This window comes from Podarcis bocagei (assembly GCF_964188305.1).
Source record: "Podarcis bocagei genome assembly, chromosome: 14".
In the NCBI taxonomy this organism is placed as follows: domain Eukaryota; kingdom Metazoa; phylum Chordata; class Lepidosauria; order Squamata; family Lacertidae; genus Podarcis; species Podarcis bocagei.
The window spans coordinates 50,327,784-50,398,912 of NC_138139.1; the positions used below are offsets into that span (position 1 = coordinate 50,327,784).

Consider the following 71,129-nt stretch of genomic DNA (forward strand, 5'->3'; position numbering starts at 1 on the left):
AGTTTTCCTTCTTGTGCCCTGGGGCGCAGCGTTGGCTCCAGGGACATCTGGGTCTTCCTGCTTAATTCTCTTTCCTTGTCTATTTTGGCACCTGTGCCACCCAAACCAACTGTTCCCCGGCTCCCACGTGCGCTTTACCATGTGCTTTAGTAAATCTGCACTCCCCCCCCCCAATTCTCCCCACCCCAATGAACAGAAACGTTTTTGTTTGGTTGGTTTTCCAAACATTTCAGGAGAGAAATAAAAGTTTCTCCGGCCTTAGAAAGCTGAGCAGCAACAGCGCAAAACTGTGCCCTTTATCTCCCTGCGGTGGACAAACTAGGTATTGCAGCGCATGGACCAAGCCAAGCTTTTGCCAACCTGGCAATGTTGTGAGTTGTAATCCAAGACGTCTGGAGGCTGCCAGGTTGGATAAAGCCTCTCCTGAATGATATCTCTTCTCAGGATATAGTCATGATCATCATATTTCCTTAGCACGCACCAGACACTGTGGGGATACATTTCTCAAACCGTACGGACATCATCCTCTCTGCCTTGCCATTTTCTTTCAGCAAGCTGTAAAAAATTATACCTGAAGAAAAGCAGCGCTTTAGCTTGGGGCTAAAAATAATAATAAATAACATTGCCATTAACGTAAGCATTCTTTTAAAATGTGCTGAAGTGCATTCTTAGTATTGTTATTATTAATTGCATTTTTATCTTTTCTTCCTCCAAAAGAAGTACAACAACAAGGTAGGTCAGGCAGAGAGGCACTGTCTGGCCTGAGATTGGTGAAGGAGTGGGTGATTTGAACTCAGCTCTCTTTGCCGATCAGAAGGTCGGTGGTTCGAATCCCCGCGACGGGGTGAGCTCCCGTTGCTCGGTCCCTGCTCCTGCCAAGCTAGCAGTTCGAAAGCACCTCAAAGTGCAAGTAGATAAATAGGTACCACTCCGGCGGGAAGGTAAACGGCGTTTCCGTGCGCTGCTCTAGTTCGCCAGAAGCGGCTTAGTCATGCTGGCCACATGACCCGGAAGCTGGACGCCGGCTCCCTCGGCCAGTAAAGCGAGATGAGTGCCACAACCCCAGAGTTGTCCACGACTAGACCTAATGGTCAGGGGTCCCTTTACCTTTACCTCCCCACTTCAGCACATTGCCTTGGTTTCTTCCTTACGAAGACATTTTCATGAAATGAGGGAGGGAGGAGGCAGGAAAACACCCTCCAACCTTTCTGTTCACACATACATTTTCAGGTGGCTGCTAAGGGGGTGACCTTGGTTTGTGAATGGCCCCATAACAAATAAGTGGTGTGCCCTGAAACTTTCAGCACCGCTTCCTGCAATGTCTCACCAGGGGTAGGCGCTGCTCCTAATTCTAGATTACAACTGTCAAGGAGAATATGGATGGAGAGGAGCCTTTCTGAAAGGTAGCCCTGTACAGAGAGGCTTTTAATATCTGATATTTTATTATGCTTTTCTATTTGTTGGAAGTCATCCAGAGTGATTGGCGTAATCCAATCAGATGGGTAGGGTACATTTATTTATTTGTTTGTTTGTTTGTTTATTCTCCCATGCTAGGACTTAGTGGCAGCGGCGTAGCATGGGTTGTCAGCACCCGGGGCAAGGCAAGTAATTTGCGCCCCCTAACCCGGGGCAAGGCAAGTAATTTGCGCCCCCTAACCCGAGGCAAGGCAAGTAATTTGCGCCCCCTAACCCCTAACCTGCCGCCGCTGCCAGCTTCTTCTTGCTGCTGCCTGGGCTGGGATGGTGTGGTTCTCTCCCGCGCTCAGCGCTGCGCTGGGCGGCCGCTGCACTGTCCCTCCCCCAGATAGTCCCTCGCTCTCTCTCCGCACCGCACGCCTGGCACCCACCCCCCTCCACAGTGGGCGGCAACCCAGCGGCTCAGATCGGATTCGCACAGCCAGCACTGCAGTGAGAGAGAGTGAGTGAGCCAGGTAGGGGCAGAGAGCTGCGAGTGCGAGCGCCCCCCCCCCCGATGTTGCGCCCGGTGTGGCCGGCACCCCCTGCACCCCCCACGCTACGCCACTGCTTAGTGGGGTCCTGCAAGGGAACCAAAAAGTGGGAGGTTCAGAACAGGCAAAAGAGATTTTCTGCACTTAGCTGACCCCTACTGGTGCAAAAGATGCAGAGATGGCCATTAACTTAGAAGGCTGATTTATTGTCCAAGGTTGTTCCAAAGGATCAACACTGCACCTATGTACAGAAACTGGGTTTGTACTGAGATTGTACTGACACACTGCCCAGTGGTGTTCACAGAAAGGGGGAGGATGTTAGTTTCTATGTGTTGCCACTGTGCAGTGCTCTGGAGCCACAAGACTCTGTTTTGCATTCCAGAGATTCCTGACTGTTGGAAATCTCACGGAAGACAGGAGAAGGATGTGACGTTACTAGTTTCCTGTTCCTTTGGTTTTTTTTCAGTTGCTCTCTGCTTTCACAGAGAGAGCATGCTTGTTTCTTTTCTGTCTGTGTAGCTAGAAAACAAAACCTTGTGATGTAGCTCATAAATCTCATCACTTCTGCTGCTTTGAAACTCTGCTGAATGGGAACGTGCTCGGGTCGTTAATTATCGTTGGAGGACTCACCGGAGGAGTCGCTCGGTCATAGCGGAGATTCTGGCAGCAGGGAGTGGAGGAGCTATCAATGGCTACTAGCCACGAGGGCCGTATTGCCTATGGGGTCAGAAGTGGCATATCTCTGGGTGCCGGTTGCTGCGAGTCACGAGTGGGGATGGGGCTATTTGCACTCACATCCTGCTTGCAGCCTTCCCAAAGGTCCCTGGTAGAGGATGTTGCCTTTTGCCTGATTCGGCCTCCAGGCTCTCCTGATGTTCTTAAGCAAAGTGGTGTACGCAGGAGCAGGAATGGTTTGCTCCCAGAGGGAGTTTGAAAGGAGTGTGTTTAAGCCAAGCGTAGGCAAACTAAGGCCCAGGGGTCGGATCCGGCCCAATCGCCTTCTCAATCCGGCCCGCAGACGGTTCGGGAACCAGCGTGTTTTTACATGAGTAGAATGTGTCCTTTTATTTAAAATGCATCTCTGGGTTATTTGTGGGGCATAGGAATTCATTCATATTTTTTTCCAAAATATAGTCCAGCCCCCACAAGGTCTGAGGGACAGTGGACCGGCCCACGGCTGAAAATGTTTGCTGACCCCTGATTTAAGAGGTGGAACTGGAATTGATTCTAACCAGCAACAATGCTGATTATGACAGCGGTTTCTTCATCCCCGTCCGCCCCACTCATTCCAACACACACACTTATATCCTAATGCCGATCAAGACTTTTTTTCCTCTCCACTCCGTCAAGTGCTTTGGAACAGCACCTCTTATTTTGCAAATGAGAAGGAGAGAGTCTTATTTATTACTGCAGAGAGCAAGAGTCAGCCAGCTGGCAGCCAATGAGCGAGTTGATGACTTAGAAGATGCCCTTCTGGAATTTGCCAGCTTTATAACAGCCTCTTAGCTGCTTTTAGACCACCTGTTACCTGCAATTTTAAAAAAAAATCCACAGGGACTTGTAGGATGCAGTGCGCCCCCTGAAAAAGACTTCTTTAAAGTTGTTATTCTTTTTTTTTCACCAGGAATGTAACAGCAGCAATAAAAAGTCAACTTCTACTCCCATTTTCCAGACAGGAAAACTGAGTTCAAGAGATAGTGTTTTGCCCATAGTCATCCAGGACTAGGGTGAGATTTAAACCCTAAACTTGCAAAGCCATCTAAACCTATCGTTGCAGATTTACAGCTGTGGTTATCCAGCGGCAACACACTCTGCACATGCTCAAGGGATGCTTTTCACTTGTTCTGGGGCTGCTTCTAAAATTCATGGTTTTTTTTAAAAAAACCACACCCTTTGAGCAAACATCCACACTATACATTTAAAGCACTACTGTGCCTCTTTAACCATCATAGAGAACTCCCTAGAGACTGTAGCTTTTATAGAGTGCTAGGAATTGTATCTCTGTGAGGTCAGCACCCTCAACAAACTATAGTCCCCAGGATTCTCCATGTGTGTTTGGCTGTGCACACATGACCGGCTTAAAACACACATAAGTCATTCTTTTTCTCAATCTAGATAGAAGCTGTGCTTTTTTTAAAGCCACCTAGCCCATCATCCAGCCCGTGGGAAGACTGCAGTTCCCAGCGGAGGCAAAACATGGCACATATTGTGGTTAGTAGCCATTGACAGCTCTATCATTCATGTGTTTGTCCAATCCTGTTTTAAAGCCGTCCAAACTGGCGCCCATCCCTGCCTCCAGTGGAAGTGAGTTCCATAGTTTAACTCAACTCTGCATGAAGAAATACTTCAGAATCTGCCAGTGTTCGGATTCCTTGGGTGTGTCTCCACAGCCTTCCAGAGCTTTAAATGTATGGTGTGGATGCGCCAGGGCTCAGTTTTATCCCTTGCAGAGAGGGGGGCGGGAAGCCCCCCCCCGGAAGTTCCCCCTGCTGGGGAGGTTTGCCAAGGCCTGCAGCTTTTGAGAAGTCAAGGAAGAAAAATGTAGATGCCAAGCTTGGAGAGTTTGCAGGCTTGCAAACAGTGCAGGAAAAAATGACGCTGTCTCTCTCCAACTGAAAAACAGCCGAAATTAGGCTGCCCCCGTGTGGATGCTTACTTGAGAGGAAACCTCACTGTCCCCAGCAGGGCTTACTTCTGAGTAAAGGCGCTCTGCATTGGGCGTAAATGGCATTTGTTCGCTCTTGCGCCTAAGCGTGTTGTGGACCCTCGCCTCTCCCTTCCTCCTTATGTGCGTGCCCCGGTTTGAGACTGGAAGCTCCTCAGGGCAAAGACTCTCCCCGACCCTCTTCTTCCTCCTCCCCCTCCTGCCTGTCTGGCTCTTTCAATTATGTAGCCAGCTAGCTGGCAAGCCCAACGACCTCGCTCCCCCATATATCAAACGCCCGAGCTCAGGGGGAGAGCCTCTGCCTGGCACGGCGTGCGCTCCAGGATCAACCCCCGGGACAGACCCCCGCCTGATACCCTACAGAGCTCCTGCCAGCCCGTGTCTGCCATAGATGGACCCACTGGTCCGACTCCGCAGAAGCTACCTTCCGATGCTTCCCCTGAGCAAACCTATCTGAAACCCTGGAGAGCCGTTGCCAGCCAGTGTCGACAATATTGAGCAGGATGGACCTAGCAGGTCACTTTCCTATGTTCCCCGGAGCAATCCTATCTGAAACCCCGGGGAGCCTCTGCCAGCCAGTGTCGACAACACTGGGTTCGACGAGCCCAGTGTTCTGACTCAGCAGGAGCCACCGTCCTCTGCCTCTGCCCAGAGCCGTCCAAAACCGGTCCCGACTTCTCCCCGCGGAGCCGCTTTGCGCACCCGGGCGAAGCCCAGCCCCTCTCTCGGCGCGCCCTCCCTTCTCTCCCCCGAAGGGGCGGGCCGGCCGCGCTCCGCGGCTATATAAGCAGGCGCGGCGCTTGAGTTTACTCCAACTGATCCCAGCATCTCCGTGCGCTCCTTGCTGGACCCTGGAAGCCGCTGCCAGCCTGCCGTCTCCGCAGCCTCTCGCCTCTCCGCCGCGGCTCCTGCTTCTCGCCTCCCGATGCGCCTGGCCGAGATGATCAAGAAAATGGGTCCCAGCGATTCGGAGCTCAATATCCCGGCCAAGAACTGCTACCGGATGGTCATTCTGGGCTCGTCCAAAGTGGGCAAGACGGCCATCGTCTCCCGCTTCCTCACCGGTCGCTTCGACGACCAATACACGCCCACCATCGAGGACTTCCACCGCAAGTTCTACAGCATCCGCGGGGAAGTTTACCAGCTCGACATCCTCGACACGTCGGGGAACCACCCGTTCCCGGCCATGAGACGCCTCTCCATTCTCACAGGTGAGAGGCAGGACGGGGAACACGCGCGCCGAAGGGTTTGGGGTTGGCTGCAATAGGCGAAGCGCATCAGCGCATCTCAGAAAAACCAATACCCCCCGTTGTTATTACTATTAATCTTAGAATTAGTAATAGTATTAATAGCTCCTCTCTCGGTTTGCCGGCTGTTTTCCAAATTGTGCAGATGTTTTAGCTGACGGCATTGCCTTGCGAGCCATCCATCCCCAAAATACGACGCTGCTCATGTTTTGGAAATGGTTTGAGAATTTGCCGCTCCTGGTCTGTAAACTCATTGTACCAGGCTCAGCGGATTTGCTGGTGTTTCAAACACCTGTTGATAGAGGCTGAAGTGCGGAGAGAAAGAGCGAGAGAGAGAAGAAACTAGCGTGGGAAGCAAAAGCGTCGCTCAGACAGGGTTGTCTTACTGACTTTTGCAGTCGCAATGGCATTTCAGTGCTGCTTGTGCCCTTTGGAATCAAAGTGCATGCAGCCGAAATGCTTACTCGGAAGTAAAAGTCGCAGTGTGTTCGGTGGGGTTTACTCCTGGGTAAATGTGCATGAAGATTGCAGCCACCCAAGTGCTTTGCTTTAGTCCTGTCATCGCTGCTTATTTAATGAACGGGGCAGTTTCCAAAACCAAAATCCAAAACCTTTGCAATTTTGCAACAACAGTATCCAAAACTCCCCAGTTCCTTAAAAATTGAGCAATGCAAGTTTGAGCTCTTAGCTTTTATTATCTGCACAGGTTACATTGCAACTTACTTCTGGCTTTTGCAATCAATGCCAGAGTAATCTTTTGAAAAGAGAGCAAAGGGGAAACGGGAAGGGAATTTATCTGCCAAAAGGAAGGTTACTGGTGAGATTTTGCGCTCTCCTGTACCATTTGAAAATCCTTGCAGGTTTCCCGCAAGAATGTAGATTGGCTTGCCACCTTTCCAGCGAAATGCACACTTTCAAAATAAACACACTTGCACAGGTAGATGGAAAAACATACGGCTTAGAGGGCTTCCAGGCAGAAAGCCGTTCTTCCCAAACACCCAACTACTCCACCTGCTGGCTTGCTTTGGTTTCTCTGGGGCTAAATGGGTGCACACAGGGAATGCTTTCAGAAACCTACCGAGATCCTAACCTTGTTTCCCATCTTCTTCCTTTTCTGCAGGAGACGTCTTTATTCTGGTGTTCAGCCTGGACAACCGAGACTCCTTCGAGGAGGTGCAACGCCTAAAGCACCAGATCCTGGAGACCAAATCTTGCCTGAAGAACAAAACCAAGGAGAACATCGATGTTCCCCTGGTCATCTGCGGGAACAAAGGCGACCGCGACTTCTACCGCGAGGTTGGCCCCCGAGAGATCGAGCAGCTGGTGGGGCAGGACCCCAAAAAATGTGCCTACTTCGAGATCTCTGCCAAGAAGAATAGCAGCTTGGACCAGATGTTCCAGGCGCTCTTCACCATGGCCAAACTGCCCAGCGAAATGAGCCCAGATCTCCACCGGAAAGTGTCCATTCAGTACTGTGACCTCTTGCACAAGAAAACTCTCAAAAGCAAAAAGTTCTTGAAGGAAGGATCAGGAGACAGTGCCGGAGATGCCTATGGCATCGTGGCTCCCTTTGCCCGCCGGCCAAGCGTCCACAGCGACCTCATGTACATTCGCGAGAAGACCACCCGGGGAGGGCAGTCGAAGGACAAAGAGCGCTGTGTGATCAGCTAAGCCTCTCTTGCCTTAAAGACCTTCCCAGCCGAGATGGGAAGCTTCTTGTTTACTACCAAAAAACTCTTGCCAGCGCTTACGGCAGCGGCAGAAGCAGCATCATGCGCCTTCTCTGCCAAGGGCGGCGACGCAGCTCCCATGCCAAAGGCCACAATTCCTCCAAGCTCATTTCAGGGGACTCTTTTTCCAACGGCTCCCCACGATTTCTTTTTTTTTAGATTTTGGAGGTGAGCTGCCTTGGGATTTGCCAGCGGGAGTTCCCTGGCCGACAGATGGACTTAAGAACTTGAACGTGGAGAAGATAGAGACATTTGCAAGAAAGGGAAAGAAAGAAAAACTTTGTGGGAAGGAGAAATGTTTCCCTTCCTGTCTCTCTGCATTGTATTTTGTCTTTAAAGTACTTGGGGGGGGGAGGGTTCGGGGGGGGGAGGGGAAAAACAGCCATTATTGAACTGTGAAGTTACACTCAAGGCTGTCTCTTTGTGATGTTTTCTGTGGAGCAACTCCAGAAGAATTTAACCATTGTTGCTGCTGAAAATAACCTGCCAAAACTCTCTATTGTGCCCCTCAGCCCCAATGTTTGGGACTATGAGGGGCTTGTTTTGGGGAGGGGGGGAGTTGGCTGTTGAAAAGCCGCTCCTTGTTTACATTCGCCTTTCTCTGTCTTGATTTTTTCTCTCTCAGAACGAGAAAATTGCATTCAAGCAAACAGGCACTTTATATGTCGAGCTTTTTCTAGTCCGTGGACTTGAACAAAATCGCAGCTCAGTGTTTCTTGCGACGAGCTTTGTTAATAATTTTTTTTTCTACAAAAATAAAACTTTTGAAAATAATGAGAAATCGCTTTGTCCGGCTTTGCTTTTGGTGTTTCCGAAAAGGGAGGTTGCAGCAGGTGGGCTAGTTAAACAAAGGGGGGGAGGGGGGAGCCAGGGTGGGGGGTCGGGGCATCCCCACAATCTCTTGTCTCCAATCCAGAAGTCTGGGTTTTTATGCATCCCCCAAGAGTGTAGCTTGGTGGATTTAACGGCATGGGGGGGGGGGCGGTGGGAAGCTGATGAATCCAGCTATAACATGGGGAGGGGTGCGGGAGCTTTGATGAATTCAGACTTGGGAAATACAAAAGGACCACTTAAACAGACAAGACCAGAAACTGTCTCCTGAGCAACATGTCACCATGCTGTGAAAACAAAAGAAGTTTCCTACAAGCAAACGACTGCCGACTGCCATTATGTCACAGTTTCCTCTCACCTTTGGCACAACCCCAAAGTTTCTTTTACGAGGTAGGGTGGGTTCTAAGGCTACCGGTGAATCTCCGCAACCCAAACAGCCTTCCCAACCCAATTGTCAAACAAGACCATTTCCCCTAAAGAGCGACATCTATTGGCGACTTATGGCAAAAAAAAACCCCTGCTCTGTTAATATCAGTTTTTAGCAATCCTGTTAATAGGAAACTGGGAGTTTATACTTCTCTAGGAAATGTAAACCCACCCACCACCCACCCACCCACCCTCCAATGCCCTGCTGGGTTTTGTGTCTTGCACAAAATGGTGGCTGGAAGGTACTACACGTTTTGAGCATTTTGACACTTAAGAGCTACACTTCTGAACATTGAGGATCCATTTAACTATCCTGGCTAATGACTACCCCACTGCCCTCCATTAATCCTTTCACAGATATCTCAAATAGTGATAGACACCGGGCAGCAATCCTAATCACACTAACTTAAGAGCGTGTAAGCTCCATTGAACACACAAGGATTTACTTCTGAGTAAACATAGATAAGCTTGCCGACACTTTTTTGGGGGGGGGATGGACCTTAGCTGGATTCGTACAACCGATCATTCAGGGATGCTTACACTAAAGTAGACACACTGCATTCCAGGTTTAAGCTATCCATAAAAAGGACGCCAAACATTACAGGGGATAGTTGGGGGTGGGGGGAATTGGATGGTTTACAAAGGGGAATGCAGGTGGAAAACTCAATGAACAGGAAGCCAAAAGGTTGCCTTATTAAAATACATATTCCCTTCTCCCCACACTGCCCCAATTTATGAAATATGATATCAAGATATAGGTACTGGCAAAAGCGACTGAAGTGGAATACCCACACTGGACCATCCGCTGTAGTGTCAATGGTTAAGAAATTACAGAGTCATGAGAAATTGAAGACCAAAGTACGAGATTGGCTCCATTATTATCAAATAATGGAGGTCTATAAACAAGACAGGAAAATTGGCTTCCAGGTGGAGAAATCAAAATTAGAAACAGAATTGTTAGAACCTAATGCTAAGAACCTGTCTAGAATGTATAACTTGTTGCTGAGATGGAATACACAAGATGAAACAGTTAAATCAGCTATGATTAAGTGGGCACAGGACACTGGTCATAACATTATGTTTGCTGACTGGGAACAGTTATGGACCACCGGTTTGGAATTTACGGCATGTAATGCCTTAAAGGAAAATATTATGAAAATGATTTATAGGTGGTACATGACCCCAGTCAAGCTGGCAAAAATTTATCATTTGCCTGATAATAAGTGTTGGAAATGTAAAGAAACTGAAGGTACCTTTTACCACCTTTGGTGGACGTGCCCGAAGATTAAGGCTTTCTGGGAAATGATATATAATGAAATGAAAAAGGTACTTAAATGTACTTTCCCTAAGAAACCAGAGGCCTTTCTCTTGGGCATAGTCGGCCAATTGGTGCCAAAGAAGGACAGAATTTTTTTTATGTACGCCACCACAGCAGCAAGAATACTCATCGCAAAGCACTGGAAGACTCAAGATTTACCCACTCTGGAAGAATGGCAGATGAAAGTGATAGACTATATGGGACTGGCTGAAATGACCGGCAGAATCCGTGACCAGGGGAAAGAGACGGTGGAAGAAGATTGGAAGAAATTCAAAATTTATCTTAAGAAACATTGCAAAATTAATGAATGCTAAAATGTCGAGGTTTTAGAAAAAATGGGGACTACAGCTGTAAAAGATTAAGTAAAAGAAAAGAATAAGGGGGAAATCTGATAAAATTAAGTGTTAGGATTTGCTGAAATAATTGTGGAAATTGGGATGTAGAAAGGGGAGGTATGGGGAGGTCGGCGAAGTAAGGTTTAAGAAAAAAGGATATGAAATTATACATGTTTGTTTGTGTGTTTGTTTGCTTGTTTTGTGTATTGTTTGTGTTTATAAAAACTTTGAAAAACCAATAAAAATTTTTATTAAAAAAAAAGAATGTTGAACAAGGAATAGGGAGACCGAGGTGCAAATTCTCCCTTGGCCATGGAAAAGAATATCTTGGCCAGTCGCTCTCTCTCTCAGCCAGCCTACCTCACAGGGTCGTTAGGAGGAGAAAGCAGCTGGTCCAGGGAGGGAGGTGAGGGAAGGAGAATAAGAAAATGCAAGGCTTAGGAAAAACACCACCACCACCCCTTCATTGATTGGGACAAGTCAAAGAGTTCATGTCACAGAAAATCTTCCATCTGACAGGATGTTAAACATTAAGAGATGTTTCTGAATGCAGATGCCTCTCGCACATTCTGTTCCCACTCCCTGTTTTATATACGGAAAAAGTCAAAGCGAGCGGGACGGTTTGGTTTGGTCCTCAGCCAGAACAAAAGCCAGCCAGATTTATGAGCCCAATTCTTCTTCACACCTGGTCCAACCCCTTTATACTTTAGCCTACTTTAACCCCAGAGGCCACCTTATGCTGAAATACTTCAGTACTGTCTACACCGCACAGAGGTCCCACGCCACCTAAGTGCGTATAAACACAGAGCCCTTTCTTGTGTATTTTCTGCTAAGATTTCTAGGCCACCTTTTGGGGGCACAGCAGCCCTCACAGAGTCCAGAATCAGCATAACATAGGAAATTGGCGGCTGAGAAATCTTTAGACCTTAAGAATAAACAGTACACCTTGTCTCCGAACACTGCCAGTTAACAAAATGTAGGTTACAATAGAGGCACACAATTGTCTGGAGGCCGTTGGGAGAACCTGGGTTTAGGGTTGCCAGACCTCCAGGTTTGCTCCCTCCAGGTGGAGAATTTGAATCTCCAGGTGGGGGAGAATGCCTTTAATTAAACAAAAATTAATTAGGCTGTTGGTGCAGCTTGCAAGCTTCAGCAGGAGCTGGCTGCAAATTATAGCACAGACACTGGGGGTGGGGTCTGCCTTCTGCCATTCCCAATTAACCTCCGTCTCCAAGGTCCACCTCTTGGTCTCAGGTTTGGGCCCTGAAATCTCACGTTCTGTGATGCTCCTGACCTGACAACTCTAGTGCAGCCAAATGCAGCCTTGAGGGCTTCTCCTTCTGACCCTTAGGACTTTCACTACAAAATGCCCCTCCCCAAGCCATGCCCCCCCCTCTGTGTCCTCTTTTGAGTGTTTCCACTTGGCTTGGAATGGGTCTTGTTTGCCTGGAGAGGTTAGCTGGAAAGAAAAGCATTGCACCTGCCAACTTTTGCCTCTGACCAGTGCCCTGCCTGCCATTGCCATGTGGCCTCTGGAAGGTTCTCCAGGAGGTAACGGTGGCCCTCAGACTGAAAATGGTTTCACACTACTGGGGGGGGGGGGAGTTTCTCTGGCGCAGTGAATGCATGGGCATGTCGGGGGACGACGATGGAGGGACTAGGCCCAGGGGTCTGCAACCTTTAAGACAAAAAGAGCCACTTGGACCCGTTTCTGAAGGGGGAAAAACTGGGAGCCGCAAAACCATTGCGACATTTAAAGCATGCGCGCCACTGCCCTCCGATCTGACAGCGGGCGGGAAGGTGATGTTGGGACGGTGCGTGACTAATGCACGCACCGCCCCCATGCGACGTCACAGCCAGTACAGCGCCCGCCACAGTGGGGAGTGTCGGGGCGCACAATGTGCCTCCTCCCCTTGCTAGTATCCGCCCCGGAGCCGCGGCAAAGGTGTAAAAGAGCCACATGCGGCTCCGGAGCCGCGGGTTGCAGACCCCTGGACTACGCCAGGGGACCGTGCTGTCAGGAGCTGGAGTCAGGGACTGGCCACCAATCAAACATCTGGTGTCAGTGAAGTTATCTATTCATAGAACCCAAAATAGCTCATTCCTTCTTTTTCCAGGGAAGAAGGCTCAGAGATGGGGAGCGATGGTGAGACAACGATCAATGGTCCAAGGGAGAAGAGGAAGGGTGGGAGGGTGCCGGAAACTGAAGAGGTAACAGGACTTAGTGAGCGGGGGGAGTCTGTGGAAGAGAAGTCAAGACTCAGAGGAAGAAGCTGAAGCAGGAAAGGAGGCCAAGAGGCAGAGATGCGTCCAGCTGGTGAAGAATCACAGGTGCCCCCCCCCGCCTTGCTGCCGCAACAAGCTCCCCTTCCCCCTGGTCTCCCAGAACCAGAAGAGGCATGAAAAGGGTGGAGCAAAGACATGCACAGGCACAGTCTCCGACTGCTTGGAAGAAGCCTTGGAGAGGAGGAGACCTAGATGGCTGTGGGGAGGCAGAGATTTTCAGTCTCAATAAAAATGATTTATTAAAAAGAGAGAGGCTTTCAGTCTCAGCACTTGATTTCATGGAGCAGAACCTACAGGGCACGAGCTGCTGTGCTCAATAGACAACACGTACCCAGCATCCATCCTGTTTTAGCACCTCAACATCTAGAAATGTGCAAGAATTAGTACTATGATGTCCTGAAAAATATAAAGCCGGGTGTATTGAATTAATGGAAGTGGAGAACTGTAGAAAACCATATTCATTACTAAACAGAAAACATAAATCATCAATGTACCTGTAGTAGTAGAGATGCAGAGTATGGATTATTGTTCAAGATGTGAGCATTTATTTGATTCCATGCACATATTAAATGTCTTCTGTTTATGTATTTTAAAACTGTATAGTGTTATAAAAATAGTCAGTATATTATTAGCCAACCTGTTGCTTTTGTTGTTCTGAGTGTTCTGTTTTGCGGCACAGGATTTTCTTTGCTGTACTCAATAGGCCTGACACTCAGCCAGGTCTGTGAAGATCTGTGTTTTTGCTAATAGTTAACTCCGGTTCAGAACTGTGTGATTTTCTGACCGGCTCACTGTGACACTAGTAGACTGGAAGCGGGTCTTTCAGGAAGAAGCTACTCCCAGCCCTACCTGGAAATGTCAGGGATTGAATCTGGAACCTTCTGCATGCACAGGCTATGGCGATTCTCCCAAGAACCCAAGAGGAATGGGGCTGGATTTTATTTTATTTCTGCACCAGGGGAAACATTCACATGCAAATATCTCTTGAAAAGTATTTAACATGGGTGCGCTCCAACACCTCACCCCCTCTTGCATGTGCCAAATGTGTCTGCAGAGAGGAGACCCATAGCATCGCAGGAAGCAATTTAATAACAAGTCTACTGTTCACATCCGGATAATTACACCCCCCCCCCCAGGGAGCATTAATGCTCCCAGCCTGAAAAGGGAGAAAGAGGGAAATGGGAATTAAGACTGCATATTTCCATTTCCTTGTTAGCCTCCCTTCCTGGCATTTACAAGACGCGAGGGGCAAAGATTCTGAAAAGCTCTTTGTATGACTTTTTTCTTCTGCAAAACTAGTTGGGTTTTTTTTTACTTTGTGTGTGTGTGTGTGTGTGTGAGAGAGAGAGAGAGAGAGAGAGAGAGAGAGAGAGAGAGAGAGAGAGAATATAATGGAATAATAGAATCGTAGAGTCATCTAGTTCAACCCCATGCAATGCAGGAGAAGAAGCACTGGAGCATTGAAGAACAGTCCTTCCATTGGAAATAAATAAGGTTCCAGACCTCATGACTCTGAGTAAAGGGCTGAATTAAACAGGGACGTCAGAAGCTGCCTTCCATCACACCAGGCCATTGGCATACCTAGTTCAGCCTTGGCTATAACGGCTGGCAGTGGCTCTCCAGCAAATCAGTTTTCCCCAGCCTTGCCTACAGAGGTCAAAAGCTGCTGTACGGAGATCAAATCTTCTACCCGAGCTATAGCCCCTTCCCCTGTCCGAGGATTCCCTCCTCTGAGGGTGGGTTAAAGGTAAAGGTAAAGGGACCCCTGACCAGTGGTGAATGACTCTGGGGTTGCGGCGCTCATCTTGCTTTATTGGCCGAGGGAGCCAGCATGCAGCTTCCGGGTCACGTGGCCAGCACGACTAAGCCGCTTCTGGCGAACCAGAGGAGCGCATGGAAACGCTGTTTACCTTCCTGCCAGAGCAGTACCTATTTATCGACATGCTTTCCAATGGCTAGGTTGGCAGGAGCAGGGACCGAGAAACGGGAGCTGACCTCGTCGCGGGGATTCAAACCGCCGACCTTCTGATCAGCAAGCCCTAGGCTCTGTGGTTTAACCCACAGCGCCACCCGTGTCCCCTGAGGGTAGGTTACACCATTTCGGTGAAAAGACGGTGCACCTGTCGAGTGCAGGGAGTGAGGTTCGAACCAGCCAGGTTGGAAGCAGTTAGATGGAAACCTATTTCTGATTGGAAACCTAAGAAGAAGCTGGATCAGGCCAGCACTCCCATGGGTCCATCCAGCCCCGTTTTCAGATGCCCACGGAAAGCCTGCAAGCAGCCCCTGACGTCAAGTTCTTTAATCTCTCTGCATTTTTCTCCCTGTGCATCAATACTTGGCTCTGAATAAGTCCTCAGCTATGTGCCTTACATCTTGCCCCCGCCTGAATCAGAAGGGAAGTTTGCAGGTCTCTCAAAAGTCAACAGTGGGCAGGGCAATTTTCCTTAAATGTACCAAGGGTGAGCTGCGGGAAGGCAGCCCTCAATGACCCCATTAGCAGCCTCCTCGAACACACCCTCTGTAATGTACCCGCATTGTCCTCTGCAGCTTGAGTACAAAACAACAATGGGAACTCTCCCCGCATGACTTTGGGTGGGGGCCAATGTACTGTACTCGCGCACCTGAAACGGCACAAACAGCAGCTCCGGCGACGCAACGCCCCCATCTCCCCCCGGCGAGCCGACAATGCCTTTTGCCTCTGTAAATGACAGGTCAGAGGATTCAGACATCAGCCATGGCCCCCTTCCCCTTCATTGCGGCAGCCTGCCTGTTTTTCAGGACTCTGATTGGACGTGAGAACCAGCGCCGGTAGGAGTAAATAATCCTGACCCACGCTTGCCGATGCTGAAATTGCAGAGTTCCCATGGATTCAGAGGCAGGGTAGTGTTATTTCAAGTTGGCAAGCAGGAAAGAGATCAGATGGCTCAGGTCGTATTGCCCCACGCACGTCCTGCGTTTCAGAAGCTTTGTCCTGACACTTTTAGCAAAGGCGCCTTGTCCCAATGCCCTACTGCAAATATTACAATTAAGACTAAGTGTGTGCATGGAAAAGGACTCCATATTCTCGCCGTCTGCCCCCACCTCCATTTTTGTTCTTCCGTAGTCGTCATAAACGGATTCATTTTTCTAGTGGTGTAGCGGTTAGGGAGCTAGACTAAGACCTGGAAGACCAGGGTTCAAATCACGCTCCTCACAGCCACAAATCTCTCTGGGGCAGCAGAGGAAGACGTTCTCGTCCTCATTTATGAAACAGCCCTTTGGGTATTTGGAGCACTGTGCTCCCTTTCCTTTTCCTGGCAAAACACTGCAATGCAAAGTTGAGATTCCGGCATTGCAGAGGGTTGGACTAGATGACCCTCGGGGTACCCTTCTACGATTCTGAGAAAACATACGCCAAACGTTCAGTTTGCACCTGTATTGGAATTATTTTTAAATGTCTGGTTGCTTGTGCATTTGCCATATAAATTTAGCAAGGAAGTAAGACAGAAAACAGACAAGCAATACCTCTCTCGATTGGGGAAAAGGCTATAGACTCTCTGCTGGCACAGCAAGCCAGCGAGATTTTAGAAGTCAGAATAGTTCTGCAATGGAATCTCCCATGACTATCGCTGGATTATTGCTGCACCAAATGTGACTATCAGCTTCTTAAACAAACAAACAAACAATTGCATGAGCAAACCGGGAAGAACTACACAAATAATATCATTATTCCATGCAAGTAATCTAGTTACAGGTTGGCTTAGCTAAGAGGCAGTATCTGCAGCACAGTCCCAGATTTATTTTTCAGGGTTTTCCCCCAAAACAGACATATATGCAAATTATTAAAAGTATCATTTTTCTAAAGAAGGCTTAACCCACCAGAAAGAATCTATAAACAAATATACACAAATTTGTAAACTGAGGCTGGCCTGCCAACCTGTTTCCTTCCCCAGAAACAGGAGCAGATTTCACCCGCTCTTAAGTCTCCATGAATACTAAAGGAGTCGTGCTTTTGTCATTTTGTCCATCTCTCCTGCTGCTTCCTGATGTCCTCAGCGAAAGAAAGCAGGTAATTGCCTTCTTAGGTGCCGGGTGATGAAGGGAAATAGTAACAGCCTGCCCTAGCATCCTCTTGGACCCAGTTTATACATTTCAAACAACGGGTGGAGGAGGCTACTGGTGGAAAGGTGTTGCTTGCATTGAATGTACATCCACTGAAGAGGAAAAGCGAACAAAGCACCAGCTCCTTGCTTCTAGAAAAGCAGCATGTCAGGGAATCTTTCTCCCTGACATCCTAGTTTTCCATGTGCAGGGTTGGTTTTTTGTTTTTGTTTTAGTTATTTTTAAGACTGAGGAGCATACAAAATGTGCAACTCCCACCCGCCTGCAAAATGCAGTAGGCACATTCCCCGTTCTGCTGCAACTGGGCCTCTAAACCAAAACACCAATGTGCACACCAGAACGGTGCGTTACAGCTTATGAGCTGCTGCAAGAAAATTGTGTTTCCCTTTGGTGTCAAAAGCCACTGCACTTCCCTCGGACCGCTTCCAGAACCAGCGGAGTCTCTTTGCAGAGCCTCGGGTCTCTTCCTGCCTAATCCTTGGGGATCTCAAACATGCAGAGGCTTTTGTACTTCTGAAGCAATTCGCTCTTGGTCTTGACTTGCTCCCGGAGGCTTTGAAGCTGCAGCTGCTGCTGCTCAGGACTCACGGAGATCCCCTGCATAGTCTGGACCACCTTCCGCGCCTCCACAAATTTGGTCCTCAGCTCGTTCAAAACCTGGTGGACATCTTGGCTGTCTTTATCCATGCTGAAGGGAGAGAGAGAGAAAGAAAGAGAGCAGCTAAGATGACGTTCGCATGCCATTTATGGTAGCAGGGCGCCACGGGTTCAGGAATGGGAATCGACAGGGAATTGGGAGGAAGCAGGCACCCACAGAAGCATCGTGAGCCACAATGTTCCCGGGACAGCATGCAGAACACAGAGGCCTTTAATTCTCGGAAATGTTCATGACCTTCTTTGTAGCAACTTTAAAAAATGTTTAAAGAACTTTAAAGCCCTAAACGGACTCGGTCCTGTATACCTGAAGGAGCGTCTCCACCCCCATCATTCAGCCCGGACACTGAGGTCCAGCTCCGAGGGCCTTCTGGCGGTTCCCTCGCTGCGAGAAGTGAAGGTACAGGGAACCAAGCAGAGGGCCTTCTTGATGGTGGCACCTGCCCTGTGGAACACTCTCCCACCAGATGTCAAGGAGATAAAACTATCTGACTTTAAGAAGACAACTGAAGGCGGCCCTGTTTAGGGAAGTTTTTAATGTCTGATGCTGTATTGTTTTTAATATTCGGTTGGAAGCCACCCAGAGTGGCTGGGGAAACCCAGCCAGATGGGCGGTGTATAAATAATAACTTATTATTATTATTTAAGAACATAAGAATGCAGTACGAGGACTGCCTGCACGACCAATGGCCCATTTAGTCCAGCATCCAGTTCTCACCTGTAGGGATTGAGCAAGCAGGAGCGGAGTGCGAATGTACTCTCGCTTCCTGTGTTTTCCAGCAACTGGTTTTCAGAAGCATCCCTTCCTCCAACCATGCGGGCAAAGCACAGCTGTCATGCCTAGTTGCCACTGAGAGCCTTGCCCTCCATTCTTCATCCTCCGGGAGACCAGGGTTCAGATGGATGGCCATCTGTCATGGATGCTTTGGCTGAGATTCCTGCATTGCAGAGGGCTGGACATGACTCACAGCTGTCCATGGAGGCGCAGGTCAATTTTGTGTCCAGGGCAGCTGTCTACCAGCTCCATCTGGTACGCAGCCCGAGACCCTACCTGCACACAGACTGTCTCGCCAGAGTGGTGCATGCTCTAGTTATCTCTCACTTGGACTACTGCAATGCACTCTACATGGGGCTACCTTTGAAGGTGACCCGAAAACTGCAATTAATCCAGAATGTGGCAGCTAGGCTGGTTACTGGGAGCGGCCACCGAGACCATATGACACCGGTCCTAAAAGACCTACATTGGCTCCCAGTACGTTTCCGAGCACAATTCAAAGTGTTGGTGCTGACCTTTAAAGCCCTAAACGGCCTCGGCCCAGTATACCTGAAGGAGCGTCTCCACCCCCATTGTTCTGCCCGGATGCTGAGGTCCAGCTCTGAGGGCCTTCTGGCAGTTCCCTCCCTGTGAGAAGCTAAGTTACAGGGAACCAGGTAGAGGGCCTTCTTGGTAGTGGCACCTGCCCTGTGGAATGCCCTCCCACCAGATGTCAAGGAGATAAAACTATCTGACTTTAAGAAGACAACTGAAGGCATCCCTGTTTAGGGAAGTTTTTAATGTTTCATTGTATTTTTAATATTCTGTTGGGAGCCGCCCAGAGTGGCTGGGGAAACCCAGCCAGATGGGCAAGGTATAAGTAATAAATTCTTCTTCTTGTTGTTGTTACAGAGGACTCTTGGGGTCCCTTCCAACTTTACAATCCTTACAATTCTATGATTACAAATGTCTGCTCAGCCACCAGACCCACTGAGTGACCTCAGGCCAGTCACACTCTCTCTGCCTCATAGGGCCATTGCGAGGATAAAATAGGGAAGAGGTGAATCCCAAACCCCTTTCCGTACTCCCATGGGTCAGTGTGTCTGGCTCTTAACCATAAGGTTGGTTTGAGTCCACCCAGGGACAGCTGTGGGCAAGATTCCTGCATTGAAGGGTTGGAGTAGACCAGGCACCCCCAAACTCGGCCCTCCAGATGTTTTGGGACTACAGCTCCCATCTTCCCTAGCTAACAGGACCAGTGGTCAGGGATGATGGGAGTTGTAGTCCCAAAACATCTGGAGGGCCTAGTTTGCCTATGCCTGGAGTAGACGATCCTTGGGTTCTCTTCCAACTATAATTTTATTATTCTAATATTCTCTCTGTGGTGCAAGACTGGGCAGGGTGTGTGGGCTGCCCAGGTGAAAAGACCCCCTTCTTGGCCTCGCTGATGAGGTCCAAAGGAAAGCAGAGCATAAACGTTTGGCACCAGCTTGGCCGAAGGAGTTGCTGGAAGAAGGCGTTCAAGGCGCCATCCGACCGTCTTAGGGACTCCAATCCCGGATTTGTGGATGGTTTATTCCTTAGGCTTTTCTTCCTCCGAAGATACCCCACAAGGCAGCGGAGATTCTGGATCACAGCTTCTGCCTTTGGATGTGGACAAGCTCCATCCATCCCTCTCTTTTCTCTACAGCAGCGGTTCTCAACCTATGGGTCCCCAGATGTTGCTGGACTACAACTCCCACTGGTCCCACTCTTGGTTTCACCCAGAGCTCATTCGGCAGAGCATGAGACTCTCAATCTCACGGCTGTGGGTCTGAGCCCCACATTGGGCAAAAGATTCCTGCGTTGCAGGGGGTTGGAATAGAGGACCTTCCGTGGTCCCTTCCAACTGCACAAGTCTCTGATTCTATGAGTCTTTGCATGCTGGAGGAGTCCTTAATCCCCTCACCAGGTTTAGCCAGCCAGTCGAAGCCATTCTCGGGTTGTGGCCGCTGTTATAATATAATAATATAATGACTGAAAGCTTCTAGGAGCCACAAGTGAGAGCCGAGTGCAAGGTAGGGAACCAAAGGTGAGCAAACTACCCCAGAAGGAGAATGGCGTGTCCGCCACCAGAGGAACGACCTCTCCCCCTAACGCCCCATACACCCCTATTACAATACAATTACAATACAAACAGCTCTTTCGCTAAAAGCAGTCCGTTCCCAAAGGCCTGTCGGAATAAGACAATCTTCACCTGCCCATGGGAAGGAGCCAGCCTACCTTCTTGAGGCAGGGAGTTCCAAAGTTGCCTGAAGGAAGGCCACCACTGAGGAGGCCCCGTCCCTAAACCGTACCAAGAGTGCCCATGAGGCTGGCAGGAGAAACGGCCTCTCCAGAAAGGGACTCAAGAGCCCGGGGCAGGTTGGTGCAGTCTATTTCGGGGACCTAAGAGCTTTCTAAGACCATAACCAGCCCTGATGAGTTGTTTCCCGAAAACTGTTTCCCACTAGCCCCCCATTCAGCGGTAGACTGCCCCTGTCCCTGGAGGCTCTCCACCCTCGACCCACCCGCCTCCCTCGGGGGCCATTTACCATTTGATGATGTCGTGCACCAGGGGGAGGAAAGAGTAGTCCTCCTGGCCCGGGTGGGCGCCGGGCGCCTGCGGGGGTCCCTGCGGCTGCTGCTGCCCCGGGGGCGGAGGCGCCTGCCCGGCGGGAGACTGGAACTTCTGCTCGGCCGGCGAGGGCTGCTGCTGGGGCGGAGGCGGCGCCTGCTGCTCCCCCGCCGGGGCCGCGGCCTGGGGGGCTCCGGGGGGCGCCGAGGGCTGCTCGTCGGGGCGAGAACCCCCGACGGCCGAGGCTCCTCCAGGCGTCGCCATGGCCTCTGGATGCCTCCTCTGTGCTTGCTTGCTTGCTCCTGTTTCCTTATTTATTTGATCGCATGCGTATATTTTAATTTTTCCCCTTCCTCTCCTCTTTGCTTGCTCGCTCCTGTTTCCTTTTTTATTTAATTAATTGCATGCATATATTTTTTAAAAAATCCCTTCCTCTCCTCTTTGCTTGCTTGCTCCTGTTTCCTTATTTACTGAATTGCATGCATATATTTTTAAAAAGAATTCTTCCTCTCCTCCTGCTAGCTTGCTCCTGCTTCGTTATTCATTTAATTGCATGCATTATTTAAAAAAGAAATATTCCTCTCCTTTTATTTAGTGCTTTCCCTTATTTATTTTGCACGCTGCTATTTTTAAGCTTTGCACTCGTGCACTCTCTCTCTATTTCCCTTTCCTCTTCCCCCTCCCCCACTTTTCCGGGCGTCGCGAGAAAAGCACGAAAAACCTCTCGCCCTTGCAAAACTGGTCTCAGAGTTTGCGCGTCAGCTTGGCTGCTCCTCCTCCTTTGCACATGGGATGCTGCTGCCGCCGCCGCCGTGTTAGCTGCCCGGGAGGCATCTTAGCTTACAGCCCGGTGCAAATTTACCTAGGTGAAAATTGCCATTGGAATCCCCTACATAAACTCATATTGGGAATGAGGTTCTGCTGGGATGCAAGGTTCTTACGCGCGAGTAAGCCTGCATACACACATGCTTGGACCGCAGAAGCACTGGACATTATTTTTTAATACCATTATTACTGCAAGTTAATTTAACACTGTTTTATTTTTTATTATCACCACTAGTGCTGCTGTTCTCCAGCTTTCTACCAAATAAAACAAGCAAGCTAATAATCCCTTAATCATAAAAGACAATACTCGTGCATCACAGAAAACAATCAAATTCAAATTGATTTGCAGCTATGTTTACTCAAAAATAAACCTAAATTGTTGCTATTAATTAAATTTGTATACTGCCCTATACCCATAGATCTCAGCGTGGTTCACAACATAAAATTGCAACAAAAAAGGACAAAATACTTAATAAAAACAAAAAACCCCATTTATTCATTTTTCCATTTATAACCTCCAAGGACCTTAAGGCAGTACATACAGTTCTCCCCATTTTATCCTCACAACAGCCCTGAGAGGTAGGCTAGGCTGAGAGAGGGGGGCTGGCCCAAGGTCACCCAGCGAGTTTTTGTAGCTGAGTGGGGATTTGAACCCTGTGCAAACCTGTTAACAAGTCCTGAAATATTGCTCTAATTGACTGCTCACCAGTCTTGATGTGATCGGCTTTTGCAACCCGCCGCGGCTTTCCCTGGCTCCTGGGGTCACAACATCCCTGGGCTGGCCATTGTGTCCCCCATAATTCCTGTCTTCCCTGCTCTGCCTCAGTCCTCAATCGGGGGCTGAGAGGAATATATGCCCAATGCCTAAGCCATCTGAAATTTAATAAAGTTGTGGCCTAATTTTAATATCATAACTATGCTGTGTTGTGTCTAATTCAACTGGGCCTGAGTTCCTGGGGCACAGGATCTGCGCCTGGGCTTGCAAATGCATTTTGGAATTTTGCTTTGACTTTTTATAGAAGTAACAATTACCATGCAAGTTAACAGACCACGAGTCTCAGGTTGCTTCCAGACAAGTTTTTAATTCAGCAGTCATCAGGCATGGAGTTTTACAGGGAGGTTGTACAACGTTTGCTGTTTTACCAAGGATTAATAGTCATTCAGGGAAGGTTATACACCATCATTGTTATTCCACACTTTCCACTGTTTTTTCCTGGTATCTGCCCTGCAATTCCCCCATGAAGACAGATGCAAAAAATTAATTTTGCATCTCTGCAATCTCTGTACCCTCCTTTAGTCGACCTTAGACTCGCTTGTCCTCCAGGGTCCAGCCTCTTCTCTTATCAGGTCTCCTGCTACTAAAGCAAGCATTTTTTTATTGTTAGTATTTCTGGTTTTTATCAATGGGGTCTTCCAATTCCTTCGTAGCGTCCCTTGCAGTCTCCTCACGTTTCCTTTGAATTCCACCTGCAAAACTGTGAAAAGTCTGGAAGGAGAAGATGTCATTGCAAGGATAAAAACTGGCGGATGTGAATAATGTAATGACTACAGATGCTTTCGTCATTTTTAAAGATAGAAAGCACATTGCTTTGGGAAGGGGAAACGAATAGGTCAACCACACAATTCCATTGCCCTCCCTTCTTCTCCACTTTGTGATTTAATCCCAGTCAGACCCTTGTGATGGCCAATTAATGGCAATTGACCAGCAGCGTCAGGAAATCTGCTCCTCGTTTTGTATAAATAAATATTAACAAGTGCTATTTATACCCTGAAAGGCTACGATGAGTGTTGTGAGTTTGGTGTATTGGGCAGTGAAATGCTAAAAATAGCCAATGTAATCAGCGACAGATTTCCTACGGGTGGAAAAAGAAGCTAGCAGAAGCCGTGGATGAACACATTGTTGATAAATGGGGCCTTGGATATTAAAGTAAGCGCAGCAATTCCACAGGAGAAGAACATTTGTTGAAGAAGAAAAAACACTGCTAGTGCTTTTGAATTAATAGCTAATGCTGTTCTAGGCTGCATCAACAGAAGTATAATATCCAGATCAAGGGACTGTCTAACATCAAGTTCTAAAATATCTACCCTGTATGTTTCTGGGCACAATTCAAAGTGTTGGTGCTGACCTTTAAAGCCCTAAATGGCCTTAGTCCAGAATACCTGAAGGAGCGTCTCCACCCCCATTGTTCTGCCCGGACGCTGAGGTCCAGCGCCGAGGGCCTTCTGGTGGTTCCCTCGCTGTGAGAAGCCAAGTTACAGGGAACCAGGCAGAGGGCCTTCTTGGTGGTGGTGGTGCCCGCCCTGTGGAACACCCTCCCACCAGATGTCAAGGAAATAAACAACTACCGGTATCTGACTTTTAGAAATCATCTGAATTGCTTGGAATCATAAGAGCAAACTCCATGGGGCCGAGGGGGCTTTGCCTCCCCAATAAAATATTTGAGGAGCCTGGGCCCCCAAAGTTGATAGGCATTGCAATGCAAATGGTGTCCATGGACCGTGTCATGTGATAGATTATTCAGGGCAGGGCTTACTTGCCCCCTCCCCAATATTTTATTTAAGTTGGTACCCCTGTTTGGAAACCGCTCAGAATAGCTGGGGCATCCAATTGCGAGGCGCAACGTATAAATAATAAATTGTTGTTGTTGTTCCTCTTCTTAGATTGTACCGTATTTCATTGTGCAGTGGTACCTCGCAAGACGAATGCCTCGCAAGACGAAAAACGCGCAAGACGAAAGAGTTTTCCGTTTTTTGAGTCGTTCCGCAAGACGAATTTCCCTATGGGCTTGCTTCACAAGACGAAACGTCTTGCGAGTTCTTGCGAGTTTGTTTCCTTTTTCTTTAAGCCGCTAAGCCGCTAATAGCCGTGCTTCGCAAGACGAAAAAACCGCAAGACGAAGAGACTCGCAGATTAATTTCGTCTTGCGAGGCACCACTGTATTGCAACTTGAGTTCCATGGAGTTCAAGACATAGTATGATGGAAGACAAGCTTGAAGAGGCAGAAAGCCTCTGAGTTATTATCGGCTGGGGAGCAACGAGGGAAAAGGAACATTGCTTTTCCTGTCCTCTTCGAAGGATTCCCAGTGCTGATCTCTGTGAGAAACAGGATGTTAGACATGATGGACCTTTGGCCTGAGGCAGCATCCAGGCTCTCCTTAAATCTTCACAGGACAAAGTGGGCTCTTCATGCCCATTCAAGAACTTGCCAAAACATATCTCGGCAGTGCCACCAATTTCTTAGTCCGTCCCCCCCCAACATGTGCCTCCCTCTCTTCTCTGAAATTTAGCATGGCTTTGTTCTGCCTTAGCCGCGAAGCAATCCTGAGTGTGCTCACATCCACACCTTGCATTTAAAAGCAGTATTTTGCCACTTCAACAGGAACGGAGGGTCCTGGGAAACTCTCATTGTTAAGATTTACGATCCCCTGTGCTCTTAACAAATGACAGCTCCCAGAATTCTTAGCGGGAAGCCATGACAGTTCGAAGCAGCGGTTTAAAGGAGCAGTTTTCACCCTCTTTGGGTCCACGGCTTCCTTCACCCTTCTTTCTGCAGCACCCATGTGGGGCCCAGGAGCCCAGTTGTGTCACCCCTTGTCTGCAGAGCTGGCAGCCCCCCACCCCTTTTTGAACCCCCTCCCTTGTGGAGTGTTCCCTCAGCCTCCTCTCCTCTCCCCTCTCCTTGGGAGTCCTCTGGGCAGCCGCAGCTGCTGCCCCTGGTCTCTGAGCTGCCCTTCTGCCGCAAAGAGAGATTCCTCCTCACACTGCCCCACAGGGGCCTGGGAAGCACCCTCTGGCCAGCGCCAGTGGCACCATTCACCAGCGGAGCTTGTAGCCAGGGCTGCTGCAACAAACAGCTGTGCAAGCCCTTGGGAGGCAAAGACGTGAGAAGGCAAAGAGAGGGAGAGAAGGAAAGAGGGACAGAGGCCAGTGTTGCCTGTGGCACCCCTGACCATCCTTCAAGGCACCCCAGGGTGTCACAGTACACCGGTTTAACACCACTGCTTTAAAGAAATGGTGTGAATGTAGCCTAAGTCTCTCCCCCTCCTCTGGAGGTTTGCTGGGTTAAAAATTCTCTTGAAAAGCTAGTTTGCTTCCAGGTGTGCTACCTGCAGACTGTCTCGCTCTTTGCATCTCTCAGTCCCAAGAGGCATGGAAGATCACTTCAGTCCAAGCCCCAAGATGAAAAAAAAATTCATGAGGACCATCAGGAGCTTAGTATGGGGGCGGGCAGGGGGGGGGGGAGGAAGCATTGAATCAGGCAGACAGAAAATACCCCTGTCAGGCCAATTGGTGCTTTAAATTGTATTCCTATTTATTGATGGAAGCAATTATCAGGTTATGGTGGCTACATGGAAACTGGCAATGCTTCTGTCATGTGCTGGAAGCATGTAGATTCTTCTAGTTATCGGAGAGTCTTGTTTAGCTGCTACCCTGAATATCTTTCAAATTAGGGTGACCTGTGTGGTGAAGGACTGTGCAACAGCTTCAGCGTGGCAGCCGTAACCTAAGAGCTGATCTTAGGTCTGCTACGAGGGGGAGAGAGAATGGCATTGGCTATAAGGAGAGGTTCCAGCTGTGGAGAGGTAGCAGCTGCAGGGCCGGTCAAAACATTCCTTGTACATAGAGGGGATCATGAGGGAAGCTGCTGAAAGTCCTGTAGCCTATTTTTCTGATCCCAAACATATATGTGTAAATGCTCAGATGAAGGACAAACTATACAGCTTTATACCGGAAGTTTTTCCCCTCAAAATTCTGCAGGATGGTTGAGTGTTTGGGCAGCAGTCCTATTATGCATTTGAAACTGGGATATTTTCCATGTTTTCATAAAGAAGATGTGGGTTTGTTAAATAAATAACTACTATTTTTTTTTATTTAAAAAAGCTCATTTTCAGCTCATAATTGCCATCTCTGGCTTGCTGTAGCCTCTTTGCAGGTGCTGGTAATGGTCAGGTGAGGAGAGAAGAGAAGGACTGAAGACTGGCCGATCAGGAACAAGGAAAGATCAACACAGACTGGGACACAGTCCTTCCTGTTATTTGCAGCTCACTGGTTCCCAAAAGCAAACAGTCTTGTTGTGAAGTCTCTGCCTGAATGTATATCATTCAGCAGCACGTTACCAACGTCCAAAGTTTTGACACTTCGGCTTTATTTAGTACATTGGTCCCTCCGAGGATAAGGAACGACATGCAGAACTTTCTGGGTGTAACCTGGACACAGGTGCCAAATGGGCCTTAAGGAACAGACAATAAGTGCACATTGTTCAGAAAATGTTCAATTTGTTTGATGTTTTGTTGGGAGGTTTTAGGCATGATGTCCAGGCAGTAGCTGCCCGTCTGGTGAGTGCTGGCAGGCTTGGGGCTAGCTACATTTCCCGCCATTAATGGTCTTTTAAAAAGTTTGAGGAAAAAGCAGTTGTGGGAGCACTGTCCGGAATATCCTGCCACTTTCCTCTTGAAAATCTCCTGTTCTCTGGCTACTATTTGCCCCGAAGGCAGGAAGAGGGAGAGAGGGAAGGGAGGAGAGAGAAAGACTTTTCTCTCTTTCTCTCTCTCTACCCCTGCCACACACACATACTGTACAGTGGTACCTTGGTTCCCAAACGGCTTATTTGTCGAACGCCGCAAACCTGGAAGTAAGTGTTCTGGTTTGTGAACGTTTTTCGGAAGCCGAACGTCTGACGCTTGAAGCTCCTGCAGCCAATCATAAGCCGCACCTTGGTTTTTGAATGGTTTCGGGAGTTGAACAGACTCCCGGAATGGATTAAGTTCAAGAACCAAGATAGAAGAAGAAGAGTTTGGATTTGATATCCTGCTTTATCACTACCCGAAGGAGTCTCAAAGCGGCTAACCATCTCCTTTCCCTTCCTCCCCCACAACAAACACTCTGTGAGGTGAGTGAGGCTGAGAGGCTTCAGAGAAGTGTGACTAGCCCAAGGTCACCCCAGCAGCTGCATGTGGAGGAGCGGGGAAGCGAACCCGGTTCCCCAGATTACGAGTCCACTGCTCTTAACCACTACACCACACTGGCTCTACCACTGTACACAGAGAAAGGGGGGGGGGAGATGGCAGGAAGGGATAGGAAAGCAAATGGCCCCACCCATTTGACTTTGGCCCTGCCCATACGGACTTTGGCCCCGCCCACAGCTGACAAGTGGCCCTTAAGTCAGTGTAGGGGATGCTGAGCTAGGTGGATCAAAGGACTGACTCTGTGCTAAAAGGCAGCTCCCCACATTCCTAATCTGGGAGCTGGCAATGGGCATGGGCCTTTCCCCACACCTGAGGGGAGCAGGGCAGGCTGTATGGGACGTTTATTCACACTTCACCGCCATACTCCACAAGGGATGTGAGGATCTGCCAATGTTCGATTTTCTCGGTTTCTCATCTTGAAATTCCATTCTCCGCATTTCGCTGTGGGTGCTTTACTTTTAATCCTCATGAAAATCCACCAGCATATTGGTAAAACCTATTTGGTGTTTCGCAGCCTTCCGATTAGTTGCAGGACCTTAGCCAGACCTAGCAGAGTACATGCAGAATCAGGGAGCAGCCTCCATGCCTCTGTTATCACCAGGCAGACTTACTCCTTCAGATTGCCTTCTGGCTGGCTGCCAAAGCTTAACTGACTCTGTGTGAGTAGCTGCACGTACACAGTTTCCCAACATTTCGGTGCAAATAAACAAATTCTAAATGCACGTTTTCGCAAAGCAATCTCCCCTCACGCAATGCGTTCTGCCCACTAATATTTCCACACTTGGCTCTAGCGCGCGCATTTTTGCACGCGTTGCTTAGCAAAGAAACGCATTGCAAAATTCAGAGAAGTGCAAATTTCAAAGGGTAGCTGCGCTTTGCTTTGCTTCAGAAAGTGCAAATTTGAAAGATGGGGCTTTCAGAGTGAATGGGCTCAAATTTCTCCTTCATCCCTACCCTCTCCAAAGCACATCCATCTCTGCTGCCTGAGCCAGCTGCTTCTCTCTGCCTAATGGTAGGGCCAGGCCAGCAAAGGACAAGGTGATGCTACTAAGTATGATGTTCTGCCTGACATGAAAAAGGCCCACTATGGGTCTGGTTATCTGGTTATATGGTTCTGTAGGAGTTCGAAGGGATGTGGGTGGCGCTGTGGGTTAAACCACAAAGCCTAGGACTTGCCGATCAGAAGGTCGGCGGTTCAAATCCCCGTGACAGGGTGAGATCCTGTTGCTCGGTCCCAGCTCCTGCCAACCTAGCAGTTGGAAAGCACATCAAAGTGCAAGTAGATAAATAGGTACCGCTCCAGCGGGAAGGTAAACAGCATTTCCGTGTGCTGCTCTGGTTCGCCAGAAGCGGCTTAGTCATGCTGGCCACTTGACCCGGAAGCTGCACGCCGGCTCCCTCGGCCAGTAAAGCGAGATGAGCGTCGCAACCCCAGAGTCAGCCACAACTGGACCTAATGGTCAGGGGTCCCTTTACCTTTTACTAGGAGTTCGAAATGTGGTGATGAGGGCTGGACTTTGACCGGACTCTGGCCACTGTAGCATTCTTAACCATACTGCTAAACCTGACATCATCATCAACACCATTAATTCAATTTGTATACCACTCTTTATCAAAAGCTCCCACTGACACTCTCCTTGATCAGGCATCTATTTCTTATGATTCAGAAAGAGACGTAACAGGAGACATATTGTCCCCATAAGCTTCCCTAGGCAGGCAACCTTGAAGGGAAGAGGGTGGGCCTGCTAATTACGGCAGTTAAGCAAACCTGAGTTTTGTGTTTTTTCAATGGGGAAATATACCACAAAGCAGCTGTTCTCCTCCAGCAGCTGGGAGCAGCACAATAGAGGAAGAGGCTGTTGTTCAGGAGACATCTTGGAACTCTTTTTATTTTGAAAAGTGGGTCAGAAAGATAGGGTGTGTGTTTGTGCGCTCGTGTGGCGGAGAGAGAGAGAGAGAGAGAAAGAGAGTTTTCTTTTCAAGTGCCTAGGACAAAGCAATCTCAAAAACACACTGCATTTGATGAGAAACCTTTTCAAACGCAGAGAGAAGGAGGGCAAAGAACATCCTTTCCTTGGTTCTTCACCATCCCTGAGAGCTTTCAACCGTTGCTCATCTCTAATTGACCCAATTGCTGAAAAATGTCAGCATCGATCCACAAGCCAAAGATACATCAGGCAACTTGCAGACAGTGCACGTCAGACACCTCCGTGTGCTATACAAGAAGGTGGTTTATTAATGTTTGGGCAGATGGATAGATAGATAAAATTAAACCCCGTTAAAAAGTTCTGGAGGCACCTCATTTCCACAAAGAAGACCTAGTAGGAGCTGTCTCCCTTTTAGAGAAGCTTACTGGGAGAGATTTTGCCCTTGGGTACAGGTGTAGCTAAATAGAACCTCCATGTTCAGCAACAGTATACCACAGAATACCAGTTGCTGTGGAGCAACAGCAGGAAAAGGACTGTTGATGCCTTGCCCTAGATAACCACTGCGGCACTCAAGATATTGGACTTGACAGACCCTTGGTCTGTTCCATCAGGGCTCTTCTTACAACGGGGCCTTCTCGGCTGTGGCACCCTGGACTTTGGAATAACCTCCCAGGCACATGGAATAGCCTTCCCTTGGGCCTATACAGCTCAGAAGCAGGTTACTGGAGAGACCGCCTCATCTCTCCACAGCATAGCTCAATCAGTAGAACATGAAACCCTTAATCTCAGGGTCTTGGGTTCGAGCCCCACAGTGGGCAAAAAGATTCCTGTGTTGCTGGGGGGTTGGACTAGATGACCGTTATGATCCAAGTCTACAATTCTATGATTCTTCTATATCTAGTGGCTCACTGCTCCCTGCCCAGAATATTCTTAGAGTCTCCCACAGTAGCCTCAGAGCAGGTCTTTTTGTGGAAGCATGGGTCACAATGGATGCATAATTCAAACAAGGCCCTTCAAAGGCTAAATGAGTCATTTACGGCTAAATGGAACCTCCATTGTCAGAGGCAATCTACCTCTGAATAACATACACAGGAGTTAAACAACCAGCCCTTCCCTTACTGGAGCTTCTTTGCGTCCTTGTGTGAAATGAGTTGCTAGGCTAGACAGGCCATTCATCTTGCCCAGCGGGAAACTTCTGGTTCCTTTATGTCTTTAATCCACAGGGCCAACTAGCAATTTCTCGATGGTGCAGAGTGGTGTAAATGTGTTTGAGCTACTTAAAAAGCTGAGATGCTCCATTGCCCATGTTACAAAGTTCTTTTTTTCTTTCTCCCCTCCAGCGGGGGATTAATAATTAGCTGCTAATAAAAGAAAACATGTTTTGGAACAGGGAAGTTCAAGCATGCCTAGAAAGAGCTCCCCTAGCCTTGCCCTGTATCCTCGAACAACAGTTTCTTGGAATATGACCCTTGGCTTTCAAAGGACCTTGTTCAGATGTCTTTGGCCTCTTGGAGGGAAGCCATTGCCTTCAGCTTCAGAAAGAATCGCTAGCTGGTCACTGCTGGAGATGGAGAGCTGCCAATCTCGGTTTGATCTTCGAGCAAAGCGCCATCTCAGTTTGTGTGACCGTAGTGTCGGATTTACAAGCTATAGCTTAGGGCCCCACTCTCTTGGGGGGTCCCAAAAAATTAAGGGGGAAAAACCCCTGGATGTACATTTCCAAAATATAAGATAAAAAACAAATAAAATAAAACCTACATACAGCAACAGTGCTTTGTGTTGTGTAGGCTCCTGTGATGTAAGTCATGGGCCCCACCTGCTAGCCTGCCCCCTCAAATATCACTGGTTTGCTCATTTCTATATATAGGGTGCCTACATTCTGCATGGACTGGTTGTAACAATTACTTTGATAAAATACATATTTTGTTATTTGCAAATGGCTTTAGATACCTATCAGGTCCATAAATTACCATATAGTATATATTCAGCACAAAAAACAGCAACCATTTGTTGTTGGCAAAGGACAGCTGGACATATAAAGGGCCCCATTAGCTTCAGTAGCTTAGGGCCACATCAAACCTAAATCCGGCCCTGTGTGAATGATTGGTTGATGCTCCTTTAATGATAGGGTTGCCATGCGTATGGGAAATCCTGGATGTGCCCTCTTTTTGGGGGTGGGGGCTACATGCCTGCACGCCTCTTTTCCCAACTCAGGCTGGCAGCAGCTCAGACTGTTGTCTTTTATGCTCTTCAAGATATGGCAATCCTACTTAATGATCAGTAAGTGCCTATTTATAGGAGGGGGTTGTTAGAAGATTTACCACCTAACCCCAGTCCCGTTTCCCCCTTCTCTCTCTTCTTCCTCCCCCACCTTATTCTGTATAATGTCTCACATCAAACATGAAAAAGGACCTTAAAGGTAAAGGGACCCCTGACCATTAGGTCCAGTTGTGACCAACTCTGGGGTTGCAGCACTCATCTCGCTTTACTGGCCGAGGGAGCCAGCGTACAGCTTCTGAGTCATGTGGCCAGAATAATAATAATAATAATAATAATAATAATTTTTTATTTATACCCCGCCCTCCCCAGCCAAGGCCGGGCTCAGAGCGGCTTACAAGCAATAATAAAAACAAGACGAGTGATTACAACTTAAAAACAAAAATAAAATACAACATTAAAATAATGGAACATTAAAATATTAAAATGGAGCCTCATTGCAGGAGAAGGAAAAGAAAAAAGAAAAAGGGGGCGGAGGGAATCAAATTGGCTCCAATCCAAAGGCCAGGCGGAACAACTCTGTCTTACAGGCCCTGCGGAAAGAGATCAGATCCTGCAGGGCCCTGGTCTCATGAGACAGAGCGTTCCACCAAGTTGGGGCCAGTGCTGAAAAGGCCCTGGCTCTGGTTGAAGCCAATCTAACTTCCTTAGGGCCTGGGACCACTAGGGTGTTGTTATTTATGGACCTTGAGGCTCTCCGTGGGGCGTACCAGGCGAGGCGGTCCCGTAGGTACGAGGGTCCTAGGCCGTGAAGGGCTTTAAAGGTCAAAAGCAGCACCTTAAATCTGACCCTGTACTCCACCGGGAGCCAGTGCAGCTTGAAAAGCACTGGATGAATATGCTCCCATGGCAGAGACCCTGTGAGGAGCCTCGCTGCAGCATTCTGTACCCGCTGGAGTTTCTGGGACAGCTTCAAGGGCAACCCCGCGTAGAGCGAGTTACAGTAGTCAAGCCTGGAGATGACTGTTGCATGGATCACTGTGGCCAGGTGATCAGAATGACTCAGCCACTTCTGGCAAACCAGAGCAGCGCACGGAAATGCCATTTACCTTCCCGCCAGAGTGGTACCTATTTATCTACTTGCACTTTGATATGCTTTCGAACTGCTAGGTTGGCAGGAGCAGGGACCCAGCAACGGGAGCTCACTTCGTTGTGGGGATTCGAACTGCCGACCTTCTGATTTGCAAGTCCTAGGCTCTGTGGTTTAACCCAAGCGCCACCCACGTCCCTAAAAGGACCTTACCTACTTGAAAAAAAGACGGTGCATATTTTTGGTGATCCATGAAAATCATTTTAAAAATTATTTAAAAACAAACAAACAGATTCACCGCCTAGCTCCACAACTCTCACGCTGTTCCAGAACTCCGCCACCCTGAAATCCATAATTTGACCTGGAATCTATTGTCATGAAGGGTGCCAACATATTAATATTATAAAGGAATAATATCCAGCTCAGCAAAAAAGGGGGAAAGAAGAGAGAGGGAGGGAGGAAATCAGAATGTTCACTCCCTTCCCCCCCCCCCAATCCTGCAGCTCTGCGAGAAAAGATTGCGGTGGTCAAACGGTACCTTTTTAATGATAAACACAGATCATACCAAAGCCAGGAACATTTGCTGTTCCATGCTCAGCCGGATTATACAAGGGCAGTGGCTGACCCGTACCAGAGTCTCTCAGGAGCTGCCAAGGTAATTGGCGATGCTTAATTGTTCCTTCTGGATAATGAGCCTTTGGCTTGCTCATAAGCAGCTGGCGGAAGAACCACTTAAAGTTACTATTTTGGGGGCGCAGGCTCCAGGTTAGGAAAAAGGTGACCAAAACCAGCCCTCATTAAAGGAAACGAAAACATGAAAACAGCCAATTGCTTCTTCTGAAGCACAGAAGAAGTCTTTTCCCCAGCCGACCGCCCCACGTCAGGAAAATCTCCTCTCCTCCCTTCCCATTTTCTTCTTCTTCCAAATGTTGTATGTGAGCCAATTTAAAACAAAGGCAAAATTCTCACATGGGCTGAGCTCCCACCAGCTGTTTAGGATGTAAGGTTGTCATGTCAGGAGCATCCCAAACTCTGAGATTTCAGGGCTCAAACCTAGGGGTGGTCCTTGATGATGTCATGTTGGGGAGGGCCCACTGATGTCACAGGGTGGTCCCTGGTCATGTCTAGGGGCAGGTCCTGGAAATGGAGGTTAATTGGGAGCAGAGGGAGGAAAAACCCCACCCAGTGTGTCTATGCTATAATTTGCAGCCAACTTCTGCCAGGCTGAAGCTTGCAAGCTGCATGCATAGTCATGGTCTTCTTCTTCTTCTTCTTCTTCTTCTTCTTCTTCTTCTTCTTCTTCTTCTTCTTCTTCTTCTTCTTCTTCTTCTTCTTCTTCACCACCTGCAGATTCAAGCCCTCTCCCTGCCACCAGGAAGTGGAAACCTGTATTATTTATTGTACAGTGGTGCCCCGCAAGACGAATGCCTCGCAAGACGGAAAACTCGCTAGACGAAAGAGTTTTCCGTTTTGGAGGTGCTTCGCAAAACAAATTTCCTATGGGCTTGCTTCGCAAGACGACAATGTCTTGCGAGTTCCTGCTGGTTCCCCCCCCCCTTTTTCTAAGCCGCCAAGCCGCTTATCAGCTGATCCGATCAGCAGATAAGCCGCAAAAAGCCGCTAATAGTGCTAATAGCGCTAATCCGCTAATCCGTCAATGGGCTTGCTTCGCAAGACGAAAAAACCGCTAGACGAAGAGAATCACAGAACGGATTCTTTTCATCTTGCGAGGCACCACTGTATTAAACTAGATTATTAACTCCAGTTATAAACTGGAACTCTGTATTATTTATTGGAGAAGCAACTTTTGTATAACAGTAAGCTCTTGTGAAACGGTTTTATTAATGGAGAAGCACGTTTTGAAACACACACAAAGCTCCTGAAAACATAACAAGATAAAACTTCTTTGGAACGAATCTCATTGCAGTCATTTATAAACTATTGCCTAAGTGAGACCTCGGCTTACTGTAAGTAAAGCATTTAAACTTACTTGAGGTTGTAGTCTATTCACTCCAACAGGGGTAGAGTACAACTGAAAGCGCTTAATACCAGGACATTTAAAGGTCTAACAACGTATATTTCCCATAATTTCCTGGGAGCTATTTTGTCCAAGAGTGAGTCAAGCCCAGCATTTTTGAATTCAGGCCATCAGCCGTTTTTCTTTCGTAGTTTCCCCCACATGTGGGACATCAGGATTAACTGGTATTCCCCAGTTATTTCCCAACGGATGCACGTAAACTTCAGACTGTCCCCATGCCCAGGGTACCAGCTACCTCCCTGCTGGCTTAGCAACCCATCTTGTTCCAGAACATTTGTATCTGAATGCATGGTATGCTGGGTATTTATTCAGCTGTTTTTCTTGTTGACCGAAGGAAAGCCGGTGAGAAGTGTCCTTTATAGCAGCTCTGGGAGAAGAGTTAGCCAAGGTTCCTGCTCGGAAGGGAGTATGTTCCTTTTTTCTTGAGTCTTGCATGGCCCCAGGAATGTGAAAAACTTGGTACGTCAAGTCAATCCAGCATCGCAGGCCAGAGGCTCGGATGACGTCGTTCTTGGCTTGGCTTTTCAAACGCAGAGACAGGGACCTCTGTGAGTCTGGGACACAGTTTCCCACTGTCAACTAACCAGGGGCACAAACAAAGGGGATAAAAACAGACCGAGAGGAGGTGTCCTATTTAGATGCTGCCGATTTTAGAAACGAAGGAAGGCAGGGAATGGGAACATTTAAGGAAAGAAAGGCAGGCGCTGCCCTCAGAATTTCTCCAGTGGTGCCGTAGCCACAGCACACATCTAAAGCTCTTGGTACCCCCTGAAGAATCCAGGGAACCGTAGCTCACCCCTCACAAAGCTTCAGTTCTCAGCACCCTTAACAAGCTACAGTTTACGCCCTGGGAACTGGGAGGTCAGGGTTCGAATCCCCTTGGGCTAGTTGCTCACTCCCAGCCAAACCTATCTCACAGGGCTGTGGTGAGGATAAAATGGGGGGGCACTATGTACACATAATAATAACAATAATAATAATAATAATAATAATAATAATAATAATAATAATAATAATAATAATAATAATAATTTATACTCCACCCATCTGGTTGGGTTTTCCTAGCCACTCTGGGTGGCTCCCAACAGAATTAATGATGATGATAAACAGATGGCTGGATCTGTCAGTTCCAATTTGTCTATCGCCTAAGGAAAAAAATAAATAAACCAAGACTGCTTTCCCCCTTGGGAATATTTTTAAAATTCATTTGCAAATTGGATCCATCGGTGAATTAAGATTTCTGCGACCAAGCCTGCCTTTATGCTTCTGCTGAGATAGGGCAGAAATGGCGATATTTCTTCCCATTGCATAGCAATTCTCAAGGAAGTGAGAGTAGGTGTTCCTCTTCCTCACCTCTTGAACTCATGCGCACCCACTTCAAAACCCTCTCATGGCCCAGATATTGATCCCCTTCCCACGCTGTTCCGGGAGATCTTGTTCTGTTCTCCTCCTCTGGGATCTGTAGGCTGTGTTTAACCCATCTTCTTCCTTCTTCCTTCTGCTCAACATGATTCCCAAGTTGTCCTCGCTTCAGATTTAGCTGCATCATCTTTCATCACTCGCCACAGAGCGCTTTCGTCTTTAGTCCCTCATAGGCTGCCCGTGGGTCCTAGTTGCCAGGGGGCTGTCAGAGTCCTCCATTTGATGGGCTGCCCAGTCCCACGTCGGGTTAAAAGTTTCAGAACCATCACGAGGGAGGGACGGGGTTCTGCCAGATTGAACGGGTGCCTATTCAGACAATGAAAGCACTACGATACCACTTTCAACAGTCACTGCTTCCCCCAAAGAATTCTGGGAGCTGTCATCTGTGAAGGATGCTGGGAGTTCTTAGGAGAGAGACCCCTATTCCTTTCACAGAGCTCATGGGGTCCCTCATGAGCCCCTTTGGAGAAGAGAAGACACGGCAGAGACTGTCATGCTTTAAGAAATACGGTTTATTCGCCTATTTACACCTTCAGTCTGCATGGAGAAGAAGAAGAAGAAGAGTTTGGATTTGATATCCTGCTTTATCACTACTGGAAGGAGTCTCAAAGCGGCTAACAAATCTCCTTTCCCTTCCTCCCCCACAACAGTCACTCTGTGAGGTGAGTGGGGCTGAGAGACTTCAGAGAAGTGTGACTGGCCCAAGGTCACCCAGCAGCTGCAGGTGGAGGAGCAGAGATGAGAACCCGGTTCACCAGATTACGAGTCTACCACTCTTAACCACTACACCACACTGTAAGGTCTGGAGGGAGTCCAGACCTTACAGCATGGCCCACAGCAGTACAGGAAAACTTTGCCTTCTCCAAGATGGATCTCAGCCCTTCTTCCTCCTTCTCTCTCCCAGAAAATCCTGCTTCAAAGCTCCCTTTTCCTTTCCCCTCAATCACAGACCCCATCACCTTCGTAACATCTCAACCCGTAGGCTAACGGATTCCTCTCCTCAGTGGCCCATCCTTGTTCCCTTAATGACCCAACTAGGCCAGGCTGGTTTGCATAAGCCAGCCCAGGAATTTCCTGAATCCCCTGCATGGCACAGAAGAAGAAGAGGAGGAGGAGGAGGAGGAGTTTGGATTTAATATCCTGCTTTATCACTTCCCTAAGGAGTCTCAAAAGGGACGCAGGTGGCACTGTGGGTTAAACCACAGAGCCTAGGACTTGCCAATCAGAAGGTCGGCGGTTCAAATCCCCGCGACAGGGTGAGCTCCCGTTGCTCGGTCCCAGCTCCTGCCAACCTAGCAGTTCAAAAGCACGTCAAAGTGCAAGTAGATAAATAGGTACCGCTCCAGCGGGAAGGTAAATGGCATTTCTGTGTGCTGCTCTGGTTTCGCCAGAAGTGGCTTAGTCATGCTGGCCACATGACCCGGAAGCTGTATGCTGGCTCCCTTGGCCAATAAAGTGAGATGAGCACTGCAACCCCAGAGTCGGTCATGACTGGACCTAATGGTCAGGGGTCCCTTTACCTTTAAGGGGTCTCAAAGCAGCTAGCATTCTCCTTTCCCTTCCTCCCCCACAACAAATACTCTGTGAGGTGAGTGGGGCTGAGAGGCTTCAGAGAAGTGTGACTAGCCCAAGGTCACCCAGCAGCTGCATGTGGAGGAGCGGGGAAGCGAACCCGGTTCACCAGATTACGAGTCTCCCGTTCTTAACCACTACACCACACTGACTCTGCATTTCAATGCACATCCCCATTAACCGAAACCCCCAACGCTTATAACTTTTACCCACATCTATAACACCACGCTCCCGAAGTCGCAGCCATCGCAGGCCACTTTTGGCACATGGCTCATCATACCGTTCGCTTTGCCCACAGGGCTGTGCTGGCGTTACAAACCTCTCTGGGCTCACGTGCAGAGCGCCGCTTTGCCAGGGGATGCGGTGCCGCGTGTTGTGATGGTGCAAATGTGCGCGCTGGTAGGGGATCGGCCTTAATTGCTGGGAAGCGATCCTGAGCATGCATCCTATGCTGGAGACAAGGGGGGGGGCGTCAGCGAGGAGCCAGACGGAGAACATTTCCATCCCACTGAGGACTTCCAGTTCCTTTCCGCAATGCTGGCAGATGTGTCTGTGCGTGTCCCCCCTTGTGAAAATGGAGGGGAGGCTGCTGGTACGATCCCATTAAGCAGCCATTAGCCAATGTTCTCTTGGCGACGCTGATTAAAGCCATTGGGGAATTTGTATTTCCGCTGCGAATATCAGCTCCTTTGGCACATGCATGGCTGCTGGATGGGGGGGGGGGCAGCGGCTCAGGAATTCTGTTTAAGGAAGATAGCAGCAGAAGGGCCCAATCCTCCTTGCAGCTGCTTGACATTTTTATCCCTGTACAGTGGTACCTCGGGTTAAGAACCTAATTCGTTTCAGAGGTCCGTTCTTAATCTGAAACTGTTCTTAACCTGAGGTACCACTTTAGCTAATGGGGCCTCCCACTGCCACCGCCACACAATTTCTGTTCTCATCTGTAATAAACAGATTACGCTAGTAGGATGGCAAGATGTTCTGTAAGGAGGACTGTGTGAAATATTGCAAGGAAGAGTATGAAGGGAATTATTAGTTAATGATAATTAAAAGTAATAGAGAAATTAAGAAATGCAGAATAAGTGATAAAGAACGGAAAATCTTCAGAGGTTGTTGACGGAAGTCTAAGATATTGTATAAGATAAGAAGTTATGTTGGAAATGATATGTTAAAAAAACTAATAAAAAAGTGTGTGTTTTTATACACACACACACACACACACACACACACACACACACACATAAACCTGCCACACAAATGCAGCCCGGGTAAGCACACTCTCTCTCACCCTTTTTGCAAGAACTACGCATTCTCTACGTGCAGTGTATCGCACACACCCCAGGATATCAGTGCAGAGCTGCATCACAGAATGTCCCTCTAATGCCATTAGCTTGATTTGGTGGGAATAGAAGAGCTTTCTCCGTAAGCACTCGGGGTACTCGGGATTCCAGGCAAGTGATAAGGCAAGGGATAAGTGTATGTTCCATTCTGAGCCTGACCAAAGCCCACAGAGGCACTGAAGAGGTACATGAAGTACGGGGGGAACAGAGAAGGCCTGAATGCCAAACAGAATCCACCTCACTGAGATTGGGAGGTTGGGAGAGGGACGGGTCAGGTGGGTGTAAAAGGTCTTGGCAGTACAAGTGGGTGTGCAGGAAGGCGCAATGGAAAACCAAGATACAGGCTCACAGATGCGTTGTTTCCAGAGTTTTGCAGTGGGTGCAGTTTGGCCTCCTAGGGAGTCCATTCCACTGTTGAACAGCTCTTACTATCAGAAGTTCTTCCTGATGTTTAGTCGGAATCTCCTTTCTTGAAGCTTCAAGCCACTGGTTCGAGTCCTACCCTCCAGAGCATGAGAAAACGAGTCTGCTCCATCTTCCATGGGACAGCCCTTAAGATATTGGGAGATGGCTATCATATAGCCTCTTTTCCACGCTAAACATACCCAACTCTTTCAACTGTTCCTCATTTGGCTTGGTTTCCAGACCTTGATCATCTTAGTTGCCCTCCTCTACCCACCTTCTAGCTTCTCAACATCCTTCTAAAATTGTGGTGCCCAGAACTGGACACAGTACTCCAGATGTGGTCTGACCAAGGCAGAATAGAGCGGTACTATGATTTCCCTTGATTTGGATGCTATGCTGCTGTTGATGCAGCCTAAAATAGCCGCCAATCATCTAGAAGAGTTATTTAGCTGTTGCTCTGCACATTATCAAAATTTATCTATCTACCGTACTTTTCCATCTATAAGACGCCCCCATGTATAAGACGCCCCCTATTTTGGGGGACTCAGATTTAATAAAATAGGGGGAGATGGCACAGAGTTGTTGAGCCTTTTTTACAGAGGATTGCCCAGAGTTGTTGAGCTTCTTTTGGGGGGTGGTTATGCAGGGTTGCCAAGCTTTTTTTACAGGGGTTGCCGGAAATCACTCACCCGCACACATCCAAAATTCCGCCTCTCATCCATCCCCTCGTGGCAAAAGCTGCCAATCACCTGCCCAATTGCTGCAGCCTCAGCCAATCAACACCAGCCATTGATGCAGCAACCAATAACATGCCCAATAGCCGCTGACAGCCGCGGCAGCAACCAATCAAACGTCCACCCTATGCACTATCCATGTACAGTGGTACCTCGTTCAGGTTACAGACTCCGCTAACCCAGAAATACTACCTCAGGTGAAGAACTTTGCTTCAAGATGAGAACAGAAATCGTGCTCTGGCAGCACGGCAGCAGCAGGAGGCCCCATTAGCTAAAGTGGTGCTTCAGGTTAAGAACAGTTTCAGGTTAAGAACGGACCTCTGGAACGAATTAAGTCCTTAACCCGAGGTACCACTGTATAAGACGACCCCCACTTTTTGGCATAATTTGTGAAGATAAAAACCTAGTATTATACACTGAAAAGTACAGTATCTATCTATCATCTATCTATCTATCTATCTATCTATCTATCTATCTATCTATCCACAACAGTGAGCTCCTGTCTCTCCCAGTGAGGCAGCCTGATGGAAAAAATTATGCTTTAGATTGACAAACCTAAAGACAGGGACGAATCGGAGATGGCATCATGCGTACAGCACCATCCCCCAAAGGCACCTCCATCGAGCACTCGAGGGTACATTGTCACCATGCAAGGTGTACACTCCCAACTCGTTCCCCAGATGTTGGAGGTGTTCCCTGCTTCCACCGCAGTCCTCATTTGCCCCAGCAGACAGGCTGTTGCTCTGGCGCAGGTGCCAAAAATGTAAATGCGACTTTCCCCAAAGGAGGTTCTCTTCATCAGATCGCCATCTGGCCTGCAGAAGAGACCCGGAGCTGGGCTCGACAGTCTTGCAGCGTCCCCACATGCACTCTGGGCCATTGGTAGAGGATACAACTGGGGTGGGGACCTTGCTCAGCCCAAAGTCTGCATTCCCGGGGAGGGCAGCCTTCAGGGGTGGGGAGAGCATGCCAGTCGTGGACAGGGCCAGACAAATGCTAAGCTTGGTTTTGTTCAGCAGGGTAGTTTCTGCACATGATTACTGCTGCTGTCCTTCATTCCAGGCAAGCAAGAAGCAGCATTATCAGAATTCAGGGGCATATTCCAGTTGGGCAAAGACACTTCCAGACAGGGCAAAGCAAGGTTTATGAGAGGTGTGGGCAGGGAGGGTGAGGTGGGTTGGGTTCTGAGGGCCAGAGAGAGCCTTGGAGGGCCACATTCAGGGCCAGGAACTCAGGTTCCCCACCTCTTATTGGGACAGCACAGGAAGTCACTTCCAGAATATCCGCTCGCTCTGTTTTAGCAAAGTACATGCATGCATCCCTGTGGCACAATGCATCAGTGGTAGGGCTGGGCGATATATCAATATATCATCCAAAATCGGTTTCAAGTCCATCTCGTGATATTGATTTCATCGTTGTTGCCCTGGAGATATATTGTGAATCGTGTGTGTGTGTGTGTGTGTGTGTGTATGAGCGTGCTATGCAAAAATCACAATGCAGGAAAAACCATGAAGCTAGGCAGTGCCTCTACATCACTCCATCCTTATTTCAGACATCGTGATTTATCGGTATACCGTAATGTTTAGCTGGGAATATATCGCGATGTTGAACGCCAGATATCGCCCAGCCCTAATCAGTGGGTTGAAGGCTGATTGCTACATCCGACTGCCTTTTGTGCAAGAATGTTGATCCCCTTTGATCTGCACTGCCAGCCGCCTGTAACTGAAACCAATATTGTTTTAACAGGCGTGTTTTCATCTCATATATATATAAAAAAAACCAAAGCGCTTAGTGCAGGGTGCTGTGATGAAGACATGCTCTCTGCTTCTCATTCCTTAGATTTATTCCACCACAGTGATAGGGTGCAACAGGCTTCTTCAACCTGGTGCCTTACAGATGTTTCAGACTAATAAAGAGAAAAAATTCAGACTAGCAGCTCCCAGATGGGGGAAGCCCAGTGCCAGATTTACGTATAAGCTAAACAAGCTATAGCTTAGGGCCCCACTCTTTATATGTCCAGCTGTCCTTTGTCAACAACAAATTGTCGCTGTTTTTTTGTGTTGAATATATGCTGTATGGTAATTTATGGACCTCATAGGTATCTAAAGCCATTTGCACATAACAGTCCATGCAGAATGTAGGCACCCTATATATAGAAAGGAGCAAACCAGTATATTTGAGGGAGCAGGCTAGCAGGCGGGGGCCATGACCTACAACATAGGAGCCTACACAACACAAAACACTGTTACTGTATGTAGGTTTTATTTGATTTGTTTTTTATCTTGTATTTTGGAAATGTACATCCAGGGTTTTTTCCCTTTAAACTTTTTTGGGGCCCCCAAGAGATTGGGGCCCTAAGCTATAGCTTGTTTAGCTTATATGTAAATCCGGCACTGGGTGGTATACATGGTTCTCTCCCTCCCCACTTCTCACAACAACCCTGAGAGGTAGGTTAGACTAAGAGGTGGTGATTGGCCCAAGGTCTTCCAGGGAGCTTCATGACTGAGTGGAGATTTGAACCCCGTTCTCCTGGGGCAATCATTGTTGCATGCCACCCCAATCTCCAAGCGGTGCAAGATCCCACAGGTTTCAGGTGCGTGCCCAGGGCTTGTGTTTCCTTTTTTTTAAAGTTTTTTATTAAATTTTAACAATGCAAAGTATAAAAGAAAAAATACAAAGACAAAGACAAAAAGAATATAAAGACACAAAATACATACTACAAAATACAACAATACCAACATTAAGCACAAAAATACAAAATACAAAAATACATACATTAAAAACTAATAATAAAAAGAAAAAGCACATATAGGAAAAACACAAAAATTCCCCCTTTCTTAATTTTACATCTTAAATTCACATATTTTCCTGACTTCCTCACGTCCCCCGTTCTTGTATCCCTTTTAAAAGTTGGTTCAGCAAATTCATAGCCCATTAATTTATCTGTTGTTGGTTTAATCTTAAATTTTACCTTGTTGCTAGAACCCCAGCATTTCATTTCAATGTCATCAACATTCAGAAATTTTACAATATTTCTGCAAATAGGTTTTAAATTTCCCCCAATCTTCTTCCACTGAGTCTTCTCCCTGGTCTCGGATTCTGCCAGTCATTTCCGCCATCTCCATATAGCAGTGTTTCCCAAACGTTTTTGGGCAACGGCACACCTGCTTACCAGAAAAAAATCTCGCGGCACACCACCATTAAAGCCCCGCCCCCGTGACGTCAGCGCGCAGCGTCACGCCGGGAGGGACGCACAAAAATGAAAGTTTTTTCCCTCCCCCTTGCCGGGGTGGGAGGAGGCAGCAGAGCGAGGGCAGCTGAGGCGGCGGCGGCAGCTGAGGCGGCGGCGGCTGCGATAGCGGGCGGAGGAGGAGCCGTCGCCGGGAGTTGCTGCTGCTGCTGTTGCTGCTGCTGCCCGGACATGCCGGCCTCCTCCTCCTCCGCTGTCTCGCGCTCCTCCCTTTTGCGCGCGCTGCCCCGCCGCTCGGCAAGACCACCGCGGAGCCGCCCCGGCTCGACGCGGATCCTCCCTGCCGCCTCTCGCCGCCGCCTCTCGCCCGCCTCCCTCCCACGGCACACCAGCCGGTGTCTCACGGCACACTAGTGTGCCGCGGAACACCGGTTGGGAAACACTGCCATATAGTCTATTAGTTGCATCTGCCAGTCTTCCAAGGTGGGTAAGGGCTTGTGTTTCCTTTGCAACCAAGGTACAGCGTTGACTGGTGTCTTTATGATATAATGTTCATTTACACATATATACAACCTGAGCCTACAATGGAGGGGTTCACAGCCTTGGATTCAAACAGAAATCCAGCATTGCTCTGTCTCTCTGGCTTCCCAGCCTGCTCCTTCCAGCTTCTACCGTCTAGAAGCTCACATAGCTCAAAACTCTCAACTCTGCCTTTGTTTTTCCAACAACTGGAGAGTTGAGTGAGGGGGCCCAGCCACTTGGTGTCTGGCACAGAGCCACTTCCTTTGTTATCTTAATGGCTCATAACACTATTTTTTGCACATACGTTTGCGGCGATTTTTTTTCCCCTCGCCCTCCCACTTCTTTCCCCTTGGCAGCATCTTTTAATTGAAGCGTGGCTGCTGTGAAAATAGCTGAGGGAAGAAACAGGGATGCTAATTGCTTCGGTTGGAGTGGAAGGGGAGAGGAAATGGGCTTTGCTTTTCCGTAAGTACGAAGGCGCCTTGATGGAGAGAGAGAGGAGGCAGGCAGGCAGCAGCGGCCTTTTCTTGAGGGAGATGCTTTTGTGCACCAACGTTTCCCCAACAAGACGGGTATTATCAAAATTGCTAAATGCTTCTTCTAGCTCCATTGACGGAATTGCAGATTTATTTTTTTGTTATGGCCCTCTGCGATTGTTGCTGGGTGATGAAACAGAATGCAAAATGGTTCATTTCGATGTGGCCTGGTGGTTTTCAAGGGAGGCATAGAGACGAGGAGTGGAGGTGGGGGTGCCTTTTTGAACCTGGGGCCGAGAGGGGAGAAAGAACTGTATTTGCATGTTTAAAAGCAACCAGGTTTCCAAAAGGTGAGACCCGTTTACAGTGATGCCAACTGTCAGGTACGGCTGCCATATCAAGAGCATCCCAGACCATAGCTGTCAACCGTCCCTTATTTGGCGGGAAAGTCCCTTATCCCAGTGCTGTGTCCCGCTGCTGTCCCTTATTGATGATGTCCCTTAAATTTCCCGGGTTTTAAAGGAAGCAGCTCCTCTCCCTCCCTCCCTGCCGGCCAGGGAGGAGGCAGGCTCCAACTGTGTTGCTTGGCTGCGTTGCTCACCCAATAAGGAGTCTAAGAACAACTGGGGGGTGGAGCTTGCATGCCTTGTGCTGATCAAATCGGCCGCGTTGCCTGGGGACTCGCCTTTGCTCAGCGCTTCCCAGCGGAGAGGTGACGGTGGTTTTCCTTGCTGCATCCCCTTTGCCGGGTTGCTGCGCTGTGGGAACCACCACTTGAGGCTTCGTTTGGCTGCTGGCTGGGCTTTCTGCCTTTGGCTCAGAGGGGCTCAGAAGTTGAACATACCTGTGCTTGGAAAATCCCTTATTTTGGCTGCTGATCCCTTATTTTTGAGGCTGCTGGTCCCTTATTTTCAAATCTGTAAGTTGACAGCTATGTCCCAGACCCTTGAGCTCTCGGCTCTGAAGCTCACTGGGTGTGACCTCAAAAGCCGGTTGCTGCCTCTCGGTCTAACCTTCCTCACAGGGCTTTTGTGGGAAAGAGAAGGAAAGGGAGAACCATGAGACCACCTCGAGCTCATTGGAGAAAAAGGTGGGGTGCAAATAAAAGGAATAAAATACAGTGGTTCCTCGGGTTAAGTACTTAATTCGTTCCACAGGTCCGTACTTAACCTGAAACTGTTCTTAACCTGAAGCACCACTTTAGCTAATGGGGCCTCCTGCTGCTGCCGCGCTGCCGGAGCACGATTTCTGTTCTCATTCTGAAGCAAAGTTCTTAACCTGAAGCACTATTTCTGGGTTAGCGGAGTCTGTAACCTGAAGCGTATGTAACCTGAAGCGTATGTAACCCGAGGTACCACTGTAAAGGATAAGAATAACCTAGTCAACCAGCCTTGGTTGGTCCACATAGCAGTGGTCAGCAAACTTTTTCAGCAGGGGGCCGGTCCACTGTCCCTCAGACCTTGTGGGGAACCAAACTATATATATTTTTTTGGGGGGGGATGAACGAATTCCTAGGCCCCACAAATCACCCAGAGATGCATTTTAAATAAAAGGACACATTCTACTCATGTAAAAACACACTGAATCCTGGACCATCCGTGGGCCGGATTGAGAAGGTGAATGGGCCACATCCGGCCCCCAGGCCTTAGTTTGCCTACCCATGACATAGGCTCTGCCTCGTTAGCAAGAGATCTCATAATCTACTGAACTGCCTTCACCCACCTTCTTTCCACATTTTCTTGGCTCCAATAAGAAAATAAATTAATCCCGGCTTTACGGTCCATCTCGTATCGTTACCCTTATCATTAAAACTCTCTCTTCTGTCCAGAAAATCTATTCAGCTGCCTGGAAACTCATCCCTGGGCTGCCTCCCTCCCTCTGGATTTGACTCAGTTTGTCTTTAAAGGTGAAGCTACCTAATTCACATTGGTCATAGACAAGATAAGAACTGAAACACAACCATCCTTTGAAATTTGCATGTCTCGGAATTTTGCAATTCCCTTCTCCAGTCAAGGAAATGTGCTCAAAATTACATATACCATAGGAAAATGTGCTAAAATGCATAGATACATACACACACACACACACAGTGGTACCTCAGGTTAAGAACTTAATTCGTTCCGGAGGTCCGTTCTTAACCTGAAACTGTTCTTAACCTGAAGCACCACTTTAGCTAAGGGGGCCTCCCGCTGCCGCTGCACCGCTGCTGCGTGATTTCTGTTCTCATCCTGAAGCAAAGTTCTTAACCCGAGGTACTATTTCTGGGTTAGTGGAGTCTGTAACCTGAAGCGTCTGTAACCTGAAGTGTATGTAACCCGAGGTACCACTGTATATATATGCATAGAGGTGCATAGAAATTCATAGAAAATGTGCATTGCACACACACATATGAAAATAACATACAAAAGTACTTTATATTAGGGGAAATGGCATTGCAAAAATACACATGGATCAGGCAAAACAACATCTAAAAATGTGTTTATTTGGCTTGGTGTCCTGAGTTCCTACCGACCCTCACCATACATTGAAATCACTACAATACCAGTTGAAGCCATCATGGTTTTCCCCCAAAGAATCATGGGAAGTGTAGTTTTGTCCAGGGTGCTGAAAATGTCCCCCATCCCCCTCACAGAGCTACAATTCCCAGAGTGGCTTCACAGTCAATCCCTCTTCCCAGGGAATTCTGGGAACTAGAGCTCTGTGAGGAGAAGGGGGGGCTCCTAACAACTCCCTTAAACTACATCTCCCAGAATTCTGTGGGGGAAGCCACGCCTGTTTAAAGTGATATAGCCGTGCTTTAAGTGTACAGTGGTACATCTGGTTGTGAACGGGATCCGTTCCAGAGGCCCGTTCGCAGCCTGAAAGGAACACAACCCATGTCTGTGCATGCGCAGGTCGCCATTTGCCGCATCTGCGCATGATGTCATTTTGTGGCCCTAGACTCTGCTCATGTGAAGGGCACTCAAGAGTAAAAATCTTTGCCAGAACTTCCCGTTAAGCATGGAGTGTGGCACAGCCTGCGTTCGCCTCCTTCCCGGCATTCTTAGCACTTAACACGTACATCATTTTCCAATCTGCCAGCCAAACGGGTACCACGAGCTGGGCAGCTGGCATTCTCCAAAAGGTGGATTTGCTGGGAGGAAAACTTCACCCCGGCCATTAGCAAAGTGTTTCCGACAGGCGAGTCAGTCGGACACTGGGGCACACTTCTTAATGAGTTCGTTTCTGGCGCCAGCTTTTAAGGGAAAAGGTTATGTAAGACGGTAAGAAGAAAGGGGCTTATCTCTCCTCCCCACACCTTGTTGCTCAAAATAGCAGCAGGTCATCCCCAGGGATGCTTCCAATTTTGGATTTGGCAGTCCCGTGATACGAAAGGTTTCCATGCCTGCCAAGGCGGGATTTAACCCGTTGAGCCAAGAACTGCTTTTTGAGCGTGGAATTCCCCCAGTGCTTCATGGACTTATTAGTAAAGAGTGCCTCTGAGAATACGTGGCTGCTGCCAGGTTCATCATATGCAGGCTGTTTTCAAAGGCAGAGAGTATAGCCCATGGGTAGGCAAACTAAGGCCCGGGGGCCGGATCCGGTCCAATCGCCTTTTAAATCCGGCCCGCGGACGGTCTGGGAATCAGCGTGTTTTTACATGAGTAGAATGTGTCCTTTTATTTAAAATGCATCTCTGGGTGATTTGTGGGGCATAGGAATTCGTTCATTTCCCCCCCAAAAAAAATATAGTCCAGCCCCCCACAAGGTCTGAGGGACAGTGGACCGGCCCCCTGCTGGAAAAGTTTGCTGACCCCTGGTATAGCTTCTTAAAAGAAGCACAGGTTCCTACTGTGGAGAACAAACTGCTTCTTTTAAAAACTCAGATATGGATCAGGCTTCCCACATGTAAAGTCACTCGAATAAGTATGAGACAAATCTCCAGTCTTCTTTGTTGACGAATTGATCCTGTCTGCCAAGCTGCCTGCTTGCCTCTTAACCTGGTGTACAAGACTGCCACATCCCTTTATGAAACTGACCCTCTCAAGATATCCCAGGACTTCCCATAGTTTGTGGAGCATAGGAAATATAAGAACCTAAGAAGAAGAGCCTTGCTGGATGATGATGATGATGATGATGATGATGATGATGATGATGATGATGTTGATGATGATAGTTTCATTATTTATATGCCTCCCATCTGACTGGGTTTCCCCAGCCTCTCTGGGCGGCACCCAACAAAAGATTAAAACACAAAAACCCTCAAACATATTTTCTTTAAAATTCCCTGTTCAGGGCTGCCTTCAGATGTCTTCTAAAAGTCAGATAGTTGTTTATTTCCTTGACATCTGAAGGGAGGGTGCCACTACCGAGAAGGCCCTCTGCCTGGTTCTCAGTAGCTTTACTTCTCGCAGTGAGGAAAGCACCAGAAGGTCATTGGACATGGACCTCAGTGTCAGGGCTTGATGATGGGGGTGGAGACGCTCCTTCAGGTACACAGGGATGAAGCAGTTTAGGGCTTTAAAGGTCAGTACCAATAATGATCAGACCAAAGGTCCACCTAGCATATTTAAAGTAAATATAATGTGTTTTTGAGAAGGAAGGAAGGGAAAGAAAGATGCTGAATAAGCTAGAATTAGTCCAGTAATAATAATAATAATAATAATAATAATAATAATAATAATAATAATAATAATAATAATAATAATAATAATAATAGGAACTGTCTGGGAAACAGAGGGTGCTTCTGCATTAGAGTTTTTGAGTCTTAGGAAGTTTAGGGGGTCTGCCAGGGGAAAAAATCAGTCTGCTTTGATCTTGGACTATGAAAAGGCAGCTGGCATCTAGTCTTGCTTTCCCCAGCAATTTGAGTGCAGGTCGGACCTAGGAGTGCTGGGTGCACTGGCTCAGAACATTTAAAACTGCCCTTGTTTGTTAAGGCCTGCAGGAAGCTTTCAGATGTTCAAGCAAAATCCAGGGTGCCCCACAAAGACAGAGCTGGAACTGTTCTTCATTTCTGTGCTTCGAAGGCTTCCTAACAGCCAACGAGAGCAGCCCCCAGGTACTCCATGCCACCCGGATGAAGTCATCGCAGGCAGACCAGGTTGGCCAGAACCCACGAAACTCGCCACCCTCACCTGCTGTGTGTTTGGATAGCAGAACGGGGACAAGGTGCTTTGGAGGAGATTCCAGTTCCCTGGCCAAAACAGAACAAAATGTGACTTTTTGACACTGAGAGTTTGGCCAGTAAACATATTGTTACATGCTACCCTAATCTCTGAGAGGCGGGAGTCTCCAGGGGTTTCTGGCGTTGGCATGAAGCTCAATGGAGGCTGGTGTCTTTGGAATCATAGAATTGCAGAGTCGTGAGGGACCGCAAGGGTCATCTTGTCCAACCCCTACAATGCAGGAATCTTTGGCCCGATGTTGCATTCTGTGTCCAACTGACCCTGTAGACTGCTGAGAATTCCGTTCCACCTTAAGGAACAGGCATGGGATTGTTACGTGTCACATGTCTGTTTACATTCCAGCACAGTATGCTGGGAACTTCTGTTGTGGGTATAGCTTTTGCTTTTAGCTGTTCCCTCTGAGACCCCAAGAGACGACATGTTTCTTTGTCCTGGTTTATGATTAATAAATCTATAGTTGTCGTATGCTTCCACAAGCCTCACGCCTATTCTGTGTGCGCAGTTCGATCTGCTGATACTGTGCCCTGGCTGAATAAGCCCAGGTCGCTGATTTCCGTCGGAGCAGAGGTGATGGTCTTTGCACTGGGCTGCTGGAAGGAGACGGCTCAGCCAGGGCTAGCCAGCTGGCCTCCCGGCCCTCTGCATGTCAACAGAAACTTCTACATGCAGGGCAGCTGCTCTAGCACTGGGCTATGGCCCTTCCCCAAGCAAATGGAGCTGCCTTTTTCCAAGGCTCGGTACTGCCTACCAGGCATGGCCAAACTTGGCCCTCCAGCTGTTTGGGGACTACAACTCCCATCATCCCTAGCTATCAGGACCAGTGGTCAGGGATGATGGGAACTGTAGTCCCAAAACAGCTGGAGGGCCAACTTTGGCCATGCCTGGTACACTGACTGGCAGCCAGGAGACTTCCCCACACCTACCTGGAGATGTTGGAGGTAGAAACTAGGACGTTCTGCATGCAAGGCAGCTGCACTGCCACTCAGCTACAGCCCTTTCACTGTTGATATGATGTCATCAGTATGCTCAGCATTGCCCAATCCCCAGCAGCCTGCTTGATTGGCAGCCGCTAGCGGGAAAGGCAGTGAAACTCTGAGTGCGGTGATGTCACTGGGCAGCTGCCAGAAAGGTTAAACAGAGAGAGAGGGAAAGAGACTGTCAGGTGTTTGTCTGCTGTGGGGATGGCCGCACTTGCGCCATCACACGTTGCCTGAGCTTAATAATTCAAGGTTTATTTATTGCCATAATGGTTGATTACTGTTTACTGTAGATGGGGTGAATGAGGTTGTTGGATGAACATGAGACCAGAGTCGTCTCGGGACTGGGCTTTCCGCCCTGAGACACAAGGCAGTGGACCGCGAGAGACCGTGCAAAGGTCGAGAGCGAGGCAGGCCTTGGTAGCACAAGTCAGGAGCGCCCTTAAAATGGTCCCTGGCGCTTATCCCTGCTTCACCCCAATGAACTCTGGGACCCAGGACACTTTTTGCAAGAACATCCAACTCTTGCCAAATGTAACCACAGGTTTTCAAGGAGGTGCAGAGTGCTTTTGTGTTTGTTTTTTCTTAACATTGAATTAAGAAATTTATTTATTTACCAGCTCCATCTGGTACGCAGGCTGAGACCCTATCTGCCCACAGGCTGTCTCACCAGAGTGGTGCATGCTCTGGTTATCTCCCGCTTGGACTACTGCAATGCGCTCTACGTGGGGCTACCTTTGAAGGTGATCCGGAAACTACAACTAATCCAGAATGCAGCAGCCAGACTGGTGACTGGGAACGGCCGCCAAGACCATATAACACCGGTCCTGAAAGACCTACATTGGCTCCCAGTACGTTTCCGAGCACAATTCAAGGTGTTGGTGCTGACCTTTAAAGCCCTAAACGGCCTCAGTCCAGTATACCTGAAGGAGCGTCTCCACCCCCATCATTCAGCCTGGACACTGAGGTCCAGCTCCAAGGGCCTTCTGGCGGTTCCCTCGCTGCGAGAAGTGAGGTTACAGGGAACCAGCCAGAGGGCCTTCTCAATGGTGGCGCCCTCCCCGTGGAACGCCCTCCCATCAGATGTCAAAGAGAACAACAACTACCAGTCTTTTAGAAGAGATCTAAAGGCAGCCCTGTTTAGGGAAGTTTTTAATGTTTGACAGACTATTTTGTTGGAAGCCACCCAGAGTGGCTGGGAAAACCCAACCAGATGGGTGGGGTATAAATAATAAGTGGTTGTTGTTGTTGTTATCCTTACTTGCTGTATATTTTAGAAAAATCATTTGTCTGTATACATCCAGACACCGATTAAGATACCTTCACCAGATTTGGCACAAATTGGGCAGGCTTTTGTCTACGTTTGAGGAGCAAAATCGCAGACTCAGCTGATTTGGACGCCTCTTCAGTTTCCTCCATCAAATTTGGCGCAACGGCCCCTGAGACCAAGACGCATGCTTTGTCTGTGTTTAGATACCTGCCGTGACCTCCGGAATGTAGCAGTTTCTCAGCCTGTAAGAATCCCACAAGTGCAACATGAGTCTAACATAAGAAAAGCCCGCTGGATCAGGCCAAGCGCCCACCTAGTCCAGCATCCTCCTCTTGCAGTGGCCAAACAGATGCCCGCGAGAAACCCACAAGCAGAATTCGAACACAAGAGCACTCTGCTGGAAGAAAAGAACTGTGTGCAACACATGGTCCACCCTGCACCTGCCAAACTAGACTGGAGGGCTGGAGGACACTATTCTATTGCCAATGCCAAAGTCATCTTCTGTATGGGGAATGGGAGGCAGGTGGGTTCGGGTACCATCTTGCAGGCCGCAAGTTGCCTTGGGCCGGCCCTACCGTTGGACAGTGTTAGAGGGGGCACTGTGGCCGTGTTTCCATGCCCCGCCCTCCACTTCCATGTGTTGATTGGCCGTAGGTGTGTGTGCGTTTCAATCCTACCCATGTGGGAGCCTTACACATGCAGGCATTCTCTCCACGCGACCCGACACCCCGCGATTGATTTTCGCCCGGGGCATCAAAATAGCTGGAGTTGACCTAATCCTGCGGCTGTGACCTGGAGCTAGGAAACCTCTCTCTTTCTCTCTCTACACACACAATGAGTCGAAGTTTATCCTTTCCAATTTGGGCCCAATTGTTCCCACGTCTCCCATCCTCGCACACCTTTAAGTGGATTTTCCCAAAGAGACCATCACAGCGAGGGACCCGAGCGCCAGGAAGCCAAATAACAATACAAGCCAATGTGATTTCCCGTGCCTTTTGGACAAACACTCCTCTATAAAAAGGGTTTTCAAGCTGTCTCGTTCCCTCCTCCAGCAACACCCCACCTTGCGGAGCCCGTTCACGTGGCTCTCGTTTCAGCCCGGCCAATTCTTCATTATCAATCTTGGCCAGCTTTGTAAATACACAGAGAATATCTCGATTGTTCCCGTATTAGAGACTGCGGAGCCCTGGCGGTGATGAGAAATTACAGGAGGAAGGGCGAAGCTATGCTGAAAGAAAATCGCTGTCTAAATAAAGGCCACAGATGCGCTCTTGTTTTCAAACATTTGTGGGTAAACCTTCCGCCCGCTAGCTGATAAACTGGAACGTCTGTGCTGGCCTTTTTGAACGGGAGTGTGTGTGTTATTTTCAGGCATGTGATTGGTGGGGAACATTTAATCTTGTTCTCCAACAAATCCTTTTCACACCTGCAATAGGAGAACTGGAAATGACATCTATATGCAGCGCTTTTTTCTGGGGGGCATGCAGGGGCACGCATACCCCCTAAACATTTTGTGAATCTAACGGGAGAAGAAATTAAAATTTTAAAAAATGTTAGTTTCTTCTCTTATGGTCTGAAGCTCAACATCAAAAAAACGAAGATCATGGCCACTGGGCCCATCACCTCCTGGCAAATAGAAGGGGAAGAAATGGAGGCAGTGAGAGATTTTACTTTCTTGGGCTCCATGATCACTGCAGATGGTGACAGCAGTCATGAAATTAAAAGACGCCTGCTCCTTGGGAGAAAGGCGATGGCAAACCTTGACAACATCTTAAAAAGCAGAGACATCACCTTGCCAACAAAGGTCCGTATAGTAAAAGCCATGGTTTTCCCAGTAGTGATGTATGGAAGTGAGAGCTGGACCATAAAGAAGGCTGATCGCCGAAGAATTGATGCTTTTGTGGTGCTGGAGGAGACTCTGGAGAGTCCCATGGACTGCAAGAAGATCAAACGTATCTATTCTTAAGGAAATCAGCCCTGAGTGCTCACTGGAAGGACAGATCGTGAAGCTGAGGCTCCAATACTTTGGCCACCTCATGAGAAGAGAAGACTCCCTGGAAAAGACCCTGATGTTGGGAAAGATGGAGGGCACAAGGAGAAGGGGACGACAGAGGACGAGATGGTTGGATAGTGTTCTCAAAGCTACCAGCATGAGTTTGACCAAACTGCGGGAGGCAGTGGAAGACAGGAGTGCCTGGCGTGCTCTGGTCCAGGGGGTCACGAAGAGTCGGACACAGGACTAAACGACTAAACAACAACAACAAGTTTCTTCTCTAGCACGGTGAATTGTCAGTTCGGTTGCTACCCCCGATGGCGGCTTCCTTTTCTTTCCCCTTGTTTCCTGAGTCTCAGACAGAAGCAATAGTACCCCTAAACATTTTTTTATAGAAAAAAGCACTGTCTGTATGAACTAGGACAAGAGCATGTGAGTCTAAGCTGACTTCAGCTATATGTATTAGTGGAAGCATCTCCCTTTAAAATGTTACTGAAAATTTTAGTGCAAGAAACAAACCCTGCTTTGTGAAATTGGGTGTGGCCACGGAAGAAGTGATTAGGAAACAGTTTTCCTCCATCTCTCCTAGCACTCAAATACAGTGGTACCTTGGTTCTCAAATGCCTTGGTACTCAAACAACTTGGAACCCAAACACTGCAAACCCAGAAGTCAGTGTTCCAGTTTGCGAACTTTTTTTGGAAGCCGAACATGCTCCGTTTTGTTACGCTTCCGTTTTGAGAATTACGCTGAGGTCCAGTGGCGTAGCGTGGGGGGTGCAGGGGGGGCGGCCGCACCGGGCGCAACATCTGGGGGCTAGGGGGCGCAAATCCACGGGTTAGGGGGCGCAAATCCACGGGTTAGGGGGCACAAATTACTTGCCTTGCCCCGGGTGCTGACAACCCACGCTACGCCACTGCTGAGGTCTGTCTGTTTTTGCTGTTTATTTTGCGTTTTTGTTTTCGCAGCTCTTTTTGTTTTGTTTTTGTGACTGTGTGGAACCAGTTCAGCTACTGATTGATTGATTGATTGATTGATTGGTTGGTTGGTTGTGTGACTGCAGTACAGTGGTACCTCGGGTTACATACACTTCAGTTTACATACGCTTCAGGTTACAGACTCCGCTAACCCAGAAATAGTACCTCGGGTTAAGAACTTTGCTTCAGGATGAGAACAGAAGTTGCACGGCGGCAGCAGGAGGCCCCATTAGCTAAAGTGATGCTTCAGGTTAAGAACAGTTTCAGGTTAAGAACGGACCTCCGAAATGAATTAAATACTTAATCCAAGGTACCACTGCACATTGTTTCTTGCTTTCATTTTATGGATCAAAGGTCTCATTAGATAGCAAAATTCATGTTATATTGCTGTTTTAGGGGTTGGTTTTTTAAAGTCTGGAACAGATTAATCCGTTTTGCATTACTTTCTATGGGAAAGCGTGCCTTGGTTTTGGAACGCTTTGGTTTTGGAACAGACTTCCGGAACGGATTAAGTTTGAGAACCAAGGTACCGCTGTATCTCAAGAGCTGTCACATAGAAGATGGAGCAAGCTTGTTTTCTCCTGCTCTGGAGAGTAGGACATGAAACAAGGGCTTCAAGTCACAAGAGAGGTCCCAACTAAACATGAGAAAGAACTTTCTGACAGTAAGAACTGTTCAACAGTGGAACAAACTCCTATGAGAGGTGTTGGACTCTCCTTCTTTTGAGGTTTTTAAGCAGAGGCTGGGTGGTCACCTCTCATGGATGCTTTAGTTGAGATTCCTGCATTGCAGGGGATTGATCTTTAAGGTCCCTTCCAACTTTACCATTCTATGATTCTATGCTTAAAACTAAAGGTAAAGGGACCCCTGACAGTTAAGTCCAGTCGCAGACGACTCTGGGGTTGCAGCGCTCATCTCGCTTTACTGGCCGAAGGAGCCGATGTTTGTCCGCAGATGGTTTTTCCGGGTCATGTGGCCAGCATGACTAAGCCGCTTCTGGCGAAACCAGAGCAGCACACAGAAACGCCATTTACCTTCCTGCTGGAGTGGTACCTATTTATCTACGTGCACTTTTTGGCGTGCTTTCGAACTGCTAGGTGGGCAGGAGCTGGGACCGAACAACGGGAGCTCACCAACCTTCGAACCACCAACCTTCTGATCAGCAAGCCCAAGAGGCTCAGTGGTTTAGACCACAGCGCCACCCGCGTCCCGCGATTCTATGCTTAGATCCATTTAAAGCATTATGATGCCACTTTAAACAGTCACAGCTCCCCCCCAAAAAAAAAAAATCCTGGGAACTGTAGTTGGTTAAGGGTGCTGAGAGTAGTTACAAGGCCCCCTTTCCCTCCCAGAACTACAATTCCCAGAGCTGTTTAACCATCAAACCCACTTCCTAGGGAACTCTGGGAAAGGGGGGAGGGAAAGGGGGACCTCCCCCAAAGTCTCAGCTCCCATGATTCTTTATGGGAAGCCATGACTGCTTAAAGCGCTATCATAGTGCTTTAATTGCATGGTGTGAATGTGGACCAGGGATAAGGAAGTTGTGGCCTTGCAGGTGTTTCTGGACTACAGATCCCATCATCCCTGACTTTGGGTTGTGCTGGCTGGGGCTTGTGATAGGAATTTTGAGGTCTTCGATATATGGTAATGTTCATAACTGCACGTACATAGATTAGCACAGGAAGACCGACCTGAAGCCATTTTGATTCCTAAACTGAGCAAATGTTTTCTCTGCAAGGTCAAAGTGGAAAAGCCTCCCCATTGTCTTTTCCTTCACAAATCCTGTCTTAAGGGTATGTCTGTGTTTTAATAGGGTGTGAGCCTGTGACCTGGCCCAGGAACGAAGTATTTATCATTACAAAAGACTGGCCAGGCTCCCCAGGCAATCCAATCAAGTAACCTGCCAGACAGGAGAAAAACAACATTCAAATTTCTGTTTTAGACCGCCTTTTCTGTGATGTAGGTTTGATGTATCTGAGGGATGGTCTTAGGTTACACCCCTTCTGTGATGTATGTATGATGTTTCTGGGGGTGGTCTTGATCTACAGGGTGGCAATTTCAAAAGTCTTTATAAGGCCTTGCACAGCATTTTTCTGGGTTCCTCCTCTCTCCTGCGGGTGAGGGGAGCACCCTGTTGCAACAGTTCAATATAGATCAAGCTTACTAGCTGCTTTGCTTCTCAATATTCTCTGGTTGGCCTCTGTTCTTTTCTCTTGGGTACCCCATAAGGGAAAAGGGCAGATTTTTGTTTACAACAGGCTGATGAGAGTTGGAGTTCAACAACAACTGGGGACCACCAGTATCCTCATCAGCCGTTGAAATCTGTGGGACGAGTAAGTACCTTTGATTTCGGTAGGTCTACTCTAAGCAATTCAAACCAGTGGTTCGTCGCACCAACATGTGTCGCCAGCCAAGAGAAGGGGAAGGCAAGACGGAGCTTTTCATAGTAATTTTGGACAAGAGTGTAGGAAATTTACCAGACATTTTACGCTATCTCTCCCTCGCTCCTACCCTTGTGGCTTTTGGAAGCCAGCGACAAAAGTTTCCCAGGAAGTCCTAGCAGGGGGTTCACAGCAATGAATGGTGAGTTAAGCATTAATTACATGCTGAAGAAATTACAGTCATCCACCAGCTGATAAGGGTTTGCAAATATTTGGGCAAATGAAAGGCTGAGGAGGAGATATTACATAACCAAATAAAAGGAAGGAAGCGGTTCTCAGTTTATTTGTGTTCGAACAATTAAGAGATATCGGAACTCAACGTGAGAAAAGCCTTGCCAGATCAGAGCAAGGTCAAAAGCCTTTGTTTCTCCACAGAGCTAGTCAGGTGCTTTTCGAGAGAAACAGAGAAGAGTAGAAAGGTGGCTTGTATATTTAGATTTCCTTTGTTTGTTACCTGTATGCACCACCGTTCATTGAAAAAATGCCCAAGGCAGTTTGCAACCATAAAACCCGCAACAGAAAATAACTAATCCACATAACACAGTGTTATAAGAATTTTAAGGTCTCAAATATAGAATAAATATTCATAAACGCACACATATCTAAATATATGAACCAAGAGTCTGAAACAGTATGGGAGAGCAATCCTGAAGCCATTTTGACTCTCCCAATGACCTCAAATATTCCTCTGCAGTAAGGGAGGAAAATGAGGAAAACCTTCCTTCCCATTGTCTTTTTGCTTGCAAATCCTGTTTTAAGGGTGCATTTGTGTATGAATAGGGTGAGCCTGTGACCTGGACTCAGGAACTAAAGTATTAACCATCACAAAAGAATAGTTAGGCTGCCCAGGTAATGCAATCAGTGACCATTATTAGGTATCCTGGCAGATAGGATTTCTGCTGTAGACCGCCTCCTTCTGTAATGTATGCATGATGTGTCTTTTTTTGGGGGGGGTGTCTTGGGCTACACTGTGGGCAATTTCAAAAGTCTATATCACGGCTTGCGCACCATTGTTCGGGGTTCTCCTCTCTCCTGCGTGTGGTGAGTGGGGACCCTGTTGCAACAGTTTACTAAAGATCGGGCTTACTAGCCGCTTTGCTTTTCAATATACTCTGGCTGGCCTGTTTTCTTCTACTAATAGGGAACCCACTTAAGGACTCTATTCAGGCTCCAGAATACCCCATAAGGGAAAGGGAGCCGTTTTTCTTATAACGGTCACCAATAACACAAATAACAGCAGGCGCGAAATCAGGAAAAGTGAGTTAGAATCCTAATTTACTTAAGAACACAGAGAGCAGAAGAAAAGAGAAAGTCTTCTGTGGAGAAGGGGGATGTTCAGGAGAACTTCTTTCACACCCTTCTTCCTTGCTCAACTGCTGCACAACACTAGACAGGACTGTGAACATGCTGGGAAGTTGGACTTGGGGGAGCACATCTTTGTTTGAGACTCTATTCTGCCACGCGATGCCCAAAATCGAAACACCCTGATTGTCCTGGACTGGTTGGACACAGAGTGGTGGGAAAAACCAGCTGGGGAATCTATAAGGGAAAAAGGCTCAGAGCCAAGGTGATACAACCTTTAGAACACACCTGAAGGCAGCCCTGCCTAGGGAAGTTTTTACATGTTTCATATTTTATTATGTTTTTAGGGCTGGGCACAAAAGTGCCAAAATAAGCTTAGGGCTTATAATCTTCAAACGGAGAACTACTTAGCCCTTAGCCCACGTGACCTTAGAAACTGGATTTTTGATCAGGCTGCCAACCAAGACAGAGCACCCATCATTGCTGCCCATTACTCTACTTGGTACCCCCAAATTAAGACCACTCACTCAAGGCCCAATTACCTTGAGACGCTGACCTTCCCACAACAGGGCCTTTGCAGAACTAAGATTCCAACAGATGCCCTCGGCATATTTAGAGGGGAGATATCGGGGAATTCCCCCACATGGCTCGCAAATGCATATATGGATGCAATCAGGTAGAGGACATCACATACTATCTGCTGATAAAAAACGAAGATCATGGCCACTGGTCCCAACACCTCCTGGCAAATAGAAGGGGAAGAAATGGAGGCAGTGAGAGATTTTACTTTCTTGGGTTCCATGATCACTGCAGATGGTGACAGCAGTCTTGAAATTAAAAGACACCTGCTTCTTGGGAGAAAAGCAATAACAAACCTAGACAGCATCTCAAAAAGCAGAGACATTACCTTGCCAACAAAGGTCTGTATAGTTAAAGCTATGGTTTTTCCAGTACAGTGGTACATCTAGATGCGAACGGGATCAGTTCCAAAGCCCTGTTCGCATCTAGAAGCAAACGTAACTAGCGACGGCACATCTGCGCACACGCGTATCGCTTTTTGCCGCATCTGCACATGCGCGTGATGTCATTTTGAGTGTCTGCGCGAGCAGCAAAAACCAGAAGTAATGCACTCCGTTACTTCTGGGTTGCCGCAGAGCGCAACTCAAACGCGCTCATCCCAAAGCACATTCAACCCGAGGTATGACTGTAGTGATGTATGGAAGTGAGAGCTGGACCATAAAGAAGGCTGATCACCGAAGAATGAATGCTTTTGAATTCTGGTGCTGGAGGAGACTCTTGAGAGTCCCATGGACTGCAAGAAGATCAAACCTCTCCATTCTGAAGGAAATCAGCCCTGAGTGCTCACTGGAAGGACAGATCCTGAAGCTGAGGCTCCAATACTTTGGCCACCTCATGAGAAGAGAAGACTCCCTGGAAAAGACACTGATGTTGGGAAAGATGGAGGGCACAAGGAGAAGGAGACGACAGAGGACGAGATGGTTGGACAGTGTTTTTGAAGCTACCAGCATGAGTTTGACCAAACTGCGGGAGGCAGTGGAAGACAGGAGCGCCTGGCGTGCTCTGGTCCATGGGGTCACGAAGAGTCGGACATGACTAAACGACAATACAATGCCCAGAGGAAAATTTATATTTACAATTCTTAATTGGCTTCCAGGTCGATCCGCACAGAAGCGATAGTTGAACTCATAGCAGATAAACATCTACATATTACCCACCAGGGAGCCAAATTTGCACTGGCAGCCAAGAAGCTCCGTTTCAGGTTTGTGAATGCATTCCAATTTAAAAATTTAATCTTGCACATTTCCTTTTATGTCATAAACAGGCTATGTTGTATGATCTTAGAGGAAAGTTTCCCTTTTATTCTCTGTTGTCCATTGTAAAGGCCTTTGGCTATATATAATAAAATTGACCAGACAGAGGTTTGCTCCATTAAAAAACAACACATTTTTATATAAATTTGAAGCTGCCCAGAGTGGCTGGGGCAACCCAGCCAGATGAGTGGAGTATAAATAATAAAATTATTATTGATTTTGATTATTATGGAAAAGGACGTCCCTATTTCCATTGGAGAAATATTGGATTTGTTACATGGGCCCACCTGTGCGAGCCATGAGACTCGAGACGATGAACGTCCTTGAGTAGGGCTCATTTCTTCTAGCCAAGGCTGGAGTTTGTATGGAACAATTTTGCTTTACGGGGGTCAGAATCGTCTGGTGGGAGGATTTGGCTGAGGGAGTGATCTGTTTTCCTGGAGCTTATCTGGCCTGTGTTTTCTTGGCTGACCAGGCCAGCTGCTGCTCTCATCGGAAGGAGCTGATAGAGACAAGTTGTGACCATTATGTGCCGGTCGAAGTGACTTTGGGGAGATTGCAGCCCATTGCAAAATCAGCTCAGGGCCGGCCAGATGTTGTTCTTTAAGCGCAAACAAGGGAAGGGGCAGTTAAAGGGAAAGATCCAGGGCTAGGCTACAGGAGCAAGGATCAGTGCCGGATTTACATATAAATAAATAAACTATAGCTTAGAGCCCCTATCCTCTTGGGGGTCCCAAAAAAATTTAAAGGAAAAAAACCTGGATGTACATTTCCGAAATATAAGATTTAATATATACTTTGATAAAATACATATTTTGTTAGTTGCAAATGGCTTTAGATACCTATTGGGTCCATAAATGACCATATAGCATATATTCAACACAAAAAAACAGTGACAACTTGTTGTTGACAAAGGACAGCTGGACATAGAAAGGGCCCCATTGCCTTCAGTAGCTTAGGGCCTCATCAAACCTCAGTCTGGACTTGGCAAGGATAAATACCTTTAAGGACAGTGCCAATAGCAAGTTTAGGGGGCTAGGGCCAGGCAGGAGGCAGAGCTTGACACAGAATGAGAAAGTAGCGAGAGGAGAGGAAGTGTGGTGAGGTGGTTAGAGTGTCGGACTAGGTTCTGGGAGACCCAGGTTTGAATCCCCGCACAGCCAGTGCGCTGGCTTTCCTTGGAAGCTAATCACTGCCCTTCACCTGCCTCACAAGGTTGTTGTAGGGATTAAATGAGGAGGGGAAGAACCACGTTCAGAATTCCAGCCAGGCAACTGAGGAAGATTCGGAGCAGAAGTGGCAAAGGGTGTGGTTCGCGGAGAGTTTTGAGGGCCGGACTGAGAAGTCTGGAGGGCCGCATTCAAGCTTGTGGAACCTGGTTTTAGAGCCACCAGACAAGTTTTTTTTTTTTTAATAAAAAATATCAAGGTTATAAAGATAGAGGGGAGAGGGGGAGCAATTTGTTTTGGTTTGCCTTTAGAGGCATAGCTATGCAATTTTCACTTTCCAAATCAGCATGCGGACCGAAACTCAGCCATCCTTTGAAATTCATACTTCTCTGAATTCTGCAGTGCAGTTCTCCAGCCAAGGAAGTCTGCAAATATGCATGATGTGTGTAAAATCAGCATACAAATGCATATATTGGTGAAAAGGGCATTATGTCAGGGGAAATTGCTGGATCCCGTTCGCATGCAGAGGTACCACTATATTATCATTACTATTATTATTATTAGTATTGAAGTTGCTGAGCATTTTCCAGGATTTTACCCCAGGACATATACTCCGCAGGGGCCAGATTAAATCTACCGGTGGGCCGGATTAGGCCCCCAAAACGGACTTTGGACATGCCTGGCTTATACAAACCCAGACTGCAGTCCCTAAAACAGTTGGATGGTGACTTGTACTCCTCCTTCTGGCAACTCCTGCAGCCCAGCTGGTGCCAAAGGTCTTTCTCTGCTTTCCTTTGGACCCCATCCGCGAGGCAGAGAGGAGGGTCTTGTCAGTGGCGTAGCGTGGGGGGTGCAGGGGGGGCCGGCCGCACCGGGCGCAACCTCTGGGGGTTAGAGTTAGGGGGCGCAAATCCACGGGTTAGGGGGCGCAAATTACTTGCCTTGCCCCGGGTGCTGACAACCCACGCTACGCCACTGGGTCTTGTCTCTGGGCAGCCCAGGACCTCCATAACCCCTGCCCAGACTTGTGCACTAGGAAGGTCACTTCGGTGCTGCAAACCCAGTTTGCAGTTTGACTTTACCCCCAGAGGTGCACTCCATTGTCTGTCAAAACAGACAGATGCCAGCAACAACAATGCCACTCAAAGCAACATGCCACTCAAAGCAACATGCCACTCAAAGCAACATGCATTCTTCTTTCCTTCCTCAATTAAGCCCCCCAAACATGTAGGTTAGGCTACCAGGCAGAAACTGCACCCTAGGTCATGCAGCAAGCTTTGTGGTGAAGTGGGACTCTGAACCCCGATCTCCCCAGCACTCTAACCACTACACCACACTGCCTTGTCTCCCCACTGGCTACTTTCTGCCTCTTCTTCCAGCAACCTCTTCCTCGTGTCTTCCCATCTGCTTCTCAGGGGCAATATGACTCCATCCTCTCCTTATCGGCCGCTGTGTTTTGCAACCCTGAAAAGAGACCGAACATTGATTGCCCATGACCCCTCGTCGTTTCAGAGATTGTGGAATCTGCAGCACAAGAGAAAGTACAGAACATGAAGTTAGCTGCCTGCGTGTTTAAGAAACAGGAGATTAAATGTAATTGCAGTGGGTAAATTTGCTTAGCACTCAGAAGCAATTGCTGCCATTGTTTCACTCTAACCTTTGGGCCACACTGCCTCTGGGCTCCACTTTTTACCGGCAGAGGGAGAGGGATGGTGTGAAAAAAAGTTTTCTGCGCACCGCTGGCATCTTCTCGGAGCACATTAATCCTGCCCTGAAGCCCAGGACGTTCTAACAGGTCACAAAACAAAACATTTTCAGAACAAGTAAAACTTCACACCTGACAAAGCTTGAATCCGGTTCAGACTGACCCAAAATTACTTTGTCTCATTGATGGCATGTCCTGAGTTTCCCTTTTGGAGATGCCAAGGGGGGAGAACAGAATGTTACGCCCCTGAATTATTATATTCGCGGAAGGGATTTAGCTTAGTGGTAGAACACCTGTTTTTTCGTGCAGAAGGTGCCAGGATCAGTCCCTGGCATCTCTTGGTAGGGCTGAGATAGACCCCTGCCTAAAAGCCTGGAAAGCTGCTGCCAGCCTGCGCAGGTAATACTGAACTAAATGGACCCAGTGGTCTGAACCAGTATCAGGCATCTTCCTGTGTTCATATGATTGCATAGAAGCAAGGCAGGAATCTCAGCTAAAGGATCCATGATAGATGACCATCTTCTCCAACATACAGCGGTACCTTGGTTCTCAAACTTAATCCGTTCCAGAAGTCTGTTCCAAAACCAAAGCGTTCCAAAACTCAAGGCGCGCTTTCCCAAAGAAAGTACAGTCATACCTCGGGTTACAGACGCTTCAGGTTGCGTTTTTTCGGGTTACGGACGTGCCGAAACCTGGAAGTACCGGAACGGGTTACTTCCGGGTTTCGGCGGTCGCGCATGCGCAGAAGCGCTAAATTGTGCTTTGTGCATGTGCAGAAGCACTAAAACACAAACAGTGTGTGCACAGACGCGCTGTTCCCGCACAGATCACGTTCGCAACCCGAGCGTCCGCTGTATTGTAAAACAGATTACAATGGTACCTCAGGTTAAGTATTTAATTCGTTCTGGAGGTCCATACTTACCCTGAAACTGTTCTTAACCTGAAGCACCACTTTAGCTAATGGGGCCTCCTGCTGCCGCCGCGCCGCCGGAACACGATTTCTGTTCTCATCCTGAAGTAAAGTGCTTAACCTGAAGCACTATTTCTGGGTTAACAGAGTCTGTAACCTGAAACGTATGTAACCCGAGGTACCACTGTAATCCGTTCCAGACTTTTAAAAACAAGCCCCAAAACAGGAATTTAACAGGAATTTTACTATCTAACGAGACCATTGATCCATAAAACGAAAGCAATGAACAATGTACTGTAGTCACACAATCAATCAGTAGCTGAACTGGGTTCCACACAGTCACAAAAACGAAACAAAAAGAGCCGCAGAAACAAAACTGCAAAATAAATAGCAAAAACAGACAGACCTCAGTGTGGCACTCAAAACAGAAGCGTGACACTCAAAATGGAGCATTTTCGGCTTCCAAAAAAAGTTCGCAAACCAGAACAGTTACTTCCAGGTTTGCAGTGTTTGGGTTCCAGGTTGTTTGAGTACCAAGGCGTTTGAGAACCAAGGTACCACTGTATGGACACAGATTTTGCATTGACCCAATAACAGTGTTTTAGTGATGTGTTCATACTGGACCATCCACACGTCATTCCACTTTACCAGTTATTCTGGGATGCTTCCCTAACATTATTATATTGTGGTCACCTGGGTGGGGCAGTCTTGTGGCGGCCAGGGGCTGGAGTTTGTTGTGGAAGTTGGGAGTTGCCAGGACGCCCCTATTGCCCTCAGAGAACTACAATTCCCAGAGTTCCCCAGGAAGGGGGGTTAGTTGTTAAGCCAGTCTAGAAATTGTAGTACCTCTCAAACTACCTTAACAAATGGCAGGATTCTTTTGGGGACGCTGTGACTATAACCCAGCACTGTGAATGGGGCCTTTGTCAGCTGGAGATCACCTAGTGATGGTCAAGCATCGGAGCTTCTTTCCTAGCCTTTATCATAGAATCGTAGAGTTGGCAGGGACCCCGAGGGTCATCCAGTCCAACCCCTTGAAACTGAAGCATCCATGACAGGTGGCCATCCAACTTCTGCTTAAAAACCTCCAAGGAACCACCTTTCAAGGGAGTCTGTTCCCATTGTTGAACAGCTCTTACTGTCTAGGGCTGCTCCAGGTCTGCCCCACAGAGGACCGTAAGGTCCACAAATGACAATATTTTGGAGGTCACAAGTCACAAGGTGGTTAGATTGGTCTCAACTAGGGCCAGGGCCTTTTCAGTACAGTGGTACCTTGGGTTAAGTACTTAATTCATTCCGGAGGTCCGGACTTAACCTGAAACTGTTCTTAACCTGAAGCACCACTTTAGCTAATGGGGCCTCCTGCTGCTGCCGCGCCACCAGAACACGATTTCTGTTCTCATCCTGAAGCAAAGTTCTTAACCTGAAGCACTATTTCTGGGTTAGCGGAGTCTGTAACCTGAAGCGTATGTAACCCGAGGTACCACTGTACTGGCCCCAACTAGGTGGAACACTCTATCACAAGAGACTAGGGCCCTGCGGGACTTGACGTCTTTCCGCAGAGCCTGCAAGACAGAGTTGTTCCACCTGGCCTTTGGTTTGGGCTCAGTCTGACCCTTATGTTTCCCTTCCCTAATGGTTTTGATCTATGGGCTACTTTTAAAATGAGGCTGCATTTTAAACTGCATTTTAACCTGTATTTTAAATTGGTCCCTCCCCATTATGTTTTTACTGTAATTTTCACTGTTGTTAGCTGCCCTGAGCCTGGCTCCTGCCAGGGAGGGTGGGGTATAAATAAAACAACTTCTTCTTCTTCCTCTTCCTCTTCTTCTTCTTTGCAGAATTTTCTAGACATAGGCTGAATACAGCAGTTGGAAACAGTGTCCATGTGGGAATCGGTGAGATGTATCCATGTCAAGAATTTCCTTGTTTTGCATTCAGATTTTCACTTCTTGAAATAGGGCAACTCTGTTACTTCCAGAAAGTTCTTCCTGAAGTTGAGTCAGAAACTCATTTCTTGTCGTTTGAAGCCATTGGTTCTAATCCTACCACAGAGCAGCAGGGGGAAAGCTCGTTGCATTTTCCATGCGACAGCCCTTCAGATATTGGAAGGTGGCTGTTACATGACTTCTCAGTCTTCTCTTATCCAGGCTATAAATTCTTTGGAAGCTGTTAGCTCTCCGGTTGGGGACCAAATAGAGAATTTAGAAATGCCATAAATGAATAATCAATAATAAGCACAAAGCATGTAATTATTCTTTTGTTGGGGGGGGTTGCATGCATGGTGTTTTCCTGAACATAAAAGTTTGTCCCAGCTGATGAATTTTCTTCAGCTGAAGGCAAAGGAAAAGAAGAGAAGAGAGATTAGCCTGAGGCGTTCCAACTTTTGCAGTTTCTTGCACCTCAGGCACAAAACAATTTGGTCCATTTTTCTCTAAGAGGATGAAAAACCCTAGCATTTATTATTTGACTTGGGGCCAAGCTGCTTCCCTGGTGTTTCCATTGATGTAAACCCAGGATCATTCCACCTGTTTTTATTTCATCTTATGGGGGTCAGGATGTTTTGGATTGTTAAAAGAATTCTAAGGTCTCAAATATAAAATGAATGTTCCTAAGTGCACAAGGTAAATACAGATACATAAGTATAAAAACCACATGTCTGAAATAGTACAGGAGAGCAATCCTGAAAATATCTTGGCTCTCCTAAAGACTATAGATGTTTCCTCTGCCTAAAGAAATACTTTGGAAAAACCTTTCCCAATGTAGTTCTTTCACTTACAAATCCTACAAATCCTGCTTTTTGTGTATGAATCGGGTAGGCCTGTGACCTGGATTCAAGAACTAAAGTATTTACCATCTCAAAAGACTGGTCCAGACTCACCAGATAATGCAATCAGTGACCATTATCATATACCTTGGCAGACAGGAGAGAAGCCACTCTCTCAAATTTCTGTTGTAGACGGCCTCTTTCTGTGACACATGTATGATGCCTTTTGGCTGGCCTTTAGCTAAGGGGTTGGGCAATTTCAGAAGTCTTTAAGCCGGAGTCAGCAAACTTTTTCAGTGGGGGGCTGGTCCACTGTCCCTCAACCCATGTGGGGGGCCGGAATATATGGGGGGGGGGATGAACGAATCCCTATGCCCCACAAATAACCCAGATGCATTTTAAATAAAAGCACACATTCTACTCATGTGATAAACACCAGGCAGGCCCCACAAATAACCCAGAGATGTATTTTAAATAAAAGGACACATTCTACTCATGTAAAAAACGCTGATTCCTGGACTGTCCACGGGCTGGATTTAGAAGGCGATTGGGCCGGATCTGGCCCCCGGGCCTTAGTTTGCCTACCCATGCTTGAAAGGTTCTTGCACACCTTTGTTCTGGGTCCTCACCTCCTTGCAAGTGGTGGTTGTGGTGGGGCTCTGTTGCAACAGAAAAATAAAGATCTTCCTTCCTTTCACCGGATCCTGCCTCCACTCCATTTTCTCTGACTGATCGTGAATTCAGGGGGGTGGAATCCCTGGATGGAAAGCTGGGCTGTAAAAGCCAACCCCGAATTATTCTATAACGAGATGTTGTTGGTCCAGGGGGCTGGCTGAACCTTAGAGACAAAGTGAGTCCCCTGTCAGTCTCAGGCTGCCCTGCTCTGCCAGGCTGGGGAGTTGAAACGCAGGTGGATGTGATGGGGAAACCAACCTGGATGAGAAGGAGGCTGAGAACGGAGAAATGAAAAACAGAGAAAAACTGAAATTGACAAATTTGTGCCTATTGGTCCTGCACAACAGTTGGAACCCTGCAGATTTAGTTGTAACAGACCTGGGCCAATTTGATGTTTTCCTCCATGGAAACCAGCCGGTCCTTGGTCTTGGAACCAGTTTGCATAACCCATGTTCCTTCCTTCTGGGAAAGAAAGAGAATGCAAATACAAGTTAATTGGCAGGACCTATTAAGTCTAACTCTCTCTAGTTTTGCCCAGCTTTCGTTAAGTGTTTTTCCCCCGCGCTCTTCCTTTGGGCGATAGGAAGAAAATGCCAATTGCCGACTCGTTAATTAAGGAGGCAGCTTTTCTTCCAGGAGGTGTGTGTGTGTGTGTGTGTGTGTGTGTGTGTGTGTGTGTTTTCCCCAATAGTGGTTTTTCACTTCTTTTGCAGGAGTAAGAGAGAAAGATCAAGATTAATCCAGCCTGTGATGAAGCAAGATCCAGCTCCGAGATGGAGGGTTCTGGCCTGGACTGGCTCTGGTGAGCTGGCGCAGGAGGGCTGGTGTTTGCTGAGTGCCAAGAAGCTGAGACGACGCATCCTTGTTTTGATCCCTTGTCATCACATCTGGCAAAACTCGTCTTTGAGAAGCTTCTCTGTTTGAGCTTGCAGATCCAATATGGGTAGCAGCTGGGCCTCAGGGCGTATCCTAAGGTGGCAATAATAATAATTTTATTATTTGTACCCTGCCCACCTGACTAGGTTGCTGTTTGAAATGGCTGGGTGTCCTCCTTTTCAAGGGCGCAAGTCCAGTGTAAAGGAACCCTGAGAAAAGCCCTGATGCTAGAAAATAGACCACTTTTTATGTACAGAACAGTAGCAGCCAGGATCTTAATTGCAAGAAACTGGAAAAGTGACAAAACACCTACGATAAATGAGTGGCAGGTCCAAATGATAGAATATCTACAGATGGCCATGATGACAGGGACAATTAGAGGGTATCCAAAACAGAAATGAGATGAGCGCCGCAACCCCAGAGTCGGTCACGACTGGACCTAAAGGTCAGGGGTCCCTTTTTCTTTAATAGTGAAAGGCTTACATAAGCCTGGAACCAGCTATCCGCTGTGCATTTAAAAAGAGAATGTAAAACTCGGCTGAGTAAAAGAATGTGCTAGTGCATGTTAAGAAGGATATTAGGTAAAGGGACCCCAACTGCTGGGTCCAGTCGTGGATGACTCTGGGGTTGCAGCGATCATCTCGCTTTATTGGCCGAGGGAGCTGGCGTACAGCTTCCGGGTCATGTGGCCAGCATGACTAAGCCGCTTCTGGAGAACCAGAGCAGCGCACGGAAACGCCATTTACCTTCTCGCTGGAGTGGTACCTATTTATCTGCTTGCATTTTGACATGCTTTCGAACTGCTAGGTTGGCAGGAGCAGGGACCGAGCAACGGGAGCTCACCCCGTCGCGGGGATTCGAACCGCCGACCTTCTGATCGGCAAGCCCCAGGCTCGGTGCTTTAGACCACAGTGCTACCCGCATCCCCTAGGAAGAATATTAATAAGCAATATATCCTCTTCTGTCTCCCTGAACATTCCCACACTTGGGACCCCTTCCAATGTGACAATTCTATGATTCCATGATTTTTACGTTCCTATGTACTACAGGAAATGTATGGTATGTTTCTAAAACAACAGAGCCATTCTAATTTTGCATAGAGGCATTTAAATCAGCACATGCAAATGTCATGCCAAATCTGTGTCCTCTTTTTTGACAATTCAGAAGTAGCTTTCCTGGAATATCCTTAACAAAAAGCCACAAAGACTGGGGAAAGAAGGAGTTGATTTATGCAGAGTCCATTGGAGCACATCTTGCCTGGGATCACTTGCTCTGATTGATTGCAGCTCTCCAGGGCTCCAGGTATTTACAACCTGCTAACTTAAACCCTTGTTGACCTGGAAATGCCAGGAACTGAACCTCAGACCTTCTGCATGCTCAACCGCTGAGATACGGGTCCTTCCCCATTTCGACAAATGCTCTGCTTGGACTTTGAATGGGGAAGAAAGCAGGAAACCCAAGAGGCACGGCTCGGATAGGAAGGCTGGAGCACAGAAAGCGGCAGGAGCTAGATCTCATGGACTTCAAAGCATGAGAAGAGATGGCTGGATCAGGCCAGGGGCCCATCTGGTCCAGCAGACTGTTCTCATAGTGGCCAAGCTCTGGGAAACCAGCAAGCAACATTCGAGGGCAAGAGCTCTCTCTTCTCCTGTGGTCTTCACCAACTGGTATTCAGAAGCATCACCATGGATTTGCCTAATCCTCTTCCAAAGCCATCCAGGTTGGTGGCCATCACTTCCTCAAGTGGGAGAGAGTTCCATAGGTTAACCATGCACCATGTGATTAAGGACTTCCTTCTGCCTGTCTGGAATCGCCCAACGCTCAGCTTTGTTGGATGAGTTTTGGTGTTATTACACAAGGGAAGTGGGGACTTTTCTCTATCTGCTTAACAGCTGAATGGAGCTTCCATGTTAAGTGGCAGTCTACCTCTGAATAACGGGTGCTGGGAACAAACTAGAAGGTGTGGCATCGCTGCATTCACAGCCTGCTTGTGGGTTTTTCCAGAAGGTTCTAGCTAGCCGTTTCTTACATACAAGCAGCCTTTGTGTCTTGGTTCCGAAATCTGCCTTGCTAGAGAACTCTCTCGAAGGGATGAAGAATGATAATCAGCCTGACCAAGAGGCGCAGAAAGGACTTGGGGAGGGTCTTCTCTCTTCCCTTCTGCCCTAGATTTGGTCTCCAAGGCACTCAGGCCACCCCAATTAAGGCCAAATATTTTCCTCTCCTCTTCTCTGGAAACGATGGTGCGTCAGGGTGTTATTTCATACATTCACACAGTGACCTACTTCTGCAAGAAACATAGCGGTGACACAGCGTTACGATGACAGCGACTCTGTCGGGCCGAGAAAACTCAGCCCAATCAACGCTGAGAGCTTCTCCCCTCTCCATCGATCCGCGCCAAATCCAGAGATGCGGCTTCGTCCCTCCTCGCTACCACCCAATTTTCGATCA

At 47.9% G+C, this 71,129-nt stretch overlaps 2 protein-coding genes across 2 annotated transcripts; one reads left to right on the forward strand and one right to left on the reverse strand.

The window, feature by feature from the left end:
• Positions 1-5,419: 5,419 nt before the first annotated feature.
• RASD1 (ras related dexamethasone induced 1) lies at positions 5,420-8,372 on the forward strand. Its single transcript, XM_081170287.1, has 2 exons — positions 5,420-5,825; positions 6,982-8,372. The coding sequence occupies exons 1-2, from the start codon at positions 5,540-5,542 to the stop codon at positions 7,530-7,532; spliced, it is 837 nt and encodes a 278-aa protein (XP_081026413.1). The 5' UTR covers positions 5,420-5,539; the 3' UTR covers positions 7,533-8,372.
• Positions 8,373-16,187: 7,815 nt separating this feature from the next.
• Positions 16,188-21,601, reverse strand: MED9 (mediator complex subunit 9). Its single transcript, XM_081169784.1, has 2 exons — positions 20,870-21,601; positions 16,188-17,576 (listed from the first exon to the last, which is right to left on the reverse strand). The coding sequence occupies exons 1-2, from the start codon at positions 21,154-21,156 to the stop codon at positions 17,360-17,362; spliced, it is 504 nt and encodes a 167-aa protein (XP_081025910.1). The 5' UTR covers positions 21,157-21,601; the 3' UTR covers positions 16,188-17,359.
• Between the last annotated feature and the right edge of the window lie 49,528 nt (positions 21,602-71,129).

Bases quoted from the DNA above. Each gene is read 5' to 3' on its own strand.
- MED9 (XM_081169784.1), bottom strand. From the start codon at position 21,156: ATGGCGACGCCTGGAGGAGCCTCGGCCGTCGGGGGTTCTCGCCCCGAC. The intron at 17,577-20,869 runs GTAAATGGCCCC...CTCTCCCTTCAG, and splicing joins GTGCACGACATCATCAAATG to CATGGATAAAGACAGCCAAG.
- RASD1 (XM_081170287.1), top strand. From the start codon at position 5,540: ATGCGCCTGGCCGAGATGATCAAGAAAATGGGTCCCAGCGATTCGGAG. The intron at 5,826-6,981 runs GTGAGAGGCAGG...CCTTTTCTGCAG, and splicing joins ACGCCTCTCCATTCTCACAG to GAGACGTCTTTATTCTGGTG.